Below are 70,124 nucleotides of genomic sequence, written 5' to 3'. Positions count from 1 at the left end.
TTTGTTTTTATTTTATGTGCACTGGTGTTTTGGCATGGATGTTGTGTCCCCTGGAACTGGAATTACAGAGAGTTGTGAGCTGCCATGTGGGTGCCAGGAATTGAACCGGGGTCCTCTGGAAGAGCAGTCAGTGCTCTTAACCACTGAGTCATCTCACTGATTCTTACACTTACACATAAGTGTAAATGACCAGAAGCAGGATTTACAAGTAGAGGAAAGAGGCAATCCGAAGGCAGAGTGGAGACTCTCAGAGAAAAGAAGGTTCTGGAAAAGGAGAAGGTTCAGAAATATGAGAAGGACTTGCAGAGATAAGAACGTGAGTTGCTCAGCTGTTAAGAGCATTGCCTGCTCTTCCAAAGGTCTTGAGTTCAATTCCCAGCAACCACATGGTGGCTCACAACCATCTATAATGAGGTCTGCTGCCCTCTTCTGGCCTGCAGGCATATACACAGACAGAACATTGTATACATAATAAATAAATAAATATTTTTTTTAAAAAAAAGAACGTGGGTTGCAACTTCCAGGGGCTTTGCTAAAAACACAAAGCTGGGCTTGGAGGTCTGGTAAGATATTGCTGTTGACAAGGAGGAAGGATGTGTGCCACCAGCTCCTAAGAGACAGGCAAGAATTTGAAGCTAGCAAGGCAGAAAATGGCAATCATCCGTCCCTGCAAGAAGGGTGCAGGAAGAAGGAAGCACCCGAGCCTGACTGAGCCCTGAGCCTCTTCTCTCTCTCTCTCTCTCTCTCTCTCTCTCTCTCTCTCTCTCGTTGTATGTACTTGTGTGAGAATGTGTGTGCACATCCAAGCATGCATGTGTGGAAGCCAGAGGTCACAGCTGGTTGCCCTCCTTTGCCATTCTCTACCTTGGTTTTTGAGATGGGATCTCTTGTCTTGACTAGGGTTTCTATTCTGTGATAAACACCACGACCCAAAGAAACTTGGAGAGGAATGGGTTTGTTTCGCTGACCCTTCCAGATCCCAGTCCATGAGGGAAGGAAGTCAGGGCAGGAACTCAAGGCAGGAACCTGCAGGCAGGAACTGATGCTGAGGCGGCAGAGGAGTGCCACTGGCTTGCCCCTCAGGACTTGCTCAGCCTGCTTTCTTATCCATCCATCTAGGACCAGCTGCCCAGGAGTGAGTGGTACCACATGCCCCAGTGAGCTGGGCCCATACACATCAATCATTAATTAAGAAAATGTACTACAGGCTTGCTTAGAAGCATGTCTTATTTTTTTGCAGGCGTTTTCTCAACTGAGAGCCCTTCTTCCCATGTGATTCTGTCTTGCATTGTGTTGACATAAACTAATCAGAACAGTCTCTCACTGAAACTGGAGCTCACGCACTGGCTAGACTGACTGGTCCTTGAGCCCTAAGATCCTCCTAGCCACTCCCACCCAGTGTTCTGATTACCACCTCACCCAAACCCCAATAGTGAGTGTTAGGGATCTGAACTTGGGTCCCCATCAGCTCCCAGATCTCTACTACAGACCTCATACCTAAGGAAGCCCCATGGGAATTGAGGTAAAACAAAATAAAAAATCTGTTCCCAAAAAAAGGCTACTTGCATAGTGGTCTACTGGAAAACTGCCCCCAGTGGGCTCTGGGTGGGGGCATCTGCCCGTGACTGTGGTTTAATGTCCTCTCATAGTTTTCACTTGACTGTGGGCAGTGGCATTGGGCTAGACAATTGAGGGGGTAGTGGGATCTGAGCCACAGAACAGAACATCAGAGTTGCTGGCATGGCTGGGCTCTGACGTCTTTGGAGGGCATGTGCTTTAGTGAACAGGTGACACGCATAGACAGTGGCTTCAGGTCTCTGCTTCTTCCATAGCTACGTCTTCAGTTTCTCCGTTGCTGTATGAAACCCCTGACAAACGCAACTTAGAGGGGGAAGAATTTGTGTTGGCTCCACAATTGCAGGTTACAGTTGATCCTGGAGGAAGTCAAGTCAACACGAACTTTAAGCCTGTGCAATGCTGCTGCCCCCATCAGGGTGGGCCTTCCCACCTTTACAAATAATTAAAACAATCCTTCACAGGCATGCCCTCAGGACAGCCTCATCTAGACAATTCTTAAGTCTTTCTTCCCAAGTAATTCTAGCCGGGCAGTGGTGGCACACGCCTTTAATCCCAGCACTCGGGAGGCAGAGGCAGGCGGATCTCTGTGAGTTCGAGACCAGACTGGTCTACAAGAGCTAGTTCCAGGACAGGCTCCAAAGCCACAGAGAAACCCTGTCTCGAAAAAAAAAAAAAAAAACCAAGTGATTCTAGATTGTGTCATGTTGACCATGAAAGCTAACCATCCCCCAACTTCACATCCGGGCCCCAGAGCTCCTGGTATTAAGTAACTAGAAGAGAATGAATGATGATGGATTAGCGACTCATAAGAACTGCTGGTTGTTGATAGAGGTTTCTGTCCTGCCTGGTTCCCCAGTTGTCCAGTCCCAAAGAAACACACAGAGGCCTACATTAATTATAAACTGGTTGGCCTATTAGTTCAGGCTTTCTTGTTAACTCTTACATCTTATATTAAATTCTTGTCTGCATTAGCCATGTGGCTTGGTACCTTATATCACCAAGGCATTCTCATCTTGTTTCCTCTGTATCTGGGTGATGACTGCAGACTGAGCCTTTCCTCTTCCCAGAATTCTCCTGTTCTGGTCACCACGCCTATACTTCCTGCCTGGCTACTGGCCAGTCAGTGTTTTATTAAACCAGTATAAGTGACAAATCTTTACAGAGCACAAGACTATTGTCCCACAGCAACTGGCGACTTTTTTCCCCAGACAGTGTGTCATATAGCCCAGGCTTGCCTCAAGCTCACTACACTGCTGTGACATTCAGATTGCACATTGCCTCTCCAAAGCTCAGAGCTATTGGAACTACAGAGAGCCCAGGTGATAACCTTGCAAGATCCTTAACATCTAACCCTCTGAGATCCCCAGAAAGGTTTGCCCCAGTGGTGAAGAGGCCTGCCACAGGTACAGCTGCAAGGGAATCCTCCACAAAAGCCATGGCCAATAAGTGAAAAAGGGAAAAATGAGGTCTTTCTGATTTTTCTTCTTCCTGGAGTGTGGATCTGTGTGGTTTATCTGTTCTGGCTCTCCTAGGGTTGCTTCTTTCTATTAATTCTGTCTCAAAAATAATAAAGCAGGCCAGATGGTGGTGGGACATGCCTCTAATCCCAGCACTAGGGAGGCAGAGGCAGGCAGATCTCTGAGTTCTAGTCCATCCCGGTCTACAGAGTTTGTTCCATGAAAACCAGGGCTACACACAGAAACCCTATTTCAAAAAATCTAAAATAAAATAAAAATATATAAACAAAAAGTTTAATAAACTTTAGTTTTTCATAGGCCTTTTCATGTTTGAGGAAAAACTGAGTTGGGTTCATCGAGATGACTTGGCGGGTAAAGGCTTGCCACACAAGCATTGCAATCCCACTTCTATCTCCAGAACCACAGAAAGATAGGAGAGACATGACTCCACAGGACTGTCCTCTGACCGCCACAATCACACTGCGAAACGAAACTCTCGTTAGCAATATATTTTAAAAGATGGTTTATTTTATGTGTATGGGTGGGTTTCTTGCCTGCATATCTGCATACCCACCACATGCATGCTTGGTGCTTGTGGAGGTCAGCAGAGGATGTTGGAACCTTTGAACCTAGAGTTAGGGACTGTTATGAGCCACAGAGCAACAAGTGAGATAAACTTCGGAACCATCTCTCCAACCCCTATTTTTTTTTAAACTAAAATAAAAACTTAGTAGAAGATTCAGAGGGTTCCCCCGACACCCCCACAACTCTTATCCCATTAGCAGCATCTCCTAGGAGAGGACATATGTATTGCAGTCCATCAGCCAACACTGACACACCATTATCATCTGAGCCCATGGTTCACACGGGAGTTATGCATTCTCTGATTACTTTTGGAAACTCCTTGTCTATGGGCTTGACACATCCTGTTATTTGACCAGCATATGACATGCATTGGGTTCATTGATGTATGGTAGAGACAGCTGTCACAATCTCACACAGGGCAGGTTTATTGCCCTAACAAGTCTCATATGCTTCCACCTCATCCCTGCTCTTCCTCCACCCCAGCAACCAACAATCACCGTTTTGCCTTTTCCTATCGTTTTGCCCACAGCCTTTTCAGATTGGAAGTTGATTTCAGTAATTTGCATTTGGGTTTCTCACCTGTCTTTTGAGGGCTGAGCGGCATATATCCTGTTCATCCGTGAACAGTATTCCATGACTTATCTTTTCAGGGCTGAGCAGCGTGTATTATGTTCATCCCTGAATAGTATTCCATAACTTGTATGTACCACAGTGTAGCCCTCTGTATCTTGCAGGACATCCATGTTGGTTGTTCCCCAGGTTGGGAAATTACAAATAAGTGAAGATGCCAAGGTGAAGAAAGCCGCTATGCATATCCATGTGCAGGCGACCAGGGCAAGATCAGCTTCCAATTCATTGGGCCAGTTGTTGCAGATCATGGTGACTTGGTTTTGCTTCTGTGATGGTGGGAGTGGAACCTGGGCCTCACACACTCTAGACAAACCCTGAGCTGTATCCCAGCCCTATCTTGGTGATCTTTTTAGAATGACTCTTGCCATCTCCAGGCTCACTGAAGTGTTCTTGGGAGGCAAAGGCTGTGTCTTGCCTTTCTATATCTCTGAGATATATGTAATAGGTCCTTAATGAACATCTGCTGACATGGATGATGCAAATATATCCCAGGTTTTCCAAGGCACTTCAGATTTCCTGTCATTCTGTTCTTTACAACAAAGGTGATTTAATGCAAACACTGCCAAGTGAAGATTGAAAATGCTGCGTAAAGCCTTCTGTGCTAAAACATGTCACTGACTGGCTGATTTGAAAGTCCTTTGCCAGATGGAAGTTTGGATATTCAGCTGCTGGAGGAAGGGAGGGGGGTGTTAGGAGGACTGGATACCCCAAAGGCCTCTATGACCTTAATTGCTTCCACATGAGGCCCTAGTACTCTGCTATAAACTTAAGCACAGGGGTTGAACCATCACACTTCCAAATTCCCTCAAGGGGGAATATGTTGTGGGATTTCATGCGATAGGGAGATTCTAGGATCTTAGGCCAAGGAACTTCCTCTACGACTCTCCCTGATTAGACAGAGGCAGAGAAGGCAGTTGGGTGAGAAGGATAGGACTGTGTCAGGTGAGGGCTCACTCGTTGAATGGGTCCCCTCCTCAGGCCTGAACAGGAAGGAAGAATGCAGAAGCCTCCTACCCCTACCTTATGGGGATGGTGTTTTGTGTCTTCCGTGTTCTTAGCCCATCCATTTTAACATATTAATCCTAACAACATCCTCTGAACACTTTCTGAGGGCCAGGCTGGACTCTGTGTCCCTAATGGATTCACACACACACACACACACACGCGCGCGCGCGCGCGTGTGTGTGTGTGTGTGTGTGTGTGTGTGTGTGTGTGTGTGAGCCTGCATGGATGTGGCAGCCAGAGGCCAATCTAGATCTACAGTATCATTACTTAGGGACCATTCACCTTATTTTCTGAGACAGGGTCTCTCACTAGGACTTGAGGCTTACTGACTAGGGTAGACTGCCTGACCAATGAACTACAAGGTCTTTCCTTTCTCTGCTTCCCCAGTGTTAGGATTAAAAGGGTGTGCCACCACACCTGGCTTTTAACATGAGGGCAGGAATGAAACGCAGGTCCTCAGACTTTGCATGGCATGCACTTTAGTGACCACCTGTATTTACTGAGTGCACGCCCCTCCCCCCATACACACCAGGTGAACTACTGCAGTGAACAAGGTGGAGGCACTGGCCACGTGGAGCCGACCTTCCAGGGCAGGGGACAGGCAGCCAACTTGAACCAGTTTCATGGTTTGCTAGGAAATGAAGACATCTGTATTAGGCAGGTGTCAGCAGTGGTGAGGCAGAGTGAGGCCGACTTCAGTCTTAAATGAGTGAGCAGGGCGGGTCACTAGCTCAGAGTTGAGATCTCCACAGGAATGTGATGGAAGCCGGGGGGGGGGGGGGGGGGGGGGGGGGGTGGGGGGGGGTGGGGGGGGGAGTGCATTAGCTCAGTGAGTTTGCGGGAAAGAACCTTACAAATTGGGATTTGCCAGCATGAAGGCCCGAAGGGAGGGCTATGTCCATTACAGAGGAATGAACCTGTGATGGGAGCTGAGGACACCAGAACAGTCCAGAGGGCCTGCTGGACCACAGAAGGACCTGAACTTTTCTCAGATAGAATCGGGAAGCCAGTGCAGGGATTGGAGCAGCTGAGGGGCCTGGTACCTACAACCTCCATGAGCAGTAAGTAGATCAAGACTAATGGCCGGGAAGAAAAACGGGCCTGTTAGAGTCACCACAGCATCCAGTGGCCCTGGCCCTGGTGCTCCTTGACACTCACTTTAATCTTGGCCTGGAAGCTATAACCTAGGTCCTGTGCCCGGGGCAGCCCTCAGTGACCAGGGGACATGGGGGGTTCCCAGGCTACTTCTCTTCCAGGTAGGCTGGGGATACCAGCTACCCAGGACTGGAAAGTACCTTCCACCCACTTCTGGGCTGCCTGCACAGGATGCCATCCTAGCTGTATTCACCATTCCTGCCAGTTGTATGGGGGAGGAAGGTAGCTTCCCACTGCACACCCCAGAAGCTGAACTCCCAAACACTGAACCCAGCATTCCAGTTAAAGAGGAAGCAGGAAGACCCAGAAGCAAGGCTCCTGCCCAACCCTATTCAGCCTGCTAGTCCAGGAGTCAGCTGGGTGGGTGGGAGTGGGGTCAGGGAATAGCATAGGGCTCCTCCCAGCATGCTGGAAATAGTGCGTGTTGGCCGCGGAGTCGACTGGGAGCCACCAACCATTGCTAAGTCCAGTAAAGACTGGGAACAGCCTGGATCTAGAGGACTGAGCCCTAGACTGCTGCAACTATTGGCTAACTATTAATAGAGGGACCTAGGGAGCCTCACTAGTCTCCGAGTGTGGTCTCTATCCAAGAAAGCCGAAGGAACTTAGAAGGGAAACGACCCAATTTCTAGTGCTGTCGGAAGGTCAGACTTGTGGCCCTTCGGTGACTTGTTGATGCAATACAATGCCTGACAAAAACAACTTAAAGCAGGAAGGGCTCATTTGGCTCCCAGTTTGGGGGTCCAGTCCATTATCATGGTGGGGAAGTGACAGTAGCAGGCACTTGAGGTAAATGGTCAAGGTGCCCCCACAGTCAGGACTCAGAGAGAGGCGGATGCTGAGGCTCACTTTGCCTTCTCCTCTTTACTAAGCCCAGGTGTGCAGCCACGGAACAGTGATGCCCACATTTAGGATGAGTCTTCTCACCTCAGGATAACCTAGTCTAGAATTTTCCTCACAGACGTGCCCAGAGGTTTGTCACCTGAACTCCGCCTACAGTCGCCTAGCTGATTCTGAATCCCGTTAAATTAGCAATCAATATTAACCTTTTAGGTGTCCAGCTGCAGAAGGGCAGGACATGCTGGTGAAAGCATCGAGCACAAATCAAACATTCCTGGGTAGCACAGCCTACAAGTGAGTTTTCTGACCAAGGTGGTACTGCAAAGTCTTCCCAGAAGAAAAGGGTCTTCCCACCTAGAGGAGGCCAGAAGTCCAGGTGGAAGGGCAGGGGAGGTGAAAGGACAAGGCTGATGGCTACAGGGAGCTATAGCAGGGTTTTGAGCAGCAAAGTCTCAGTGCCTTATTTGTTCAAAGGTCACACTGACTGGGAGAGCGTCATCCAGTGGAAACGCTGGGCTGAAGGCAGGTTGAGGCTTGAATCTGCTGAACTCTGCAGATTCCAGCCTCCCTCCACATCCAGATCCTCTTGGAGAAAGGCAGCTAAGAGTGGGAAGCCAGTGAGGGTGGGAGCTTGGGCCAGGTTGAGCCAGCTGGCTGCCGGCTCCCCTCCCCCAAGCCCACAGCTCCTGGGAGCCCCCAGACTTGTTTGTTTTCCTTATAAAAGGGGGAGTCCTGCCCTTTGTGAGATTTCTGCTTGGGATGGGGAGGAGATGTCTCCGTGGGCTGTGCCTGGATTTCCAGCTATTGACACAGACTCTGACAATGAAAGCAAAGGCCAAGAGAGGCAGCGACAAGGTGGCTGATTAAAATGTTCTTCCAAGGGGTTGCTCAGCCCTGCCTGGGAAGGCGGGTTGGAAAACCCGGGCTGGAGCTCTTTCCTCCAGAGCTGGGGGTCCAGTCAGATACAGGTGGTTCCTTACAAATTCTTGGGGAGCTTTGGCACCTCACCCGAACCCCTGAAACTCCTGCTTTTGTTTTGCGCCTCCATAGTAACCAAAGTCACACATATAACCACAACTCTGAGATTCAGTTTTCTGTTTCTAAAATGAGGATGCCACTTGCTGGGGTTTGGGGGCTGATCCCCCAGAAATGACTGCAGGTAGAGTAGGGCTGCCAGGCCAATATGGAGAAGCAATCCTGTCAAATCCGAGAGTCGGGTAAATGGCTTTGTCTGTTTCTTTGCTTAGTATGAATTTGTCCCAGGCAATATTTGAGAGATTGTGCTGCTAAGTAACATCCAGTTGTTGCTTAAAGGAACTCTGATTAAACTGGAGGCCCTGCTGTTTGACCTGGCCAGGGCAAAGTGTAGAAGGATCTGTGGGACTCCTTGGAAAGCTGGATGAGGAGTGGGGTGGGGGGTGGAGATGGGGAGGGAAATTTGGTGAAGTCATACAGAGGGCCCCCCAGAGAGCACTGTAGGCTTTCAAAGTTGTTCTAAGCTGGGAGAGGTCACAGGTGAAAGGTAACTTGACCGGTCTCTGTGTACCTTTCTCTAGAGTCTCCAGGTGCTGACTTTCCTGGGCAGGGCATATGAAGGCTGTCCCTGGGGTCTCTGGGCTGCTGGAGCTGGGAAGCAACACCTCTGCAACCTTGACCCTGATGCCCTACTGTCCCTTGAGCGAGCTGTGCAAGCAGGACTGGGCCCAATCCTGACACCTACCCTGTTGCTATTGATTTTGGTAGTTTGTGAACACCGGCCAAGTTGCTCAGCCAAACAGTCAACCAGGACCGAGGCTCTCAGTTCCTTCGGGGGAGCCCTTTCTAAATGTGTATGATGACATTTCATCTACAGGTTCCCAGTCCCCAAGTGTCGCTGATGCCATGGTCAGGCCTCTCCAGGCTACAGGGCTATGCTTCCCCCAACACTAGCATGAGGTCTCTAAAGCTCAGTCACATGGACCTGTTGGGTAGAGCTCTTCCTGCCAAGGTCTAGCCTGGCTCCCTTGAGTTGGGAGTCCCATTGTTTCCAGCTACCCAGGCTGCAGTGGACAGTCTGCTAACCAAAGCCCTGCAAGTCAGTTGTGGGCAGCCTGATTCTGCCTCTCAGTCCTGAGCAAAACCTCCTTAAGGAAAGAGGCTGCAGGTGGCAAAGACAGGATCTCGCCATTTCACTCCATCACACATGTATGCTGTGTTCTACTACCTCAAAAAGTCACCCAGGCTGCGTGTGTGTGTGTGTGTGTGTGTGTGTGTGTGTGTGTGTTGTTTTGCTTTCTTTGAGTCACAGTCTCGTTATAGACTAGACTGGTCTTGAACTCACAGAGATCTGTTTTGTCTGCCTCTTGAGTGCTGGGATTGAAGACATATACCGCCATGCCTGACTCCATGTTGCCTTTGGGCCCATGTTTAGCACTGACTTCTAGTGTTTGAGTCCCTGAATATCTATCTTCCTGCCTTCCTGGTTTCCCAAGAATGTGTGACATATTTAAACTCCAAGTGTGGAGACTCTAATTGCAGGTAGAAAAGCAGGCAAGCTTGGGCTTAGATAGAAGCATGGGAGTCTGAGCTCACTGAGACAAAGAGGCTGATGAGTCCTTACTCATTCGGAATCACTGACAGGCACAGACGGCTTCCACCAACCTGTGACACTCTGCTCTATCCTCACAGCGGCTCTGCAGGAAGGTGCTGTCATTTTCCCATGTTACAGATGAGGAACCCACAGTGTGTGTTGCACAAAACCCCACAGCAAAAAAGGAAAGTGCTCTTGCAGAGGACCCTAGCATCCATGTTGAGTGGCTTACAACTGCCCATAGTTCTAGTTCCAAGGGATATGGTATCCTTTTCTGGCCTCTGAGGGCACTTGTACTGACTTTCACATACCCTTCACATACACACAGTTAAATAAAACAAAAACAAAATCATTATAATCCAAGAAGGTAAAGAGAGTCAGGAGGAATCCAACCTGTCTACCAGTCTATGAACAGTTTGAGGGTTACATTTTACCAGGATCAGTGTTCTTTCTTAGTGTGTGCACTTGGGAACCTAGAGATCAACCTGGGGTGTCATTCATTAGGAACCATTCGCTTTGTCTTTTTGAGACAGGGTCTCTCACCAGCCCGGACCTCATTGAGTAGGCTGGGATGGCTGGCCAGTGATCCTCAGAGATTCACCTGTTTCCAACCTCTCCAGCACCAGGAGTTCAAATACATGCACTACACTTAGCTCTTTACCTGCACTCCACTGACTGAGCCATTTCCCCAATCCCAGAACCACTATTGTTATGAATCAATAGTATCAGGGAGGGTCAGTGAGTTGGTCCCATAGGTAAAGGGGCTTGCCGCCAAGACTAGTGACTAGAATTTGATCCCCAGGATCCACACAGTAGGAGAGAACTGATTTCCCCAAACTCTCTTCTGATCCTCATATGTACACCATGATGTGTGTATATGTGTACATATGCACATTTGTGTGTGCATATACATGTGCACATTCATGAGCAAATGTGCATTCCTGTGCGAACATACATATGTACACGTGTGCACATGCATGCGCATGCACACACACATTAAGTAAATTAAATATACTTAAAAAAACAGTTTTTAAAAAAATTAGGAAAGGTGACATATTCACAGTAGCCCAAGCCAGGTTGAAGGCATCGTGGTAAAGAAGGTGCTGGAAGAAATAGAACTGTATGGTGCCAGGCCAGACACTCTTCTGTTTGAAGCAGACCACACTAGTATAAGGGATTGCTGTATTAGGGCTAGAAGAGAGGACTAGGGCCATACTTGAGGAACTGAGCTTAAAATGCCACAACTCGCTGGCCGAGGGGGCTACCTCTATTTTTTAACTGTAGTGAAAACCATAGTATATAAAACCTGCCACTGTTAAATGTACAAAGGATAGTGCTAACTATTCACAGCCATGCAGCTAATTTACTTTGCCAAGTTGAAACTTTGTAGCCCTCGCCACTCTACTGGGCCCTCCCCAGCAAGGCAACCAGCATTCTACTTTCTGTTTCTCTGAGCCTGACTGCTTTAGCAGCTCATTAAAGTGATTCATAAAACATTTGTCTATGACTACCTTCCCTCAGGGTCAACCTCTCAAGATTCATCCTCATGTAGCATGTGATTGGACTGCTTTCTGTGTAAAGGCTGGGTGATATTTCCATTGTATATGTGAGTCAAATATTCTTTATCTATCCATTTACCTTGTGGCCTACACTTAGGCTACTTACACCTCTTGGCCATGGCGAACAATCCTGCAATATAGATGCAGTTGTGCAACTATCTCTTTCAGATTCTGTTTTCAACTCCTTTGGGTACACACACAAGAAGTGGGCCTGCTCTGTCACATGGCAATTCTATTTTTAACACCTTGAGGAACTGCCACACCGACTTGGAATCAGTTGCACAACTTCACAGTTCCACCGACAGCACACAAGGGTTCCGGTCTCCCCACAGTCTCCATACCTCTTGCCATGTTCTGTTAGATCTTAAAATGTATTTATTTGTTTGTTATTAGTGGAAGTGTGTGCGTTTGTGCACAAAGGGGCACACATTTCTAGGTCAAAGGACAATGATGCTACAGAATCAATTCCCTCCTAGTCCTGTGGATTTCAGGGATTGCATGGGGGTGGAGGGAGGCTCTATTTCCCTACCTTCTCCCTGCCCCATTACCTTTCGAAGGCCCCAGAACTTCCCCAGAACTCTGTTGGAAACCCTGACTGGTTATGGAAAGACTCAGTTTCAATACCAGAAGACCTCACTTCTACCACCATGTCCTCCTCACCATGAAGGACTAGACCCTTCGACTGTGAGCCTTCCTTCCCTAAGTTGCTTTGACCATATATGTTTCATAGTAAAGTAACTAATACGGTATATGAAAATTACCCAGCTTTGTCACTGTTAGGATTAGGAGCCAGATAATACACATAATGTGGTGACTTTTCTTGGCACTCCAGGATGCTGGGAAGCTTCTGCTCACTGAAGGTATCAGTCGTGGGCTAGCAAAATGGCTCACTGAGTTAAGCCATTTACAGCCAAATCTGACTACCTGAGTTTGATTGCTAGGACCCAGAGAGTGGAAGGAGAGAACTGACTCCCAACAGTTGTCCTCTGACCTCCACATGCATACTACACAGAAATAAGAGAATAAAAATTATTAGTAATAATAAAGAAGAATAATCCCAAACCAGTGTGCCCCTACTATTGAGTTGTAAGAACAAAAATATCTCTGGATATTGCCCCCCTAGAGGACAAATTTACCCTCAGTTGAGAAGCAGCAGGTAAGCACAGCTGATAAGCAATCAAAGCATCCGTCGCTGTGTGTGCACGACAAACACACTTTTGTAAATCCACTGAACAAAAGAACGGAAAGAGCAGAGTAGAAATAGGAGGGTAAAACAAAAAAGGCTATCAGGTAAATAATTTCTCCTCTCTCCTCCAGCTCCAGCCCAGTCCCACAGAGAAAGGGCATGTGCACGGGGCCAGAGTTCTGCCCCAGCCTTCTTCCCAGCTTGATGCTTCCCTAAAGCACCTGCCCCCTCCCCCCAGCACTGGCCTCGGTAATTCTTCTCCGCCCTTGCTAAGATGGATGCGTTAATACCAGCAAACTATTTCTTAATCTCCTAAGCCTCAGCTTTGAATCTTTAAAAAGGAAAGAGAAACGGCACAAATCTCTTAATTAGGACGCCCAATCACTTCGATAAATATTTACCCGGTTCCAGCATGAAGCATGGAAACCCGGCGCCATTAGTCAATAGAGGTCAGCAAAGTGCACCTTGGGAACAGCAGGATGCAATTCAGCCTAGCTTGGGAGGAGGTGTCGGGGAGAATGTTTCCAGTCTCAGGCTTCTGCTAGAGACAGGTGAACAAACACATTCCAAGCCTCCTCCGCACACCTGCCCCCCACAAAGGCCCAGGTGGACATGATAGCCTATTTGTAAATCATCACCTGGAAGTCTGGTTACCTTACTTTTCTAGACAGAGGGAGTGGGGCCACCAAGCAGATCCAACAGCCCAGGGCTCTCCCGAGAGTCCTAGCTGAGCTGCCTTGCTCTTGGTCAACCAAGGCCACAGCACTTCACAGGCAGCTGCTCCTACAGTCAACTCCAACTCAACACCCGGCATTATTTCCTGTTCAGCTCTAACACGGAGGTTTGCGCGTAGCCTAGACTTGTGTGCAGCCTAGCCCGGGATAGCCTTGTGTCTACCAGAAGGCTAGGGTTTCTCTCACATTCTTGTCCTTGCATACTGTAGTCTTTCAGTATGCTTGCCATGAGTCAGCACCCAGACACTATTCTTCCCATTCTACAATTGTAGAAATGGAGACTGTGGGAGTGGATCCCTCCCTCCTGACCTTAGCAGCCTCGGGGACATCCTCCGTTGGATGAGAAGGCTCTTAAGATGGGTGTGGGATGAGGACAAGGCCTTTTTAGAAAAGTCAGCGCTTAGTGTCCTTCCTCAGGTCTGGATGACAGCCTGCTAGGAGGTAAAAGAAAAGCTGTAAGAAGGGGAGACTACTTTGGAAGGCTGTGGGAGAGAAAAAGCTCCTGCTGATCTCCTCTGCCCACCAGAGCTTTTGTCTACAGTCCTGTGCTGAGTTTGAATCCTACCTTGCCAATAAGTCCTCAGAGAAGCCCTCGACACCATTCTCCACTGTGGTGGTACTCATCTTTCTCTCCACCTCTATCCATCCCTATCCCATCAAAGATTAGTTTTGGATTATCCTTCCTCCCATTCTTTCCTTCCTGCTCTCACCCAGCCTTTCCCTGATGGGCTCAGGAGCTGTAGGGATAGCCAAGGTTATCAAGGACTATGGAAAAGAATGGAAATTCCAGAGTGGAGAGATAGGTCTGCTAGCTCTGGGGTTTCCCAGGGGCTCCGAGGGAGTCTGGTGCTCCTGGTTGGCTCTGGTCAGATCCATGCTTGACTTTTCTGTCCTCTGGCCGGACCACACACGTACAGAATGTTCCAGAAGCTGAATCCCCAGCTGTTGGTACGTCCTCATCAGGGCCTCCACAGCTAACTGTTATTGATGGCTTAATGTGCCAGGCCTATACCAAGTACCACTTGAATGATCTCCATCGATCTCGGAAGCAATACTCCAAGGTGGACAGGACTGTTATCTTCACTCCACAGATGAGGAAATGGAGGCTTAGAGAGAGTCCACAAGTACCTCAAAGTCACAAAACTTGACCCAGCTAGAGAGTTGGAAGGGAGCTGAAGAGACCGTGGGAAGTCCCTTCACCAACTGGAGCCTCAGCCCTCTCTCCTGAAGTGAGCTGGGTTCATCTTGCTGGCCTGACTCCACAGGGCAAGTGTAGTTAAGTTGTGGACTCTGGAGCTGAGTAGCTTGGATTCAAGTCCGTCAACCACCACAGTGACCTTGAGTAAGTCATTGTACAAGGGAGTAGTATCAATTACCCATCTGCTCCGTGGGAGTGCCGTCAGCGGCTCTGCCCTCATTCTTGGGGCGAGGATTAAATTTGTTAATATTTGCCCAACCAGTGCTTAGAATGGAATCTGGTGCAGAGCAAGCACTGGGTTAAGTTTGTTAAACAAACACAAATTCCCCTTCTTCTAGCTTCATGGTGAGGTGCTGCCTTGTGGAGGAAGATCTGGGATTACTGATGGATGGGCAGGAAAGGGGGAGCAGACTCACTCTAGCCCTGAACATAAGCAATAAGGGAACCACAGAATTAACCAAAGGGAGGTGGGTGGTGATGAGGGAGAACACTGTCCTCTTTGGCCAGCTCAATCAAGAGGCTACCCAAAAATCAATGCCAGTAGTTGTCAGGGTTTGAGGATGACAGGAGGGGCGGTTTTCAATCCCACCCCAGGCCTTGAGACCAGTTCCTCAAAGGGCAGGCCACAGTCTGGTGGCTGGCCAGAGACAGTTCCCTTAATTCTGGAGAAAAACATACAACACTCATCTAAGGTGTTTCAGATTTATTTTTAAGGAACCAGAGAAACATCTCTGTCCCCACTCCAAGTTCCCACAATCACTCTACAACCCAAATGAGGAGCTGGGGGGCGGGGGCTCCGCTGCTTCAGATCCATCCCGGGCTTTCCATCTCACCGTGTGACTTTTTTTTTTTTAATGTGCCAGGAATTCCTCTCCCACGTGGGGTGGACTCCTAGGTACTCAATTAAACAGCCAATGAAAAGTCAGCTCTCCGGTAGCAAATGACCCTGACACTTCTTGTAACATAAACAGTTGAAACGTTTCCAATTAGAACTGGAGACAGAGCTGTTTGAAGTCTTTTTCTTCAGTCCCCTCCTTTAAAAAAAAAATAATTGTCAAGCGCTTCGGACAGGGTGTCTGTGCATCTTTCTCTAGCATAAAACAAGCATATTTTCTTTCCTTACAAAATTTGTGGGGTGGCATAGGGGTGGGACTTCTGAGCAGTAGTGAGCTTTGAACTTAAGGGTCTGATACCAGAGACAGGATTGGGAGCCGAGGTGAAGGGGCGAACCAGGAGCCAGAGACTCCACCTCCAGACCTCCAGAGAGGGCTAGAATGAATGAATGAGTGTATGTTATTCAGCAAGTGCTCATATGGATTCGTCTTGCACAAGGATGTTTCTGAGTTTGGCCGTGGATCTAGGGCTGTCCTGGATTCCAGTTCTGATCTCTCTGCCTAGCTCAGAGCCCATTACTAAGCTTTGGGTGTTTGTTTTCTGTCTCTCTTTTCTATCCTATAAGCCAGGCCTTGGGAGTGAAGTGAGGACGTAGTGGATAACCATGGCCTGCTTTGTACCTATTAAACACTCAAGGGCTGTCCTTCCTCACTGTGGGGCGCACCGCTGCAGTTCGGCTCTGCTGTGGGGGCGGCTCTCTGCGAAACCGCATCCATCACACTTATCCTCGGTGCGCCAGGCCGGGTGCTGGCGCCTGGGTTCACGGGAGAACTCAATGTGGAGGCTGCCTTGCACCAGCTCACGCTGATTCGTGGGGTTCTCAGGAGCACCTCTGCCCTGGCAGGGAACAAGCAGACCGGAGACAGAGCTGCAGTGCTTTTCTGTACACAGTCCGCGTAGACTCGACCTGGAAGCCCAGGACCTCGGTGGCCGTCAGCGGAAGGACGCCGTTGGAGCCAGTTCGGAGGGAGACCGAGGAGAGGGAGGCTGAACTAGGCGCCTTGGCCCGGGCATCTTGAAGGCATTGTGTTTAATAAATCTGGGCGACAAGCACACCCGCTATCTCCCCCCTTCTCTTTTCGGCTCCCAAATCAAGACCTGCTGTAGGACCCCCAGTTTAAGGGGTCTTAAAATCCCTGCACTTTGATTAGCAGCTTCAAAGAGATCCCTTTAAAGTTCTCCTTTCTCCCCAACGCCACATCTCCTCCCCCTTGACACCCTTCCCCCACCATTCCTAGGACCAGGACAACAAAAACACTAAATGCAAGTTTAAAGGGGGGAGGTGGAGAGGGAGAGTCTCAGACTTCCTCCTTAACGCGGTCCATAGAAATTACCTATTTCAGACGTGCGCACGAGTCGGAACATCGTGGAGTTTGGTTTTTGATTTTCTTTTTTTTCTTTCTCTTTTTTCCTCCTTTTTTTGTTCTTCTTTTTTTTAAACAGGGTTTGTGTGTGTGTTTTTACCTTTTATTATTTAAATTGATACGTTTCATTACTAGGGAGAAAAATAAAATATTCCTTTGATACACAAAATCAAATTGATATTTAGCCTCTGCTTACTTTTTTATGCATGGCTCCTTTATACCACATGGTAGTGACAGATTGTTTGAGCTGGAAGGAAAAGCCATTCAAAGCTAATTAAGCAGCCATTCCAAGCACTATTTGCAAGCGGGAGGCTCAGAAGCCTCGGCATTTGTCAGCGCTCCCCCACCCCGCGTGGTTTTGACTGACAGCTCTGGCCAAGGACTGACAGCTCCCCGCATTTTCACCAATCAGGAGTTGAGAAGCTCTTTGCTTGTTTATGATTGGTCTCTAGGCTTGCTCTGGGGCGTGGCCGGCGCTTCCCACGTGGGGGCTGGAGCGAGAAAGGGGTGGGCCGGGTAGAAAGCGGGTGCGCCCACCCGTGACGTAAGGGGGAGGGCAAAGAAGGGGGAGGGGAGAGGGAAGCTCAAAAGAGGAGCCATTTTGAGACTAATGGATGCTGCGGCCAGATGCTCGCATCTGTCGAGCTGGGCTTCTCCTTGCCCCCTCCCCTTTTCGGTGCGCGCCGTACACGATTTATGTTTTTATTTAGGAGAATAAATAAATGAAGAGGAGAGCGCGGTCGCGGCCGGCGGCCGGAGCGGGTTCTGGGAGGCTCCATCTCGGGGCGGTCGCTCACGTGGAGGTCCCCGCGCGCTCCCTGCTCCTCATTAAGATGCAAGCGCGAACCTCGGGCTCCTAATGAGGGGAAAATATAGATTCCGGGGGCGCGCGGCCGGCTCGCGCGCGCCCGCAGCGGGCCCGGAGTGCGTGCTTGCGTGTGTGCTTGGAGGGAAAGCAGAGAGTGACCCGGGGACGCCTGGGCGGTCCACTTAGCTGTGACTCTCCGAAGCCTGGGGACCCAGGGTGGGCAGTATACCCCGACGTGACCCCTGCCTGAGAGCAAATGGGCCCCAGAGTCGAATGCCCCCCTTGGGCGTTAAGGCTGGTGACCGTGGACGCTCCAGGCTCACAGTCGCTCTTCCACGCGTGGCTGCTGATGCATGTGGTACGGGCCGGCCAGCAGGCCAAGAAACCAGGTTGGAGCTCTGGGTCGTAGCCAGGAGAGCCCCAGCTCTGTGCATGTCCTTCGTCACTTCGGCCCGGAGCGCAGCTTAGGAGCCCACCTCGACAAGGCTGCGGCCAGGACGTAGCTGTCCCTAAAGGGCAAGAACCCCAAACGGGGCCAGCCGCACTACTAAGCCTGTTGTCCGCAGACAGCCGGGCCCTTCCATCTGCACTGCCCGCCAAGCCAGAGTTCTCAGACTTCCCCCTCGGCGGCAGCCGCTGCGCATCAGAGGCGCTGTTTATTTGGCTTTCTGAAAAGAAGGGCGAATGAACAAAGGAGGAAAGCGGGGCGCCCAAGGGTGGGAGAGGGGACAGAAACGGATAAAAGAAAAACTCAGTTTGGGGAACAGTCTTAGAGGTCGGAGGTAACTTTGGGAGCCAGCATTTTATCGGTCCTAAATCTTCTGAAGTGAAAACATTAAACTGACAAAGTGATTCTGTTTGTTTTATAGTATCTAATTGGGCTGCTTTGCAGCCCTAATGAGATTAGAGGGGGGCAATCGTTCGCCGCCTTTACAGAATCAACTGATCCATTACTACCAGCCACAGGTTTTGAGGATTGTACAGCTTGTCCTTTTTTTCTTTTGTTGTTATTCGTTTTTTCTTCCTCCCCTCCCGCCAAATAATTATTTGCTAGTAGATCGTGGGAAAAAAGAAAAAAAAACCTAGCAGCCCAGCACTATAATATATATCTATTTATTATATGTCTTTCGGTTAATTCCTGATGTGAGGAGCGCTGTTTTTCACTCCCAAGCGAAAGTCACCAGCGGGTAGGGCCTGATTGCTACTTTTCATGCATAGTTTTAGACACAAGAGGGCATTGTGACGTCTCGCCCAGCGGCGCCCAGTCGCAGTCCGAATACAGCGGCCCCACGTGGGATCCTCGCGCTCCCATTGGCCAACGCTAGGCGAAGCCGCCACATTATTTTGTTACTTTTCAGTCCCTATTTGGAACTGCTCTCGCGGCAGTTCAGACCTCGTGCTCGGCCCCCTTCGCCTGTCTGTGTGTGGTATCCGCAGGTCCGAGGCACTTTTTGTGTGCGTGTGTGTGTGTGCGTGTATGTGTGTGTGTTGAGTGCGTGTGTTTTGGGGGTTTGTCGGGGCGCGGAGAGGCTGGGAGGAAGCAAAGAAGCCGCAGAGCTCCCGGGCTCGGGCTACGTCTCCCCCTCCGTGATCTTCAGCCTGCGCGCTCCGAGGCGGCAGGGACGGCGACCGCTCCTCGCCAGGGACGCTGACGCTCTACTTGGGAGCAGAGGGGACCCATTCGCCCAGGCTTCTCATGCCCGCTGGAGTTAGGATGCCGGGACGCATGATTTACACCGACTGAGCCCGGAGTTCCTCCTCGGCCCTGGGAAGGAAGGGCTGGCGGCAGCGACGGGAGCAGAAGGAACAGCAGGCTCTCTTCTCCGAGGGGGGGCGTCGAAGCACCCTCACTGGGTTCCAGCCCTCACCCTCGGTCCTCAAGCCGCCTCCTCTGTAGCCTGCCTTTTTTCTCGTCTCACTGCGAGTTCCGGGCCCGGCCACCTTTGAGACCCGACCCACGCGCCCCGGATGCTCTGGGCTGCCCAGACGCGCCCCCCTCCAGCCTCATCGTGCTGAGTGACCCGCGAGGGGACAGGAGGATCCCCCCACCCTCGGCCTTGGGATCCCGCACTGGAGCCACCAGGGAGCCGACGATGTCCGCACAGCCCCGGCTTCTGACACTGTCCACGCAGCCGGGGGAAGGTGGCCGGCAGAAGCCGGCCGAGCCCTAGGCGCACAAAGCGCGAGCCCGCCGACGACTTTGCCGCTCGCTCCGCCGCTCTTTGTCTGCACTTGGGGCGCACGCCCGACTCTGGGATTTCGCTGCGAGAGCGGGCTGGGGGGGCCGGGGGCGAGCTCTCGGTTCCCCGGCCGCCCCCCGCTCGGGCTCGCCTCCCCCCTCCCCCGCACATCCCCGGCTCGGGCTCTCAGCGCTTCCAAGCTCTCGGAATCGCGACCCCTCCCTGCCATGTATCCGCAAGGCAGACATCCGGTGAGTAATTGCAACTAGGCTTATTTAAGCATCTATCATGGCAGGGTAAACGAGGCAGTTTATCTCGCACCTCCATTTTGCTTGTTGCTACCTTTATGGTGCGCGCGCGTGTGTGCGCTCACACAAAGGGGCTGTGGTGTTGGGGGGGCGCAATAGAGGGCCAAGGGTAATTGCGCTCGAGTGGCCGGGGGCGAGGGCGGCCTGCCTTGGATGAGGGACTTTGACTCCTTATTCGTACCCCTCTCCCAAGTCTTCCAAGTCGCCCTCGCGGCACTTGGTCATGGGAACCCTGCTGGCTTTGGGGATGTTGGGGGCGCCCCCTTCCCGGCCCCGTCGGGAGAGCGGAGAAAAACTTGCTGGGAAGGTTTTGGGGTATGGGGTGGTAGCCTTGACGGTGACGCCCTGCGGGAAGGAACCAGGGACCCAGCGGAGGCAAGGGTTTTCGTGGAGCCCGTCTGATGTGCCCACTCCTCTCCCCTGTGTTGTCCTCATGGGCTCCAGGCTCCCCATCAACCCGGGCAGCCGGGATTTAAATTCACTGTGGCCGAGTCCTGTGACAGGATCAAAGACGAATTCCAGTTCCTCCAAGCTCAGTATCACAGGTAAGGTGGGCGGGGGGGGGGGTGGCCCCCGGCTGGCGTGGAGGGCGGCCGCGCGCGCCCCTGTTACCCCCCGCGGGGACGGAGGGGACGCCGGCCCCCGGACTGTGGGGCGGCGGGGCCTCCGCCTTTTGTTTCCCCTCTCGGTGCGCGCCGCCTTAACCCTTTGCTCTCCTCGGTCGCCCAGCTCCTGAAAGCCCGCCCGGTTGGGGGGGTGGGGGTCAGGGTCTTGATCCCTCGTAAGGGTCCGCCCCCGCGTGGCCGCGATGAGTGCCCTCGCAGATCAAGGGAAGTTTGGAGTTGGTACAGCCAGTCTCCGGGTGGCAGGCAGCCACCCCACTGCCCAGAGGATGATGGATAATGGGGGTGCGCAGGGTGCTGGGGAAGTGGAGAGAAATGGCTCTCCGAGACCCTGGAGTCCGTGTCTCTGAGGAGGCCCTGTAGGCGCCAGGCCTGAGCGCCTCCTCCTGCCCTTACAGCCTCAAAGTGGAATACGACAAGCTGGCGAACGAGAAGACGGAGATGCAGCGCCATTATGTGATGGTGAGAGGCAGCCCGCAGCAGGGCGGAGGGAGGGCAGGGCAGGGCACCCAAGCTGTGGGTCCAGCTGGGACTGAGGCAGGCCCCAGGCGGGCCCGGCTTCAAGACAGCCCCCTGGAGGGCTCACTTCTTTAGCTTCCTCTTCCCAGCCACTTGGAGGAGGGCTGGTGAAGAGTAGGGGCCGAAAGAGAAACAAACCCGCGTTCCAGGCCACCTTTGTAAAGCTTCTCATTTGTGTTTTGGAGGTTCCCGGGGGGGGGGGGGGTGGCGGCTGCTCGCCTTAAACTGATTAATAACTTAGAGTTGAATGAGCTTGTATAAAAACCCTCCTGAAGTTCTCCTGGGAATGTTCGGAAACTTTTCTGTTTGGCAGCTGGGATCTAGCTAGAATGGGACAGAAGAGCCTGCCTTCCCCAGAGATTTTTTCAGATTGGAGGAACCTTTTAAAGCCTCCCCCCCACCCACTTCCCTCCTCGAGGATTTCCTCAGTTGGAGTCTGGACCTCCAACTAGACTGTGTTCTAACTTAGTGTCTTCCTTCAAGTTAACATCTTCCTTTTGGGAGTGGGCATGGGAGCCACTTGAGGACAGGCCAGTAGCAGTCTTTCCACACAAGAGACCTTCCACCTAGTGCTAAGTAACTCTCAGAGGACAAGAGGAGGCGGGTACACAGCATTCCCTGTAGAGCCAGCACCTTGTATAAACAGCCTGTGTGGCACATGGGTGCCTTGTGGGAGGGGAGGCCCGGGTCTTCTTACTATGGTGTGTAATGTTCTATTGGGTGGAGAGGAGCACTTGCCCACTTCCCGGAGTGAGCTTCTAAACCTCCTTAGGCTGTCTTTGTGGGTGGACTTCAGCTTCTGTGGACCCAATGAATGGCTTGGCCAAGGCCTGGGGGAGGGGAAGGTAAAAAAGAGTAGTCACCCTGTGTTGCCTGCATTGTTTTTCAATTTGTAGTACTATGAGATGTCATATGGCCTGAATATTGAATATTTTTTTTCAATTTGTAGTACTATGAGATGTCATATGGCCTGAATATTGAGATGCACAAGCAGGTACGTGCTTTTCTCTTTTTAAAAATGTGTGTGTACGTATAAAGCACAATCTGTGGATTTGGGGGAAGGTGGCCATTTGAAAATGTCTCGTCTCCCACTTGGCCCCTAAGAGTGAGTGTTCAGGGATGCCTGCTGCTGGGGCTTTGCTCTTCCTTGGTTATGTTGAGTTGTTAGCATTTGTTCTTGTGAATTTAGGCCTGGTCTGGGATCTGGGTAGAAAGTTGCTGGTCGGGGAACTGGGTAAAAAGTTGTACTGTAGGTACCCCAGGATCTGTGCTCCCCACTCCTGAAGTTGACTGACTGCATTTATCTGTTTTAATGTAAAATTCTCAAAAAGGAAAGGCAGGTGGGGCTCTCCCCCCACCCCTGCTTTTCTTTCTTTCTCTTGCAAAAAGAAAAAGAAAAACCCAACAGTGATGTACTGCCTTGATAAGATTACGCTTCAAGGGCCTTAAAAGCCAGGCTGAGCTGTCGAAATGTAAGGGAATGAAGCCACTAACGGCCTAAAAAAACTTAAAGCCAGAGTGAGTTGCAATCCTCGTGCTTTGCGTTTAGGAGGGAGTTTCTCAACTCCTCATTCGAAGGTGGCTACGCCCCCATTTCACAGGAGGAAGCTGAAGCCCTGGGGTGAAGTAGCTTGCCCAGGGGCCAGCCTCGCCAGGCCTTTTGAGGTGGCTGGCAGTTGAGCTCAGCTTTGTAATCCTGAAGTCAAACCAGTTTAACTAGTGTGGTATCCTTTGATGGATATGTAAACTACCTCACATTGTCTCCCTTCTAATAACACTATACCTCAAATCCAGCAAATAGAAACACCCTTTATCTCAGTGCATATCAGTAGCCGGGCCTGAGCTAGGCCAGGCTGTGGGAGAGGCCTGTTTGTCTATTTGTGTTCTGAGGAGAGGCTGCCTATAATTTGGCTTGGCGGACGATTAGCATCGACTTGGCACGTATAAATGGTGCAGGCCGGTTGTTCTTTTTAACAATTGGTGTTCTTGAAATCTCAGAAGGCTGTTGACTCATACCAGCCTTTGGTGACCGTGACTTGAATGGATTTTCTGCTCTAAATTAACAGTCATTTACAAGGTTTAAATTTTACTCTTTAAAGGGGGCAGGACCCACGGCAGGTGAGAAGGGCAGGTGACCCTGAGGGGAAGCTTGCAGATTCCTGCCCGCTCCAGTGGCTTCCTATAGAGCCCTTTGAATCTTGTTTCCTTTCCCTTGCTGTCGGGCGGGTGAAGGGGAGCCAGAAAGGGGCCAGCATTTAGTGAGCAATGTGGGAAGCCAGCTGTGGTTTCCTGAGGAGTTGGTTCCCTAGGCATGCACACATGGAGGCTACCGCATCCTCACTTCTTGGCCCACAGAAATAATAAACAGACATTGCTTTATACGTAAAGAAGGTTCTCCTGGGGAGGAGAGACCAGAGTGGGTTCTGCCTTAGTCTAGGTAGAGCTGGCCCAGACCTGACTGGAAGACTGCAGGAAATAAAACTGGTGTCTCAGGTGTTTTAAGGACTTTGGGGTATTTTGCAAGGTACCGCTTCCTCCCTTTCTCCAGTCCTTCCCTTCCTCTGTGAATAGTATCTTGGGCGTGTTTTAAAGAGGGTAATTGCACCCAGGTTCAAAATTTATAGCAGTAGTTGTTGTTGTAAGAGCTTCTAATTAAGGTGTAATATGTCCTTGCATGTTGAGGTCTGCATGGGTGGTGTTGCCCATGTCTGAGTGGATGGTTGTTGGGTACAAAGAAGTCACTTTGGCTGGCAGAGCCAAAGTGTTCTGAGCCCTGGGGAGGCAAGGAACCCAGAGGGTTAAGTATCTCAGTGGTGAGGCTTGTGTACAGAGCAGCTGTGTTTGTCTGGGATTTCTGGCCATTCCCTAAACAGGATTCTAAGACGGGAGAATACCTGAGATCTGGCCACATTGTCTTCATAAATCCTCTCAATGGTGGGATAGAGGGATTTTTTGCCCTCTTTTTATAGGTGGGGAAACCACGGCATCAAGGAAGCCAGCATGGCAAGAGCTAGGGCTCATTTTAGAACCTCTGGGTTCTGCAGTTAGGTCCTTTGCTCCTGGTGCCTTACCTTTGCCTTCCAGCCCCTTCCCGGCATGAATGCCAACAAGTCTCTGGGTTGGGTGAACTCACCCTGTGGCTGTGTAGGAACAAAGAGGTTAAGAGGTGGAGAAACCCTGACTGAGAAGGGAGAAACGCAATACAACCCTACAACCCTGACCTAATGGCGTACTGGCCACTCCCTAGGCTTGCAGGGTTCTGTTGAAGAAACTCCGCCACTAATTGTAGTGTGGGTCTTAGGTGCATTTGGCGAGGGTGGTTAGGCCTGAGCAAACAAGTTTATCAGCTGACCTGTTTAGCGGTTGACTGGTGTTTTATCTGCACACACAATCAAGTGACTGGAGTGCTTGAATTATTCATGCAGTGTCCTGCCCTCTAGACTTGACTGTGTGATTACATCTGCCTGGAACAAACAGGCTGGATTCTTCATCTTTGAGTGGGGGCGGGGACTGTATGTACTTTTATATAATAGATGGTCTACAGGGCTCTAGCACCTTGGGAAAGTGTGTCTGGCTGGCCATTCTTGGCCTGTGTACGCGCACATGCACACACACACACACTCTTCACCACCACCACATATTTTTTTCAAAAGCTCTTCTTCCCTGGCTCCATGGGAAATGCCAATTAGCTGAGAACCTTGCGTTCTGCCAGATGGTCCCAAGTATTGACAGAGGGCAGCTGATGAGGTCCGTCCAGCCCGTTTTTATTTTACTGAGAGGTTAAACTCACTGTGGCTGGCTCTGTCCCTGGCTCTTTCTCTGTCCGTCCCCTGTCCTCCCCCCTCCCCCCATCATTCTCTTTTTCCCTTTTCCAAGCTGTCAGATCCCAGAGAAGTAATAAATGGGTCCTCCTACTCTTTTGCCTCCCTCCCTCCCTGATTATGGTAAAGCAAAGATTACAGAATCACAGACCTGGCCCGGGACTCGAAGAGGTCACCACCTCCCCCAGGCTCCTGCTTCCAGGCAGGGTGTCAAGGATGATTCAGCGAGGGCCAGGGAGGCGATGATGGCTGACCGTCACATCAGTTCCCGTCTTGTTCCTGCAGCGCCTTTCCCGTGTCAGCAGCAAATGACAAAGCCAGCTTAGAAATAGACTCCAGAGCGACTGTCATGCAGTGACTTTGAGACATGGTGCCGGGGGAAGCTGGCAGGCTGGCCTTTCACCCTCTGTTGGTGAGCACTGATGTTTGGCAAGCTGACTTGAGGCAGTTTGATTTGGGGGCAGCATCATGCCAATACTAGACAGGCACTGTTTTCAGTAACCTAAGCAAGTTCCAGAGCCCCAGAGCTAGAAGAGCCCTTTGGCTTCTGATCCAAATCTTCCAGGAGGAAACGGGCCGAGGGACTAGAGCTGGTATGCCCAGACTCCTGCAGCCATAGATGATAACAGTGCTGCTACTGCAGGCTTTCCTCCATACCCTTGGCCTCTTCTGTAGCAAGCCTCTTTTGGTAACTCATAGCACGCTGTGTCTTTAATTACCTCCGCGTGTTCCATGCTATTATACAGCCAGGTTCAGGCTGCAAACTTGGCTCCACCAAAGTCCAAAGTATCCATCCCATTTGGGGTTGTATAACCATGTCAGCTGAATTCTGTGTCCACAGTCCCATCTCCATTCGCCAGCTATTTGCACAACTAATGATTCGACGTGTTTGGTAATAACACAGAGGGCAGGTTCACAGATGAGGTGACGGCCATAAAACCTGTGACTGTTGTACCCCAGCCACAAGGTGGCCATCTACACAGGGCTGAAACGGCCTGAAGACCTCCAGGCAAAGCAGCTTAAGGGGCTGCGTGGCCAGAGAGCCATCGGGCAACAGGGTTTTCTGGAAAAGACCTTGGTGGCAATAAGATGGGGGTACAGGCGCTGATCCTGGGGCAGTGTGTGGCCTCCGGGTTGAGCTGTGAAATTTTCTTCTTCACTGGGAGCTCCATCATTCACACCCTGGATTCTTTGTGATCTCAGTTGCCTTGTGGCTCCTCCCTGCAAACACGGGGATTGTGTGATCTCCCCCGAAGGGTGCCATCCCTGCTCTACCTTGGAAATTCCTGAGCCCGAAACTCATTTTACTCTGCCCCATCCAGCGAGAGGGTAACCCAGCTCTCAAGGCTGCTTTTCCTCTCAGGCTGTAGAAGACAGAACGGTAGAGAGCAAAGCTCTCTACTTCTCGGGGCCTTTTCCTTCTTGTACATCTGACTGTTGAGACGGCTCTAAAACTAGATGAAGATAGATAAGCCTACTGGGAACCCATCTCTCAATTCTGCTATTCCAGAAGCTCTCCTGAAGCAGGAGTGGGTGGTGGGCCAAGATTTGCTTCCCCCCCCCCATCCTCATCCTCCTTGTCCTCTTTGGAATCCTCCCTTCACCCAGGAAGGGTCGCCTTTACTGAGACCCTCGATTCTGTATTGTGGAAGGAGAGTTAGCCAAAGAATAAATTCTCTTTCCACATAGGAAATTTTTTTTTCTGTATCATTGGACAAAATGCTGGGACACCAGGAGGTGGGAAACAACTCTCAGCAGGGTTCACCCCTGTGATCCTGCATAACACAGTGTGAACCTTCTTATCTCATTTTGGAGCTGTGGAGGACGCCCCTTTGCCAAGCACACACAGTGTGTAATAGGTGCTCAGTAAACACGTGGGGTTTCCTTCTTTGGGTTGTGGGCGGGTGGGTGGACCTGCACTGCACTGAGCCCTGGGAAGGAAGTGGGGGGTTGTAATTGTGGGCTGCCTGCGGGCCGCTCTCTGTGGTTGAGCACACAGTCTCCTCATCAGCAAAATGAGAGAGCTGGATCCATTCCCAAAACGGTTATTAGGGGTCTGGGATGTGCTTGGGTGTGGGCCTGGCTTGGTTACACAGACGAATAAGACACCATTCCCTCCGCTGGGGCATCAGGCCTCTAAATAAGTAATTGCGATGCGGTGAGGTAAGCGCTAATGTGGCCGCTGCGACACACTTGCTTCCCTCTGCCTGGGAAAGCGAGACGGGTCAGAGAGGATGTCCCTGTAGAAGGACTGTTACTTGAGTGGGGCCTTAAAGGGAGGGTGGGAGGGGAGTTGTTAAAGGCAGAAGCCAGCAGCTGGAGCTCCTCCCAGGTGACAACAGCTCCTGGCATGGCAGTGAAGTACATTCAGGAAGCCACAGTCAGGAAGAATGGATGGGGGAGGGCAGCTGCCCCCTCTCCCCCCGCGTGCGCACTTGAGAAGTGAGGCGAGGTGGTGACATTTTGCAGCACAGCGTTATCCAAAGGCCTCTCCACCTTCACATTCACCACGACTCAGTGGCTCCCTCCGTCCCCATATGGCTCTCCAGGGCTGGCTCCAGTCCATCTGGCATGGGGTGGGGGTGGGGGACGCTCCGGGCGTCTGCGGCCTCCCCTGTCTGCTTCCCCACCATCGTGCTCTGGTTTGAACTCTATTCCCCAAAGTGGCATTGTCTCCTTTCTCATACTGGTAATTCTGTAATGACTGGGTATGACCTACCCCTCCCCCATATTTAATTCTCATCAGCCCGGCTCTCCACTTTGCTATTAATGATAGCAGCCAGCAAAATAGCTTTCAACATGCCATTGACAGTCTGGCTTAAGAGCGCTCTTGAAGTAGTGCTAGACAGCTGAAAGCACCCATAATTGTGTACCAGAGTGAGAACTGCATGCTCAAGGGCCTTGTTTTTATATGCTTAAAGGGACAATATCTTGTTTTCAACAAATGCTCTCTGAGACACATCCAAGATGCTTTCTTCCTTTCTCTTGTACCTCTCCTCCTCTTGGCTCCTTCTCTTCCTCTGGCCTTTCAGAATAAAGACTCCCCTCCAGTTGGGGCTAAGAGAACTTAGGGAGAGGGATGACCTGCCTTGAGAGCAGTGAGGGATATATATCCATTGGGCTTGCTTAAGGCATCATTCACTCCAGGCCCAAAACCGTGGGCCAGCCTTTCCCTGCTGATGCCAGGGCCTCAAGTTTCTTAAGGAGGGAGCGAGGAGTCTCAGTCATGGTTGGCATAGCGCTTTTAAGTCCTTTTTGTTTGCTGGGCATGTTACATAACAGCCAGAGGCTAGGGGGTTTGGGCTACGGAGCTGTACCTGAATGTAGAAGCTGCCATGACAGGACACAGAGAACAAGTCAGTCTCTCGGAGCCAGACTAGGTGCCTCGCCCCCATTCCTTCTGAAGAGCCCTTGGGTCTAAGGGGCCTGTCTGGAAACCAGGAGGGTGGGTAGGATGGGGCTGGTTTTCTTAATTGAAAGGCTGTATCAAGCTTGCAGGGAGCCAGAGATCTCTGCTAACTCTAGAGATTTTACTGGACAGTAGAGACCTCCTCCCCCCTTTCTCTTCACCTCAGCCACCCTGTGAGTGTGAAGTGAGAACCAAGTGCTTAGCTATGGGGAAGGTAGGGGTGAGGTCAGAGGAGCTGGGAAGCCTTGTCAGTACCTGGAGTTTAGATGTAGGGGGTTCTCATATCTCTATATAGCCAAGTTCTCTCGGCAAAAGGTAGGAGCCTGGGTCCCTTTCCTTTACCCATTCTTTTATTTATTTATTGTTCATTTCATTTATTCATTCATTTAATTTAACTTTATTTTATGTGCATTGGTGTGAGGGTGTCAGATCCACTGTGACTGGAGTTAAAGACAGTTGTGAGCTACCACGTGGGTGCTGGGAATTGAATCCTGGTCCTCTGGGAGAGCAGCCAGTGCTCTTAACTGCTGAGCCATCTCTGTAGCTCCTCCTTCACCAATCTTGAGTGACAGTCCAAAGTTCTGGGACAGCTACTACGTCTCTGCGTATGGACACAAAAACTGGTGACCTCGCAAATGCCATAGATGAGGGTGACGGACGAGGCGTTTGCATCTGAAATATTGGGCTGTTTGCTTCCCGATTGAGAGGAGTGTAGAGATGACCTGTATGTGCCTCGGGAAGGGGGCTGCCTCGCAGTTTGGGTGTAGAGGGGTGGGAGGGGGTGTCGAACATTAGGACTGTGAGGGCCAGGGTTGTTTTGTGTTGACTGAACCTTTGCTTGCCCGGTAGTGAGAGGACAGTGCATTTCTCGGAGACTCTGGCCAGGGGATACCCTGCTGTGGCAGGCAGTCCAAGGTTCTCTTCCTGATCATGGGCTGAGACATCCAGAGTATTCTCAGGTTTCTAAGGCCTATGGGCTCTAAAGGTTGTGATCGGAAAAGGCATGGTTAGTGCCCTGCACCCTGATTGGAAAGTCGTGTTCTATGTGCTATCAAGTCGTCGAAAGTGGGAAGTGGAAGGAGCAGAAGAAGGGGTGATAAAACTGAGGTGTGGTGACAGGAATGAGGAAGGACCAAGTGGCTGCTCTGTCTGGGTTGCGAAGGAGCTGAGGCTGAAGGAAAACTTGAGGCTTGCCTGACCTCGGCATTTGGTGGCAGGGTTCCTAGGGCTTGGCCTTTGTTTATCTTGGCTTTTACATCCTCTTTCAGGTTTGAGTTGGTTGCTTGTAATTCTGAGAATGACTCTGACGCTGCTAAACATGTTTAGTTATACCGGGAAGGCTCCATCTTCCTTCAGATGGAGACACAAACTCAGCCGGAGTTCTTTTTGGTCCGTCTCAAGGGACTATGCAGCACAACTCGGGTCAGGAGGAGCACCTCCTTCTGGTTGACTGGGAAGGCTTTGGACTCTACCCAGTTCAGCAGCCACATGAAGGTGAAGGAGGCCAAGACAAGACCACCTCCACTCCCCAGGACTTTAAGGTCTTTCTTGACTTAGGGTCTGGCATTGAGGGAGCTAGTCAGACAAGCCGCATACAGTTGCTTCAGGAGCTAGGGAAGAGTATAGTTTAGCATAGACCCGTGTGCAGAGTGGAGTCCTAGCCTTGGAAGGTGAGCATCATGCCCTCACCTTTCACGCTGGCCTCCAAATGGGAGGAGCTGTTTGGTGGGATGAAGCTACATGGGCCTGGAACGTGGGGCCTGGTGCCCAGCATGGATAATTGTATGGCAACAAGGTAGGACGATATTGTGGGGTCAAGCCAATCCCTTGGCTCATCTAAAGTGTCACTACTGTTTCTCCCAGCAAAGTCCCTTCTCTCGGTTTCTCTCCAGAAGATCGCAGCCCTGTTTAGCTTTCCTTTGGAGTAGCAGTCTTGGGGGCAGCCTGGTGGGATCAAGTTCATAGCAGCTCCCGCCTCGGCCCGCCGTAGATCTCACACGCTATCCCAGAGAAAGTGAGGAGCTTCCTTGAGTCAGGGTCAGCAGCAGCTGTCCTCTGCTGCCACAATCCTGTAATGGATTTGACATTAGCTTTTATGCCATGTCCTGCGGGGTGGGGGTTTCCTGCGGCCTTTAGCTTTTCCCCACCCCACCGGATTCTTAGCTTGCTTCTCAAGAGGCCCCTTCTTTGCAGACCCCTTGAATACTTAAGTTGAAAGCCCAGGCCTACAGGGTTGGGGCAGTATTTCTGAGAAGCCTATTTACATGGGCGGCAGTGAAGACAACAATAGATTTGGAGCTTCTTGTCTGGGACCTCTAGAGGCAGAAAACCAGGAGCGTGGGGAGTGGGGGTGTGTGGAATTCTCTGGATGGCTATAGTCGGGCTTTAGGGTGGGTCTCTGTCCCTTGATCTGTACCCTGCCAATGTGACTCTGGACAGCTGCTTGACTTCTGTGAGCTTTAGTGAGTGCTGGTGTATGTAGTCCTACCTGCTAGCGGAGCAGGCTTGAATGGAATTGTCATAGCCCTGGAAGTGCCGTGCGCCTGCTCTGCCCAGCATGGTTGCCCATAGCTGCATGGACTGCTGAGCCATTGAAATGGCTCCCCCCCCCCCCAGGTGACTGAAGAACTGAGTTTGAGATTCTGTTTAAATCTGGTTGCACTAGCCTGTGTGTGGCACGTGGCTTTCTGGACATTGGGGGTTTGGGGAGTGTGAGGGATTATGGGAGGGATGTCCAGGAACTTAGCACATAGACGGGGCTCAGCGGAGGAATCCCACAGTGGGACAGAGAGCCTCAACATTTCCATGGCTTCAGAGAGGGAGAAGGAATGTGAGAAGGAGAGGAGAGGGCCAGGCTCCCTAGACTTCTGTGGGCCATTTCATGTTGCTGCTTAGTCACTCCGCATCCCAATCCTGCAGTGTTAGGTCCCATCCCAAGCCCATGTAGCAGGTACACTGCTGTTTGAAGGGGTTGGATGTGTGTGGTCTCAGGGTGGACCCATCGGCAGGGTCCGGTCAGGGCCTCTATTTGACCCGGGCCATAGCATGATCCCCCTCACCCCAGAACGACTTTCAGTGCTCAGAAGTCTTTCCAGTAAACATGCACGCACTAGGGGCATATCCACTGGTTGGTTGTCAGTCGGCACCGCTGTGGCCCTGACACGGTTTCCAGACACTGCTGATTGTCCTGTCCTCTAAGGGCAAGAATCAGCACTGGCTGAGAGGACCCCTGGTATAAGGGAGACCTGTGGGGAGCATCCCCTTGCTCTCTGGGGTCCATCTGTGAGATGTCTGAGAAGTCAGTTTGAGTGAGTTGATGGCGAGACAAGGGCCCCGACTTGATTTCATGGCCTGTGAAATGCCTCGACTTACTTGAGAAAAGGAGACCCGTTGACCCTCTGCATTTCAATTTAAGGAGGGGATATGCTTTGCGCTTATGAGCTCGCACAGAATAGGGCTCTGTTTCTGCCGACTCGGTCGGCTGCGTACCACCTCGTTTTCCCTTCATGCTCCTCTCTTTCCCAAAGAGCCCCCGTCCTCAAAATGTCAAAGCAGTTCGTTTCATTTGTAGCCCTGACCTGGTGAGGAGACCCCCAAAATTTAATGAGCTGCCTCAGCAAGGGTAATGTGACTTTTACAGCCTGTTGAGGGGCAAGGGGAAGATTTGCATAATGCTCCAAGGGGGGGGGGATTAGGTGGCTGGGGGTTGCCATAGCAACCCTACAGGGATGAATTGAGAATTTTTCCTCCTCACAGGAGTTGGCCAATGGAGTTTGGGAAGGTGGGGGAGGGAACAGGGGGTTATCCGAGGGGAGGGCGGAGGAAAGGGGAGGGGGTTCCTGGGGTGAGTGGGCAGCTTGGGGGAAGGTGTAATCTGAAAAGCTCCCTCTGTTCTGTCCATACAAGCAAGCTCTTTGAGAGCCGTCTCCCTTCGTAGGGGGCGGGAGGCAAGCAGTTTAATGTGTTTGGGAACCAAGAAATTAAAGTGAACAAATATTTAAAGATTATTGGATCTTGTTAACAGGAAGCTTGGTGGATGGAAAGTGAGAGTCAGAAATGAAAGTCTTAGCATCTCAGAGCTCAGGGAGGGACGTGGGCTGTCAGCCGGGCTCAGTTCTGTCTTACAGCGCGGAGGAGTGCCTCCCTGGCTCTCTGGGTGCTCCTGTGCTTGGCATCCGGGCATATCTGAGAGCTCTCAGTGTGTTATACCCCTGCCCAAGAGTGCTCCAGACTGGGTCGTCATGCTTTCCCACTGAGCCCCTCCCCCACTCGCTTGCCTGGCATGTAGACTTCTTACAAGAACAAGGAAGGCTAATTTCTTTCAGGGAAGTGCCTAGAAGGGTCATGTCACCACTCAGAAACCCCAGGCTCTGGGAAGCCCTTGTGACTTCCTTCCTCCCTGCCCTCCTCACTGTTCCTTCCTCTCCTGGGAAGGGCACAGGGGCTGGTGATTGAGGTTTCCATCCCAGGCTGGCCTTGCCATTCTTGCCCTCTGTAAGACAAAGGTCCTTGGGGTCATGTGGAGACACAGGCCCCTCCTCATCCTGGTCTTCCTAGCATAAAGACCCCAGCAGACTTCTTCAGAGGGTGTAAATATTTAATGGTGTTGTAGTTATATATAATTTGATCAATATGTCAGTGCTAAGAGAGCCTTTAAAAAGGCTCACCTATCACCAAGCAATCTGTGATGTAAACCAGCCGCCACCCCTTCCCTCTGCCCCCATAAGCAGCAAGCATCATCTCCCAGGCTGCTAAGTGGATCATTTATCCCTTTCTCACTCCTCAGCAGGGTCTGTGGCACGGAGGGACTGGGGCCTGGGAACACCACCCTGGCTTTTGTTAGCTGTCTTGCCCCTCCCCCTCCCCTGATTTTCCTTCCTTTGTTGATAAATACCACCTGGCTCAGCCCAAGGAGAAACTGACTGGCCAAGGGTACCATCTTGTCAGTAATTGAGGGGCTATTAATTTAGAATTGCCTAGGAAATACAAGAGATATGTCAAGTGAAGATTGCCCAGACACTTTGTTCTTGAATCTTCTAATACTTGGCTGCTGGGTAGTTATGAAGCCTGGCCAGAGTCAGCTCTCTCTGCACACAGCTCACAGCTCCAAACTCCTCTCTTTTTAATTCAGGATGAAGCAGGTTCGCTTTAGTTACCCAGAGAACTGGGTAAAACTTGATTCAAATTGGAGAATCCCAGAGTCGATCTGATACTCCACCTCAAATGCAGGAGTCTAGCGGATTAACTGGAGACAGGATCGGACTTTCCAGAGATCACGTATGTCGGCAGGTTAGACACAGCCGGGATGAAAATCACTGGTTCTGTGTGGCTTTGAAGTGTAGCTCACCCTTCAGGCAGGGTGTCTGTTCCATGTCTCTCTCACACGTATCTGTAAGTAGGTCTCTAGACTCACATTGTGATGACTGTCCATGACTCTGTCCTGATCTCCAAGGAACACACCCTTATGTTAGAGACGTAGCCAAGAGCCTGCTAGTGCCGGACAGCCCTTTCCCTACCCAGCAGACATGGCGCTGCTTCCCTGTAAATGAGAACTTTGGAGGTGCGTTTCTTTGTGCACTCCAGGAGGCACTTAGAGATATGTGTTACTGCTTGTGTTAGTCGATGTCCGTCGCTGTGACAGAACACCTTGACCAAAGCAACTTAAGGGAGTTTGGGAGATGTCTCAGTTGGTAAAATACCTGCTGTGCAAATGTGAGGACCGGAGTTTGGATCCTGACACCTCTGCTAACGTGCGCGTCTATGCATCTGACTGGAGGAGAGGACTAGAGGCAAGCTGACCCCCGAAGCTCACTGACCAGCCAGCTTAGCCAAACTGATGAGTTCACGGTTCAATGGGAGAGACCCTGTCTCCAAAAATAAGGTGAATGATCAAGGAAGATACCTCCAAGTTGACCTCTGGCCTACATGTGCACATGCCTATGCACACACACAAATCAAGTGGGAGGGAGGAAGGAAGAAAAGAAAGAGGATGTGTAGAGAGAGCTGCCTCACAGAGGGTACAGTTGATCGTGTTGGGAGGCATGGCCTCAGGAGGCATCTGGTCACTTTCCTTCTGCAACCGGAAAGCCTGTACTGGAGCCCCGCTTACTTTCTCCTCCTCGGCTCATGGGATAGCTTAGGTCTATATGTAGACTAAACATTTCCACCACCTCAGCCATACCTAGACTCTCACTGGCGTGCACAGAGTCTGCCTGTTAGGTTGATAATACTGGCCACCGTGTTTCTCTTGCTGCAGGCTCTAGGACAGTTGTATACAGGTTTAGGTGTTGGAGAGAATCAAAAGCTCACAAGAACACAGGACGCCAGAACCCAGCCCTAGACCACAGCAAGCCTGCCCACTCTCTGGTCCTTTCATCCAGCTGCCAGGGTGTGGCTTGGCACACCCCCATTGCTCCTCCATTTAGGCGCTTATGTGGCGCTCTGCTTTGCAGAGCTGTCTGAGTTAGTGGGAAGTGGGAGGTCACACAGTGAGTCAGGCCGCTCAGAAGTGTGTGGCGGTCTAAAGTCTGAGTCTGGTCCCTGGGACCTAAATGAGCCACCTGGTCTACCGTTCCCTTTTCCAGGTAACATGATAGCCCAGAGAGGAGAAGTGGTCTGCCTAAACTCGGTGGAGACATCTAAGGGTAGAAGCTGGGCCATTTCTTCCAGCTCTAGCTTTCAGCGCTCCTTAAACTGGCAGGTTTCTCCCCTGCTTTGTTTTTGGTCTGGCTGAGGTTCAGGTGAATTGCGCTCTGAGTCCACAGCTAGCTGTGACCGGGTGGTTTAAAGCTAGCTAGCAGTGGAGTGGCTGTTGGAGACACCGTACTGTGTCTAGCATGGTCAGTTACAGGAGGCAAATGGGCCAACAACTGACTGGATGCTGAACGGCCAGCCGCAGCAGCGATTGCTGGGGGTGAGGACTGAGAGTTGACTCCATCCCCTCCTTAACTCGGTGTCAGAGGTCAAGGGTCAGGGATGGCCTGAAGTTGGAGCGGATGCAGGTGGTAGATTGCTCTTATAGACATGTACTTTCAGGGTGTTCGGGTATCCTCAGCTTTCGGCCAGACATCCAGCGGTCCTGCTTTAATGGCAAGAGGAACGTGCAAACAAGAGCTACGAAGGCACAGGGAACAGACTGCTCTTTGGGAAATTACACTTGCCCCCCACTATCTTGTTTTGTGTCAATTTATTCGCCTAACAATCTCAACAGAGACTCAGGGCAGATGTTCCTCCCCAGTGCCCAGTTGGTAGCGCAGACTCAGAAAGGGACCCCAGCCCGGCCCTGGCTGCTTCTGCCTGTATCTCAGAGATCAGGAATGGGCCTGTCTACCAGCAGCATCACCACCTTTGAACTGTACGTGAGAAGCACTTTGAAAGGCCAGAGCAGCGTCCCCAGGACACCTCTCACTGGAATGTTCAAAGCAGGCCACCCTCCCACCCCTCCTGCCACATCTCAGGTTGAAGACCTGACTCACAGGCAGAGATGCCTTGTGTCCTCAGGTAGTGGGGAGGATGGGTTGGGCTTGCCGGGGCCCCAGCTGCCACACTGGTAACAGACTGGGCCTAAGCACCGGGAGTTTTCTAGTACACACTCTGGCTCCAGCTCGTGGTTTGTGACCTGTCCTAACTGTCGAAATCACACATCTAGATTTTTGTCCCCCTTTTCTTTGGAGCGGGTGCTTAGAGGTTATTTGAGTTGGATCCAATGCTTGTTTGGACAGCTGTGGTAATCAGAAATGCTGTCAATCATTAGCCCCGACGGTCGATTTTCTTTCAAAACCATTTCTCTGAGTCGTCTCAGCCTACTGAAATTTGGCTTCCTGGCCGAAAGTCATTTAGCGGAGTCGCTTAATTGCCGAGTGTCAGTTTCCCCATCTGGAAAATAGAGGTTGTTGGTAGGTGCCTTCCAGCAGGGCTGTGAGAGCTGGCATGCAGAGTGCTGGTGGCGGTCAGCTAGGTGGATGCTTCCCTGTTACTCTTGAGACTGGCTCTGTCTGGGCCGCTCGTTCCCCTTCCTTTAGAACAGTGGCTCCCAACCTCCCTAATGCTGCGGCCCTTTAATGCAGTTCCTCATGTTGTGATCCCCAGCCATAAAATGTTTTCATTGTTACTTCATAAGTGTAATTTTGCTTTTGTTAATGAATCATAATATTTGCTATGCAGGATATCTGGTATATGACCCCTGTGAAGGGGTTGTTCATCTCCCCAAAGGGTTGCGACTTACATGTTGAGAACCACTGCCCTAACATGACCCTCCCAAGCACAGAGCAGCCTGGGTACAAGATGGAGAAGGCTCAGTCTGTGCTTCTCTGTCGAGAGGAGATGAAGAAAGGTATAGTGGCCAGCAGCTCGTGCCCCGAGGAAGGGCAGGAAACAGAAGCAAATGCAAGCTCAAGACAGGGAAGCCTGGTGGTTGTAGAAGTTTTTCAGATGTATTCCAGATGTATGTGCCCCCCACAGGGCCCCTGAGCAATCCAGTTGTGGTCACTTGGTGGCCAGAGTTGCAGACCTTGACTTGAACATGGCTGTGCAAAATCCCAGGGAATCCCTTTTCTTAACGACAGAGGATACCGGGCTTTGGCCCTGGCAAGGTGCGAGAAGTCCCCTGTAGGAACCTGGCAGTCACGAGCTCGCTGCAGGTGTGGGGAAGGGCAAGGCCAGCTCTTTACTTTTCTCTACCAAGACCCTGACCTTTGACCTGCTTTAGAGGAGGTAAGCTCTGAGCTCTAGTGAGCTGTAGTAGGTCAAATGGCTGCCAGGGGACAGAGTTGGCCTCTGCCTTCCTGCCTGTGTGTTTGGGGAATTGATGGGGCAATGAGAGACCCAGTGTGCTGGCTTGTGGTTGGCCTGGCTTGGCATATACTTTTACCCTGTTGATCAAGTGTTTGAGCCACTGCCCGCCTCCATCCCCCGTTCCAGCTGTCTGTCAACACTTTGTCCATCACAGCGTGTTTCTCACATCAGGAATCATCACCATAGACACTCTACAACATGAAGTTTTCGCGTGCGCGCGGACACACACACACAGTGGGGCTGAGGAGCTGGCTCAGTCACTAATGCCCTGTACTGGGGTTTGTGGAGTCAGGAGAATCTAAGGAGCTCATTGGCTGGCAGTCTCGCTGTAGTGGTGAGCTCCAGATTCAGTCTCAAAACATGAAAGGTGAAAGAGAAAGACGCCAGGTGTCAGGCTCTGGCCTCCCCACGCATAGGCAGCAGACACGCACCACACAGACACGGGAGAAAAAGAATAAATGCTAGCTAGGTTATTCGTTGGCCAGATACTATTGAGCACATACTGTTTTCCCCTGTCTTTGGTTGTCTGAGGCACCAGGGCTGATGTGTTGGTGTTTTGCTCTTTATAGGACCTTCTGTTCCTAGTTAGCACATGTGACGTGAGCGAATTCCTTCTCGGTCAGTTCCGAGTGTGATGCAGGCTTGCTCGTTGATTCTAGAGCTCTGGCTCCTCTCTCCTGTCTCTCATCCTTGTCTGCAGAAGAAGCGAACAAGTGAGAGGGCCCTGGTTTCGGGGTACAGTTCTTCCTGCGTATGTAGGCCGACTGAGGCTATGCGAAGTGATCCTCCAAGCGTCCTTATGGCACAAGTGGCAGACTGCTTGGAAAAAGGCCAGAGTCAAACTGTGGTTAAGAATCTTGCAATATACAAGACAGCCCAACGGAACAAACAATTTATGACCAGCGAGGTTGAGAAACCTTGACGTGTAGCTTCCTTGTTGCTGTCTGCCACTGTTGGGTAAATAAGGGTCCCAACAATATATTTCCAGCTCTCAGCTGGAATGCTACTTGCCCCTACTCCCAGAAAGCTTAGAAATTGGGGACCATACTGACACAGTTGGTCTGGGGTTTGAGGGACAGCCCTTCACAGTAAAGAACGATTCTGCTACAAATGCTCAGAGCAGTGCCTGCTGGGAAACGCCCTGTTCCGGAGGAGACCCAGGTGTTCCATCATGGCTCTATCTCCACCAGGAACTTGCAGTTTGGTGGGCAGGTTCTCTGGTTGGATTGCCTGACTTCTGTAGTCTTAGGACGCACGACTGCCCAAGCCCGTTAGGCTCTTGTCAGGGCCTGTTCTCTCCACAAACCCGAGACATATTCTTTAGTGCCCAGAGATGATGGAAGGGGTGCTGGCCCCAGGAGTTGCCCAAGGCCAGCTTCTGTTGGTGAGGCTTCAGAGGGCATTGTTTCACTGAGGCACGCTAGATTTCGCATGCAGAATCATTTGACATGCAGATGATCACAGGTTTTTAAAAGGCTGTTGTCATGGTTTTGTCTGAAAGATCGCTGCGTGTTGATGAAAGCTGCTCTGAGACCTGAGTCCTGGCTGCTCAGGATTCAGACAAGATAAGAAAGCCAATTCCAAGAGTCATCTGTCAGCGTCCCAGGCCTTCCTGTCGGGTTCAGTTAACCATTTAGCAGAACTCTTGATCTGAGCTCTGAGTCGCACATGGTCCTGCTGGAATCTCTTGGTATTTTAAGCATGGGCTTTGCTGGGAGGCGGGGTAGGCAGAGAATTGATCTGCCGGTTCTGTGAGCAGCCTTTATGGAGCTGTAGGGAACCACAGGGCTCCATTCTTAGAGTCGACCCTAAGAGCTGAAGACTTAGCAGTGTGTTTTCTGGTTGTCCCGCAAGGGTTAGAAGCAATGTTGAAAGTGGAAAATGAGGGTGAGGCTGGCTCTGGGGGAGCCCTTCACTCCATCATGTCCAGGGGCTCTCTTGCCTTTGACCTTTCCAGTTTGGAGAGGCCTTGCGCAGAGTGATTCTCTCAACACTAGATTTCAGTTTTATCATGGGTTTTCTGGAATGTGAAGCGGTTTTTGTTTATATATATCGTGGAAATACAGTGGGGATTCTCTATAGAAGATGCCAGTTGTGACCTGCCAAACATGGGCCACCTCCCCAATGAAATGGGAGGTTTCTAAAATGCAACCGGGGAGCCCACGGTAAGGAGCCACAGTGGGTGTGAATGTGTGCATGTGCGTGCATGAGAGAGAGAGAGAGAGAGAGAGAGAGAGAGAGAGAGAAGAGAGAGAGAGGAGAGAGAGATACCACTTTGACTTTTCTCAGTGTTTCAGTGTCTTGATTTCTTTGTGGTCTCTTTTTCCTTTGCAGACAGAGATTGCAAAGAGACTGAACACAATTTTAGCCCAGATCATGCCTTTCTTGTCACAAGAGGTAAGGCCTTCTCCTGTTTCCTCTTCTTCTGCCCAAGGCAGCACAGTGTGGCCAGGCCTCCCTCCAGCCCGAGCTCAGCCCAGTCTATCATACTGATCCGCTGATAGGATTGGCAAACCTTCTCCAGCCAGTCAGGGGGCAGGGCTCACGTCACAGGGACCCGGTGCTCCTTTGTCAGGGGGAGAGTGCTCCTCTGCCACACCTGAATTCTGGGAGGAGGGTCTTGGTTTTCATCTGCCACAGTGATGGGCACTGTGACCGCATACCCACACATCCTCACTGGCCTCTGCTTTCCCTATACCTGGTTCCAATAAGGCTGATTGCTTGGTGGCAAAGGTCAGCCCCTGTGTGGGTTGCTGACTCCCCAGGTGCAATGTACCCTCTCCAAAGGAATGGCATGCAAGTCTTGTCACTTTACTCTTGAGAACCCCCCAAAGGAGGCAAAGGGCTGGACTTGAGCTTTTTGAGGGAAGAATCTCGAAAGCGGCTCCAGAAGTACGGAGCAGCAGACCGATGGGTTGACCTCATTGGCCTCTGATTCTGTCCTGTCTGATCCTGTTCCAACACAGGCAGGGCCAGGATGCACCCTCCACTCCCCTTGGTAGCTGGGACCACATCAGCTCCCTGGTGGGGCTCTGAAGCTGAACCAGGTTCTGAAAAGATAGATAGAAGAATTAGATATGGCAGTATCTTGGGTTCCCAGCAAGGGAGATGACATTGTGTGTGACCGATGCTACCTCAGGGCTCTAGGGAATGTATGAAATATAATTTTTAATCATAGGCTTTAGGTTTGGCTAGATTGAGTGGAAAATACAAAGGTTTCCCATAGCCTCCCCACACCAGGGTGGAGTATTTGTTAGAATTTCGAGTCTACGCCAACACATCATTGCATTCAGAAGTCTGTGACCCTGTTAAGAGTTCCTTCAGCCATATTCACGCTCTCTTTCTAGCTACTCTTTGCTCCCCCTCTTGCTAGCCATAGATCAGATCCACGTTTCTTCTCGGCCATTTGAATGTAAATCCCACATGTTCTAACTCACCACTAGCCGCTATTGGCGTGTTCTGAAATTTGATGTCCTACATGGCTATAGTGATGATTCCATGCCTAGAAAGCAATCACTCCAATATGCAGCATCCAGCTTATGTTCATATTGCACAGAATAAAGGTTTTCCCGTGCGTGAGGTAGAGGAGACCGTGGACCAGTAGCCATCTGTGGCGCTCATATATGTTTTCCTTAGAAAGCCGTTCATTCTCATTGAAAAGACTGATAGAAGAAAGTGACTTCACCTGCCACCCTCAGCCCTGTGTCCTGGGCCCACTGGGCCCTTGGGGGAAGGGTCCTGAGAGGTTCCCGGTGCCCAGTGATGGAGGATACTGAGGATGGCCACACCTGACCATACTTTATTTCCCCCCCAGCATCAGCAGCAAGTGGCGCAGGCCGTGGAACGCGCCAAGCAGGTCACCATGACGGAGCTGAACGCCATCATCGGGGTACGTGGACTCCCCAATCTGCCTCTCACCGTGTGTATAGCCCTTTTATTCCTCTCATTTGCCATGACCAGAGATGAACTCTGACCTTAGGTGCTCTCCGAGAATGGCAGCCCCATGGCCCACCGTTTCCCTAAGTAGCTGAGGGCTTAGATCTATCGGGCTCTTTCCACATTGTTCCTAGTCCACAAACTAAAGAAATACCAGACACATCTCGAGTCTACCTGTAAGGTCATTCATCCCCTGGCATCTTCCAGACGTCCAGGAGGTACTGATCAGTATCTGGCTGCCCCCGTCCCAGTCCCTCCTTAAGGCTGGGCTGCCCTTCTTTGGCCTCCAGGGGTCAGAACCATCTCTGCTGTTTACTGATGTGCACTGTGCTGTGACAGTATTGGGGTTGGGGGTCCTGCTACTCCGTGCCCTGGGCTGCATGGCTGAGTGCTCTTCACACGGCCTTGTGAGTTTCAGCTGTACACCTGGATGGAACCTGGACGAGTCCTTTGGCTGAGGCGCCCTTAGTGGGTTCCTTCTGCTGGAGTCTGGGGAGGGCTTAAGCCTGCACTGATTCTTGGTGGTGTTGGGGGCAGGGAGGGCAAGAGGCTTGGTGCTGGGAAGCAGCACTCTAGGGAGAGAAGCCATGATATCTTCAAGCTTGCAGAATCTTCTGTGATCATCTAGTCCAGGGTTCTCGTTTAGGAAATATTTTTAAAAGCTTATTCTCTGACAGTTTTCATCATACATATAGTGTGGTTTGAGCCTGTTCACCCCCTCTACCCTCCTGAAAAAGTACTGTTTTACATTCATTATTGAACCTGTGTGTGCTCCTATGTGTCAGCATGTGTGTTGGCTGCCGAAGGATGACACGCAGGAGCCAGTTCTGTCCTTCCACTGTGTGGGACCCCATAGTCAAGCTCAAGCTGTCGGGTGTGGCAGGAGCATTTTCAGCCACTGATCTACCTCATCCCCCCCCCCAATGATCTACTTGTATCTTCCCACTTCCTCTGAACCCCTTCTTCCCACAAGTCCCCTTTTACTGAGTTTAATTAGGATTTTTTGAGAAGGGGGTGGGGTGGGGTGTGATTTATCGGAACATAGAACCCATGGTCTGGCGTTTTTGGAATTCGGAAGCAGATAATTCTTGGTTGCCCTGTGCATTTTGGGATATTCAGCAACAGCCTTGCTCTGTACCCTCGGAGTGAGATAGCACCCCCCCCCACACACACACACAAACATATTCTTTTTTTTTTTTTTTTTGGTTTTTTCGAGACAGAGTTTCTCTGTGGTTTTGGAGCCTGTCCTGGAACTAGCTCTTGTAGACCAGGCTGGTCTCGAACTCACAGAGATCCGCCTGCCTCTGCCTCCTGAGTGCTGGGATTAAAGGCGTGCGCCACCACCGCCCCGCTGCACACACATATTCTTATGCACCCCAAATGTCTCCGGATGTTGCTTATATCTATGTGGGCAAAAGGGTCTCTGGTTGAAAACCACTGGCGTGGCAGTGCTGTTATTTTACAGAGATTTAGCCATCAAGCCAACCTGAGAGCGGGCTCTCCCTGCCTGCCTAGAGCATCCTTGTGCACGGCCTGGGTCCTACAGTGCTGGCTCAGGAAGTTAGAGGTGGGATATAAGCCCCAGGATGTCTCCAGAAGTCTTTCTCATCCAGCTCCTTGTCTGCATTCCCTTCCAGGCCCCTCCTTAAGGCCTCCACCAGTCTAGAGGGCTTGCAATCGAGTTCCTTCTCTCCCTTCCACTTTTGGAATTAAAATCCACACACGAAAATACTCTTCTTAAAGAAAAGAGTGAAATTGGGAAGCAGCACCATTGGATTGGCTCCAGTTCCTTTAAGTAGCATTTAGGAAGCTACAAGTTAGGTCAAGGCAGCCCTAGGCAGATATTGGAATTCAATTAAAGCCCACAAGTGGGGCCTGTGACCCCCATTTTCAAGGTAATTGCTTCTTGGGCTCTGAGTGAATGCGGCCAGCGCCCTGTCATTAGGCAAGCAGCCGTCTAATCGCGGCGCGCCTGACAGAGCCTCGCGAGGCAGGGATTGCCAACAGCTGGGGCAAGCGGGTACCCGGGGAGCTGTGCCTGACTGCCCTCCAGCGAGGGGCTTGTTTCTCTTCTCCTGGAAGAGGGAGGGGAGCCACCCTGATAAGATAAGGGCGCAGGCAGAGGCGTGCTGCAGTCTGGGATTTCCTCAGGTGGAATGGAGTAGGAGGGCGTTGCTAGTGGCACACCTGGCTCCGGGTGGCTGGTTATGGCCTCCTGACACGGAGCTGGAGTCTGAAGTCCTCATTTAGCTGGACTGCTAGCAGTATCGGGAACCTGGGTGCAGCCAGGAGCATATCACAGGGTTGCAGTCTCCCAGGGGTCTTCCTCTAAGATGACAGGCAACACCCAAGATTAAGAAGGTGTGTGCAGAGAGCTGGAAGGGAGGACAGGTGAAGCGACTTGGGCTGCTGGCCAGACTTTCCTCAGCTCCCAGTTGTCCTCAGGGAACTGATGTTCCCTTGGGGAAGATGGGCTGAGAGGTGGAATCTCTTCTAGAACTTACTTCATACAGGGTTCTGTAGTGGACCCGAGGCCTTTGCCTAGGACGTGGTGGGCACTTGGCTACTCGGTATGAACTGCCAAGGGAATTATTTAGTGGATGTATGTGAAATGTTGGCTTGGTATTTTTCTTAAGAGGGAAGAGGAGGAGGGAGGTTAGAACTGTAGCTTGTCCCAGACCATGCAAGGTCTGTGAAGCCGCCCTGCCAGGGCTTCCTGTCTTCGCTCCCGGAAGCTGGGTAATATGGTGGAGGGGGAGTCAGCTGGTGGAAGGTTAGAAGGGACAGAATGGTGGCAAGACTCTGCCTTAGCATCAACTTCTGGAAACGCAGGGGCTGACTGAGCTGAAGCAGGGGAATGCCGATTTGGGAGTCCTGGCTTGGATTTCTGCGCGTAGTGGAGTTAGTTGGTCCTCGTGGCTGTCCCAGTCTCTGAAGTGGGGATAGCAAAGGTCACCATGACCTGTGAAAGCTGCTGCTGAGCCCAGAAGTCCTAATGCTGCCGGGGAACCTTGGGTACCCACTGGGCTGGGTGGAAGACCTGCTTTTCCCCATGCTGGGGGTTAGAGAGGCATCCTCGAGGTTATCCAGACCCTGTCTGCTTCATCTGCGGCAGCTCTTGGTCTGTTTGGCTCTGGAATTGAAGTGGTTAAACAACTTCCCTAAGTTTAACTCAAATTATGAACCTCAGAACCGAAGCATCTAATCAGCTAGCAGAGGCATGAAGCTGAGGTGTGTAATCCGGTTACACATGCTCTTCAAGCAGCACTTCCCAGCAGCCTCTGCTGTCAGCCACGCCTGCCCATCCCAGACCATGGGTACCGGGCACGCAGGGATACCACCGTGGGGACATGAGCTCTGGTGTGTGGTTTCTTCGTCACGGATGAAGATGGGTGTGCTTGGTCTGTGTTTCTCAGCCCTCAGGGGGTTAAGGGCAGAGGGGGAATCACTGACTTCCTTTCTTTTCGTGATGGAGAAGAGCCAGTATTAGGAACAGTCCAAAGTGGAGGCAGGTGTCCTCAGACCTCTTCACTGATGACATTTCTCTACAGTTGAAAAAGCTTCCGTTGAAAGCAGCGTGACCCTCCCACTCAGACTAAACCATACTTGAGTACTTTGTGCTCTGAAGCCAGAGGACAGGATGCAAAGGCTAGACACATAGCCTGAGGGTGCCTGCCCAGGGAAGTGACAGGCCATGGTCCTATCTGCCTGAGAGTAACATCATTGCCAACTGTTCCTGGCCCCATCAAGGAGAAAATGTGGCTCTGTGTTATCACCGCGACCACTGGTGTTCATTTTCACCTGTTCTTGCCTTGTTGAAGAATTTCCAGCTCAGCTCTTCGCCACTCTGTCTGCCGTCTTCTGGGCTTGCCCCGATGGTACCCCCTTCAGACCACCCCGAGGAGAGCATGGTGGTGTTTCTGGCTGTACCGAGCCAGCTGCTCTTGCCGCTGTCGCGAAGGATACTCCTTGCTGAGACACTGGGGAACACCCTGGCCATCTCCGAGTCGTTGACAACTTTTATCACAAGTTTCTGCTGTGGATTTACCTGTGGATGTTTGTCTGCCCCACTGATGCTGGCTGTAACAGCTGCCTCTAACTGGGCCTCCAAGGCCGCGTCTGGAACCTTTGGTTAAGGCTATCGGCTGACTTATTTTCCTACCTCCCTGCTGCTAACCTCCTCCAGAGTTTCACTTACTCACCCAGAATGTGGGCAGAGGGTTGTGCCAGGACTGTTGGAGGGCCTGGGTGGATCATGTGACAGACGGCCATCTTCCTGAAACCCATCAGCTGCTTAAAGACGACGTGTGGATTGCACCCATTTGCTAAGGTTGCTTTGCACCCCAACTTGGCTTTTCCATGGAATAATGTGAGTTCTACACAACCCAAGGGTGAGCTTCACTGTGATGTCCATTTTGTAGGAAAATGGGGCCCAGAGAGGTCAGATGACTTGTCCAGGGACTCATCGCTGGGAGCTGGAGCTGGAAATCCACTTCCTGCTGTTCTGCCTGGCTCCCGGGTCTGAGTTCTCCAGACTGGGAAAGGAAGTTTCCTCTGACCACAAGAGTGAGAAGACAATAATCAGAGCGGAGTGGGAGAAGAGACCTGACTGGGAAGGCTGAGAATCCAGGTGTTTGGACGCATCTTTTGAAGACCCAAAAGTCTTGGATTAATCTACATATACAGACAACAACGCTCTCCCTCCACTTTGTCTCTTTAAGGCGTCTTGTTTTTCTAGTTCTGCACCATGCACTATGGATTAAGTACCTAAGGCCTTGTTTTGTGGGGTTTCGTTAAGTAATTATCACCCCAGAACTAAAGGACTCCCCAGCAAGGGGTTTAAAGCCAGCAGGCCCCAGAGGAGACTCTGTAATGATATCTAGATAAAGCTGTGTAGTCCAGCCAGACTGTGGAATACTAAATAGTCGTTCAAAAGGAAAGTTAACTTTTTTTCAGAATTCTTTTTAAATTGGGTCATATAACCATGTGGTCGCTCATTTGTGGAGAGTCACGTGGACAATTGTAAATCTGAAAAATCTGGATTCCAGACAGACTGACAGTGGCTTCTGAGGGTGGGATGAACGGGGAACTTAAATAGAACAAAACTTGGAAATCTTCAAAACAAATTTTCTTACAATGAATACGTGTTATTTTTGTGAATGTTAAAAATTCACTTTCTTTAAAAGGGAAGGTGGGGGAGCTGTGTTTAGCCCCCCTCTGAGAGGAGTTCAGTCTTAGCCAGGAGGACTGGAAGTCTACCTGGCACACCTGCGACTCTGCTCCCAAAGCTCCCTTAGCTTAGGTCTGCTGTGACACTGGCAGACCTAGAGTCACATCTCCCTTAAGGCCATTGGCCACCAAAAGCTTTTACAGGTACCTAGCAGTGGGGGGTCATCTCAGGTCCTCTGTGGTCCGGGGCAATGGCTGTGGGCGCCAATCTTAAAATAGCTAAGGAATGTAGCGTCTGGGGCCAGAAGTTTAAGGCTTGACTTGGAGGTAGAGCTAGATCAGCAGTTTGAAGGGAACGTAGAAGCTTTTAATCCTTTCCCAAACACCTGTAGGGATTCCCTGGGTCCTGTTGACTTGAGAGCGGCTGTTTCACTATGACAGGTACAAGCTCCCTCAGTACGTGGTGATGTCTTGGCTTGTTACCTCATTGCTGTGTATCTTCCTCGCCTCCTCCGTCTTGCTTTGAAGTTCTTCGGAATACTCTGTAGATGATGTTAGATGATGTTAATCGTATTTAGAGGTCATGGGACTTCGGCTGTCCACTCCAGTGGCCCTGTATCAGTTTGTGGTCTGTAAAATGGGCACAGCCCTTCCTCTCCTGAGTGACTGTCAGAATTATAGGATCTCTTTGGAGAGGGCCCAGGGATGTATATGCACATAAGGTGGCCTTGGTTGCTTTCTCTTAGGCTAGTCAAGAAGAAAGATGTGTGCATGGGTGGAGGACAAGCACACCCAAGGTCCTAGCCAGTCCCAAGAAATATTTCCGTCTCCAAGAAATATTTGACACCATATAACCTGTCCCTCAGTCTTATGAATAAGGGAGCATTCTGTCTTGGCTGCTGGGGGAGTGTGGAAGCCTCTGAGCTAGGTAGGAGCTTGGATTTGGGGGAAAATGAGATGGGGATCCTTGATGCTGGCAGTGAGGTGTCAGGCAGCGGAGTCCTGAGTTAGGTGTGGGGAGGAGCGGGAGAATGCCTGTTTTGTGTGTGTGTGTGTGTGTGTGTGTGTGTGTGTGTGTGTGTGTGTCTGGGTGTACTGAGGTTCTTAGGACCGTTGGAGAGCCCTGTGAGAATCCCGAGGAAGTGCCAGGGACAGCCACTAAGCCCATTGAGCAGTGGCTGCATGTCCAAGCCCCCATTACCTTACTGTAGTCCCCTGCAGTAGGTCCTACCCCCCCCCACACACACACACGTGTGCAGATGAGGAAATTTAAGGCTCAGGGAGTCGAATCTCTGCCTCAGCCATGCAGATAATAAGTACCAGGACACGGCTCCTGATCCGTCTGGTTTCAAAGGCTCTGCTGTTCCTGGTTCTGTGGTTCTTTCTGTGTTCTCTGATGACCGAGGACATCAGCTTTTATTCCACCAGTCCTGGTACTCCTCTGCTCTGGCCTAGCCTGTCCACAACCCACTCTACAAGCCTTGGGGCTTCATCAGAATCATGGAGGCTTTGCCCAGGTTCCAGCTTTGGGTGGGAGGTGCTGGCTGCTGATGTTAAAGGCATGTATGCATGAGCTATGAGCTTAAAAATGGATTCCTCTCCATTGAAAGGAAGCCCTGGTGACCGTGTGGGTTTTAAATGCATGCATTATTTATCTTGGGCTTGAAAACGGGCATGGGAAACTGTCCTGAGACTGGAGCTGGGGGGCTGACGCTGGAAGACATAAATCTTCTACGTTGCAGTCCATTAACAGATTTTGTTCAGCCAGATGAGCATGTGGGCACTGAGGGGGCAAGTGGTGGCGGGGGGGGGGGGGGCTTCTTGTCGCTTCCTGGTGGAGGGGCAAGAGGGAGGGGCAGAGCATCACCTCTGCCGTGTCCTACCTGCCATCACTTATCACCAACTTCATTGCAGCAGCAGCAACTCCAGGCACAACACCTCTCCCATGCCACACATGGTCCCCCGGTCCAGCTGCCACCCCACCCGTCAGGCCTCCAACCTCCTGGGATCCCCCCAGTGACAGGAAGCAGCTCTGGGCTGCTGGCACTTGGTGCCCTGGGCAGCCAAGCCCACTTGGCAGTGAAGGATGAGAAGAACCACCATGAACTGGATCACAGAGGTGTGGCTCTGGGTGGGTTGGTGTGGGCAGGGTGGGCTGGGCCTGGATGACACCCTGGAGGGAGCAAGTGCTATCACCTAGAGCCTAGAGTTAGCCAAGACTTGGAGCCATCTGTTGAGTCTTTAGGCCCGGTGACCTGCCCTAGGAGCAGTCTGTTTGTCTGCAACAGCTGCCATCTTCCCAGTAGCACCCTGCCTGTCTTGAGAGCCAGCCCAGCATATCCTTCAGGACGCTTTCAAGATTGGAGGAGGGCCTTTGCTCTCTTGCTCTATCTCGTCAGGTTCCTAGCAGGGCAGAAGCCTTGGAAGAGGTATGCAGTTAGTCCTCAAGCCCTGCTAGGGGTGTTGCTCAGTTGGTAGGACTCTTGCCTAGCCTGCCTGAGCCCGGCGTTCATTCCTTGGCACCATATAAACTAAGGGTGCGAGTGCATAGCTGTAAGGCCAGGAGATGGGGATGGAGGCAGAACACAAAAAGTTATGGTAATTCTCAGCTGTGTAGTGAGTCAAGGTCAGCCCTGGGTCCTCGAGACCTTGTCGTAGACTAGTTGCTGCTCCATTTTTAAGTGCAGGTCTCAGCAGATCTCCAGCAGAGGTGACTAGAAGGTTGAGAAGTCAGAACGCTCACCCGGTCCGTTCTGAAGACGCAGGAAACAGAACTCTTAGGGCTCTGAAGGACATCAGAGTTCAGAAAGACCTATCTGGTCCCAGGCAGCCCCATACTAAAGTTGCCAGCTTATATGTTTGGCTTTTAGGTGTTTACTGGGCCACATGGTCAACATCTTCCCAGCTCACAGGGACTTTGGGGGAGGAGTCACCATCCTAGCTCTAGTCCATGCTGTATCCTAGGAACCAGGAGCCAACTGTTGTGTCCCTTCTTGGCAGAGGAGGAGAGGACCATGGGAGCTGCTGCTTAGCTGGACTGGTGTAACCAGAGGCCTAAGCATTTGGGGGCTTTTGGCAAAGGAACGGAGAATGGTGTTAAGAAAACAAACAGTAAAAGTCACTTCTAAACTCCATTGAATTTTTTTAAAACGATAACCTTCCCAGCTCCTGCTCGTGGTTCCAGAAAGCACAATGACAAGCAAGCTAAGGTTCCTCTGACACTGTCAGGGAGAAGATGACGATGGTCTCCCCGGCCATGCTGGGGCCTGGTGAGAAGGGAACCACTGGAATGAGAATTGAGATGCCCAATTTCCAAGTTGAGAACTGGCACCCAGGGATCTGGCATCAGGCTAACCAGTGGGAAGTGGCTTTAGCAAATCACAAGTTAACTGAGTGGAGAGTGACCTTTTACCTTTTTTTTTTTCCTTTTTCTTTTCCTTGGGGGTCCTGACCTTCTCGTCCCAAAGAGAGAGAGTCCAGTGCGGTAAGTGTGGGTTCTCTGGATCTTGGTATGGGGGCAGGTACGGGAGGAGGGTGGGCATGCCTGGGGGCCTGTTTGTTCCTAGAACTACAGGCCTGGCAAGTGGCCTGTGCTACCCACAGCTAACCCCAGAGTTTCCCATCCTGCTCTGTGGGTGGAAGCTGGGGATTTATCATTTGTTTATGTGTACCCAAAGCTGGACGACCTAGCTTCAGGGTTGACGTGCGGGCGACAGTGTCTCCGTTACAGATCCAATGCTAGGGGTAGGAGTTGCTGTCCTCCTCTGTTGAAAGTGACCTTATGTTAGGGAAGCCTATTATTTCTCCAGGGGGTAGGCGCTTGCCTGAGTGAGCTCTAACTCCCCCTCACAGAAGTGGTCTGCTGAAACCACCCTCAACCTTGCATCTTCCCAGGGGCTTTTTAAAACCTGGTATGTCCCCACGTCTCCTGGGCCGTGGTTCATCAACCCTATAGGTTGGGTGCTTGCTCCCAGCATTATCCTGAATCCTCCTTCCTTCAAATGCCTGAGGTTTCTCCCTGCTCTGTGTTTTTACTCAGTTTAAGAAAGTGCTAGCAAGCAGGCATTAAGGCCAGGCCGCCTGCATGTCTGCCAGCTCAGAGATTTGCTGTAAATCTTTCTGATCACACTGAGGCTCTGAGGTTCTGTTTCAAGTGAATAAGCCCTCTGAATAAGCGCAGTGGAGTCTGGATAAAAAAAAAAAATCCTCCAGCGATTAGCAAAGCTATTTTATTCCTCATCGCCATGCTCATATCCGGGACCATCTAATCTTCTAGGATGGCTTTGGCTATTACCTCATGTTAAGTAGGACTTGGAATGTCAGACCGTTAACTAGCCATCCAGGCAGCAGCCTCCCCAGGAAGCTCCCTGGACCTGACCTGCCTTCCTTCCCCATCCTCCCCTCCCCCCAGACTGCTTTCAAACCTTCCATAGTATGAGCCTCTTGCCCTTTCCTTTTGCCTTGCCTGTGCTTAGAAACCCAGGTCTCCCCTTGGGCTCAGAAATGACTAGGCACAGAAGAAAGGAAAGATTAAAACTGAAAATCCATTTTGATTGCTTTGGTGTTGATCCTTAAACGGCAGCTTTTTTTGGAGAGGCAGTTTGCTTACATAGAAGGCTGGTACAGGTGTGTGTCCGTCCATGTTGTGTCTGCTCCCCCTACTCCCAGTCCAGTCTCAGCCTTATGAGATGTTGTAGTGTCTTGTCTTGAACCTCAGTTTCTTTATGCATACCATGCGAGTTACCCTCCCTACTCAGCAGCCTCTCAATCTCAGCTTTGATAGGAAGAGCTCTTCTAACAGAAGTCCTTACTTGGTCAGAGCTGGTCTTTCTCCGGGAAGTGGGCAACACCCCTCTCTTCATACCTATTCACTTTTGGCCTGTGCCCCTTAGAAAGCTCTCTGCTACAAACCCGTAGAGACTCCCAGGCATTCAGCCCTTTGCCCTATAATGCTCCCTGGCATCTGATCTGGGCAGACTCAGCACAGGGACTGGAGAATGAACTGAACTGAATTCCATGCCGTCCTATGGCTGGGTAGCTCAGAGTGGGTTCTAGTGTGGGGGCGGGCTGTAGGGGCTGTGTCCTCGCGGCTGTGGTGTTGGATGGTGGAGATTGAAATAATCAGCCTTAGGAAAACAGGTTGTCAACAGTCAAGGCCTCCGGCAGGAAGGACAAAGCTGTGTCAGAGAGGGGAGGGGGCTGGGTGGACAGGCTGGAAGCTGTCCCAGAGGGGTTAGTCTGGAGTCCAATTAGAGGTAGCTTCATTCATATTTCCTTGCCTAGCTGAAGCAATAAAAAATACTTAGTTTTTTGGCTGCCTGCCAACCAGAGGCGGGCTGGATCGATGCCGCTAAATGCCTGACATGACTCTCCGGTAGCGGCGAGGGTTTTCAGCCTGACTGCATGAGAAGAAAGAGTTCCCTGTTCTCGCACTAGGTCGCAAGGAGAAACACGAGCAGCCACCCTGTCCCCTCCCTCCTCTCCATCACCCGCCTGCGCAGGGGCAGCCAGCCTGAGGGGCTGGAAGCATTTCTGCTTAGCACGGGGTGGCCGCCACCATCGGAGGAAATGAAATGAAATGACGGTGATTTTTTTTTTTTTTTCTGCCTGTGCTTGCAGCAACTAATTGAATTGCGGCTGTGCTCGCATCGCCGCCGCTCGCCCGGCTGCGGGGAAGGTTGAGCTGCAGTTCCATTATAACCTCCATTTTTTTTCTTCAAGGCTTGATAACTCTGCCATTTTAATTTGCTTCAGGCAGAAACTTGGCAAGGAAGGGCTCCCCAGAAAACCGGCTTAGGAAAGGAAATTAAGTTCTGCGGCTGGCTCCCTCCCTCCCACCCCATTCCCCCCCAAACCCATCCACCTGCTGGCCATCCTGTTCCCTCCCAGTGCACCCTGTCCCTGGGCCAGCACTGGCCTCTAGTAAGATGGGGGAGAGAGAAGTGAGGGATCACCCGTCTTTCCTTCGGTGCCCTTCTTTGTGAGCGGTTCTCGCTCTGTGTTCCCACGTGACTCCACGCATCTTCAGCCTGCCTCCGGCTGAGGACTTGTGGCCACTCTCTTCCCTGACCCTCCCAGGGAGGGCAGAAATGCCTTATTTATTCCTTCACTCCTGACGTCAGTGTCACCCTCAGCGTGGGTAGGTTTATCAGTCACTTTTCTTATCACTGTGATAAATAACTGGATCATGGTTTGAGAAGGTGTAGTCCGTTAGGGCTCCTGGAGCAGCTTATGGCTGGGGCAGCAGGAATGTGAGGCAACTGGTTACGTCATACAGTGAGGATAAAGCTTGCCCATAATCCTCTATGGCCTTGTGTTCCAGAAGGTTCCAAGACCTCTCCAGTGCCATCAGCTGGGACCAAGTGTTCTAACACATTAGCCTGTTTCACATTCAAACCATGGTGGGGGCGGGGGAGGGTAGAGGTATACACTGAGATCTTAGAACGTATCCTGGAGGGGCATCAGGGCTTCACGGTTTGTACACATCCCTTGCCAGAGGCTCTCCCCCCGCCCCATGTGCACAGCCTGGGGATACCCTGTTTCTAGCCCTCTGTGCTGCACATGGTCCTCAGGTTCTCTTTCTCAGACCTGTAGTCCCTAGGGATTATCCTCTCTCTGTGTAGCAGAGGAAGGACTGAGAACTCTAAATTGCTCTGCCAAGCATGAAACCCCTGGATGTTCTGAGGGTGCCTTCTGCTGGAGACCATAGCTTGATGGCCCCTGCAGGACACGTGTCCCCTCCCTGAGTGTCTGGATGGGGTCCTATCTTCAAGAGAATGTGATCCCGCCAGCTTTGTGTCTTCGTGAGTCTGGTTTCTCTTGAGTTTGCTGGAGGCTTGGCGGTGGAGGGGCAGGGGCTCGGAGTTGCTCTTTTATATTTAGAACTCTGTTGGCAGCCCAGCGCCTTTTCCTCTATCCCTGCCGAACTTACAATGGAAGTTCCTTGTGTGCCCCTGTTTTTGGTCAGGTCTTAAAAGATTCCTCTTTCCTTTGAGTAAACTGAGTGACAGGACTTGGCCTAAGAGAGGAAACAGCTCGCTCACTGCAGTATTCACTATTGGATAAGCAACATCTTGTTTCCAAAAATGGAGGCTAGTTTGGGGAAGCTTCCCGGGACCCACGGCACCCTGGGAATATCCTGGGTGAACTGGATTTACAGGCACAGGGTGTCTGCCCACTTCCTCCTCCTAGCCCGTTGTCATCTGCTCTTGTTGACTTGGAGACTGTGTGCAATATCACATTCAGCATGGAGTTTTGACCCCAAGATCCTCCTCTTCTAGAACAATTCGGTGTCACCGTCAGAAAGCCTGCGGGCCAGTGAGAAGCACCGGGGATCTGCCGACTACAGCATGGAAGCCAAGAAGCGGAAAGCGGAGGAGAAAGATAGCCTGAGCCGATACGTATGTAGGGGTTAGCGAGCGGCATCATGGGAGAGGGCTGTGTGCTGGGCTGTGGCCCCAACCCTGGCAGCTGGGTACTGAGTCAGAGACTGGTAGTGGGACAGGGCCCAGAGGAAGTGGTCAGGTGAAACTTCGGGGAGAGAAATAGACAAGGGAATTGTCTCAGCCTTTGTGGGGTCTGGGGAGAGCTGAAGGCTCTTTCTAGACAGTTCTCTGCCGTACCCACGCTCAAAGAGAGTTCCCTGGTGTACCCAAGTGTGAGCCCCACAGCCCCCACAGACCGCTTCAGGCATTGAGCCACTAAGACACAGCTTATAACAACTTGATAGCTTGACCCAGACCTTTGAGATCCCAGTGGGAGCATACACGTCCCATTGCCAAACTGAACAAGGGTGAGATCTGAGACTAGAGGGGCTTGTACTAGAGAGCTCGTTGGCCCTCCTGTCTGTCCTGTGTGAACGTGCTCCACAAAGCTCAGCTGCGCTGTGAAATGAAGCTAGTCACCCGCCCCAGAGTAATGGGAATGCAACCGTGAGACTTGGCCTTAGGGATGACTGCAGCCAGAACAGCTGGGAAGGGGGTTCTGACTTTAGGAAGCTCGGGACTGAGATAATGAGGCTGCTTACCCCAGAGCTTCAGGGGCTGAGCTAGAAAGAACCCAGGAGAATGGCCAGTTCCTGCTTGGGGTGCTGGTCATAGAAGGCAGAGGGCACAGAGGCAGAGACAGCATGAGCTTTGGGGTTTGTCTGGGGAAGATGTTGGGGTGTAAGGTGGCCTGAGCAGATCAGGAGTCGATGTTAGCTCTTATTGGCCGGCTGGCTTCTCTTTTGCTTGTAGGACAGTGACGGTGACAAGAGTGACGACCTGGTGGTGGACGTCTCCAATGAGGTAAGGGTAGCCCCAGTTGTAGGGGTCCCTTGGATGGGATGGTTTGGGACAGTGGAGCCTCTGTTCTTGGTGTATCAGGGAAGTAGGAAGACAAGGTGGGCCTTTGGTGCGTGGTGACTGTGTGTGTGGGAGCTGACAGGACCATAGTTTTCTAGGTGCCAGTTAGTGTTCTGGACTTGTATGAGGCCTGGGGCAGGTCACTCCTCCCTCTCGCCAGGTTCGTGTTCACCCCACCTGTGAGGTGAAGGGCGCAAACTCGAGGTTAAGAGCCAACTGCCTTCCACCCAAGTCCTCTGCCTTCCACCCAAGTCCTCTGCCTTCCTGTGTCCAGGGGCAGGGACACCAGCCTGCAGCTTCAGAACTCTGTAACACTTGCCTTCCCAGGACCCAGCGACGCCTCGGGTGAGCCCAGCACACTCCCCTCCTGAAAATGGGCTGGACAAAGCTCGCCTGAAGAAAGATGCCCCTACCAGCCCGGCCTCGGTGGCTTCTTCCAGTAGCACGCCCTCCTCCAAGACCAAAGACCTTGGTCATGTATGTGGGATCTGCCTTGGCACCTGACAGATGTGGGGAGGGAAGGAGAGAAATGGGAGGTGTGCAGAGGCTGGAACTCAAGCTGTGCCACTTGGAGGGTGGGAGTTGGGGTGTGGAAAGAGCATGGCTGTTGGGATTGGCTGCATTGACGTCATTAACCCACAGCAGCCGAGCCTCTCACTGCTGAATGTATCAGAGCCTTGGTTCCTTGTTTTAAATTAGAACCTTCACCACAGTCCCTACCAAGTAGGGACTTCTGTTCAAGCCATGCTTGGCTTCATGTGGGATCAGGACTGGGCATTTTGCCCAGCTCTTGGGAGAAAGGAATCCTCATGGCGTCTCTTGGTCTCTTTCTCCCCTTCTCAGAATGACAAATCTTCTACACCTGGGCTCAAATCCAACACACCAACACCAAGGAATGATGCCCCAACTCCAGGCACCAGCACAACCCCAGGGCTCCGGTCAATGCCGGGCAAACCTCCGGGCATGGACCCGATAGGTATAATGGGTAGGCACCACGGGCCCTGGTCGATCTGGTTGGGAAAGGGTGGTTGGTCCTTAGCCAGGCTGGGGTCAAGCAAATGGTGAAGAGCAGAGGAGTGTGTTCAAGCTGGGGCTTCACAGTTCTGCCTGGTGATCTTCAACATCAGGCTTAAGGAAATAGAAGCCTGGACTTTTGACATTGGGATATCAGGGTTTATGAGGCTTTTTGACATTGGTCCATCAGAGTCCACTTAACGGTTAATGGTTTTGTGAGGCCCTCTTCCCTAGGCCTCATGTGCTACCCTTTGAAAAGAAATGAACCCATCCTTGGGCTCTGAAGTCAAGAGTCCATTTGGGTGGGTTCATCATAGGCTGCTGCAGAATACAGGAGGGCTGTGGCCGCAGCTCTGTCTAGCAGAAGGGGGCGCCCACCCTCTCTCATGCCCACTCCCCACTGATGCCGTCCTCATTCACCTCCTCACAGCCTCCGCTCTGCGCACACCCATCTCCCTCACCAGCTCCTATGCAGCACCCTTTGCTATGATGAGCCACCACGAGATGAATGGCTCCCTCACCAGCCCAAGCGCTTATGCCGGCCTACACAACATCCCACCCCAGATGAGTGCCGCCGCCGCCGCTGCAGCCGCCGCCTATGGCCGATCGCCAATGGTGAGCTTTGGAGCTGTACGTAGACCTTTTGGCTCCTTTTTGGGGGTGGGAGCATTGGGCAGGGAGTGGGAAGCTGGCAGGGTTGGTGTGGTACATGTCCATGCATGCTGAAGGAACTTTTGTGTGTTTTCTTGGGGTTTCTATTGCAGCAGTGACATAAAGCCACTTGGGGAGGAAAAGATTTATTTCACCATGGGCTGGACCCACCCCCATTGATTGCTAAATAAGAAAAGGCCTTACAGCCAGATCTAATGGAGGCATTTTATCAATAGAGGGTCTCTCCTTTTCGATGACTGTAACTTGTGTCAGGTTGACATAAAACTAGCCAGCACAGTTTGTGCACCTGACAGCTGCTCAGGGGAGAGCACCTGATGAGAAGGCGTTTATGTACTGGGTGGCAGACCTGGGCTTTGCCCTGTCTGCCTGCTGACCTCAGATGACTAAAGATAGCTCTTGGACTGCCCTTTCTAGTCTGAGGCCAGGGCTTATACCCTGAAAGGGGATAAGAATCCCAATAAGAGCTTAGTGACATCTGGCCAGGTAACAGGGTTTTGGTGAGGTGGGGCTGGTGGTGACAATAACTGGGGATAAACAGGATTAAGGCTGGCAGAAAGGACTTGCTTTTTCAGGACAGTTTTTCTCTGTGCTTCCTGTACCTGGGGTGGCCTTACTTCACAGGCTTACAGCACACTCAGGAAGGAGAGAAATGGGACCGGGCCCACTCTGTCTGGCAGAGCAGAGAGATGCTGGTCAAGAGACGGGGTTTATTGCTGTCCTGTGTGTTACTGTCCTGGCAGGACACTTCTCCTTCCTAGCATTTGCCTTCTCTGACATGGGCTCTCTTCAGCAATGCTGTCACCTGATTGTGGAGAAGCCACAGGGTGTAGCATGCGCAGATGATTGTGGCCATGGGGAACATGAGGAATATGTGGTGCCGAAATGACTCAGGCGCTCTTTCTTTACAGGTTGGTTTTGACCCTCACCCCCCTATGCGGGCCACGGGCTTGCCCTCAAGTCTCGCCTCCATTCCTGGAGGGAAACCGTAAGTACTTGGTTATTCTGTTTGCATGCTTCATGGGGTAGACGATGATAATACCCCCCTCCATCCTCTGAGCACAGGGTCCTGCTGGATGCAACACCCTAGACAAGGTCGTGACCCAAGGAAATCAGTCACAGAAACCCCCCGCCAGGGCAGCTGAGGGATGCTTAGGCCTGGGTGTTTGGCTCTGGGAGGACCAGAGTGCCTGTAAGCAGAATTCATGGATCTATATGGGCCCTGGGGATTTCTTCAAGTTCTGCATGCTGCAAAGACCCCAGCTCCTTCCCTGCCTCGAATTCCCCTGCTCTTTGCACCTTGGGTTATTGGGAAATTGAAGGTTGAGTCATGCATACCACATAGAAACTGGCACTGTACTTTAATAGCTCTCATGCCACCATGGTCATTGAGAAGGTACCCACAGTAACATGGGCAGAACAAACTGGATCCCTAGTGTCACTGACACACATACATATGTGAAAGGGTATTCCATAGCATCCATGGAACTCCTAAACTGATTTGGAGCAAGGCTGTATAACTGGTTGGAATATTAAGTAGGTCCTAACCTGATGAAGCCATCCTAGTACCAAGGGGCTCCTGGATTTAAGGGAGAGGGGCTTGGAATCAGGGCAGAAAATCATGGTGTGTCTGTACATTGACTTGGAAGGGGGTGGACGGTAGGAGTGACCCACCTCCTTCTTGCAGGGCGTACTCCTTCCATGTGAGCGCTGATGGGCAGATGCAGCCTGTGCCCTTCCCTCATGATGCACTAGCAGGCCCTGGAATTCCCAGGCATGCCCGGCAGATCAACACGCTCAGTCACGGGGAGGTGGTGTGTGCTGTGACCATCAGCAACCCCACCCGGCACGTCTACACAGGTGGCAAGGGATGTGTGAAGATATGGGACATCAGCCAGCCAGGGAGCAAGAGTCCCATCTCCCAGCTGGACTGCTTGGTGAGAGTCCGGGGCCATGGGCATCTTCTGTAGCATGGAGGGGAGCAGGGTAGACCTAGCCGTGGGGGAGGACACTAGGCCTGTAGCCAGGCTCAGCTCTGGGTTAGCCAAACAGCTTTGGGTAAGCTGACTAACCCCTCTGAGCCCTAGTTGGGACATCTGCAAGTAGAGATGACAATGAGACTCCTAAACTCAAAATTTTAGAGAAACACGTGAGAAAATTGAGTGGAGATGCTAAGTTACCTACTGTGACCTTTTCGGTCCACGGGAAAACAGTGGGTAAAACTTAACCCTGTTCTTCTCCTTCCAGAACAGGGATAACTACATCCGCTCGTGCAAGCTTCTCCCTGATGGGCGCACGCTCATTGTAGGTGGTGAGGCCAGCACGCTCACCATCTGGGACCTGGCCTCGCCCACTCCCCGCATCAAGGCTGAGCTGACTTCCTCAGCTCCAGCCTGTTATGCCCTGGCCATCAGTCCTGATGCCAAAGTGTGTTTCTCCTGCTGCAGTGATGGGAACATTGCAGTGTGGGACCTGCACAATCAGACCCTGGTCAGGTGAGGAGGCTGGCAAGGGAGCAGTTAGGGGGATTTATACCCACGCAGCCCATGATCTCAGCTCTGTGGAGGTGTAAGGAGCAGTTAGGTACAAAGGCAAAGGGCAGCTTTGGGGGAAGGTGGGGGAGAGGCAGAGCTTGGAGCAGTTCTGGTTAAGTAGAGGGTGGGAGAAAGAACAGCATTGCTTAGCGGTGAGACCCGGGTGGGGCAGAACTGCTGATCTTCCTGTCCTGCCTGCAAGACATCATGTGCTGCCCGCTTGGGTTCTGTGTGACCTGGGGGTGGTGCAGTATCCTCCTGAGTCATACTGCCCTGTGCAGTTGTGGATAGCAGTGCCTGCCCACAGTCATCTCCCAGTGTTACCCATGAGACCCTTGGGCACATTTTGGACTGTAGCTTTTAGACTGTGTAGCCTGAGGCTAGTTAGAGACTATACAGACTAGATTGAGGGGTGTGCCCCAACAACAGCAGGGCCTGCTACCCTAAACATTATACAGAGTCAGAGTCATATAGGATCTTTCTGCCTTCCTCTCCATTGCCTCCTCTAGAGCAAAGTGGGCCCACCAAGGGGCCTACCTGGATACATATAGAATCGGGGTTACCCCTTTTCTCAGGGAACCTGTCCTCGGTAGCACCCCTGAATGGGGTAGGAGGGACCTGGTACTCTAGCCCTGCTTCCTGCTGTCCAAGGGTTCGAGGCATGCGAGCGAGCCCTTTGTACCTCCAGTTCCTCTCTAGCTTGGCTGCAGGGCTGCCCTAGTCCTTGGGATGATTCGTAGTCAGGGCTTTCCTGGGGCTCACCCTTCTTCCTCGCTTGGCCTTCCTAGGCAGTTCCAGGGCCACACGGATGGGGCCAGCTGTATAGACATCTCTCATGATGGCACTAAGCTATGGACTGGAGGCCTGGACAACACTGTGCGCTCCTGGGACCTGCGTGAGGGGCGGCAGCTTCAGCAACATGATTTCACCTCCCAGGTGTGTAGCCCAGGCGCTGTGCTTCCTGCTCTCTCAGGCCCTAGTACCTGTCGGGGGACAGAGGGACCACACAGGGTCGTGATTGCCAAGGGGCCAGCATGAGCCAGCTGGGAAGGTTTCCTGGAATAAGCAGTAATAGTATAGCGTGGGCATGGCCTTGGAGATGGACCCCCTTGACTCATCCTAGTTCCTCAGCTTGCTCTCTGTGTTCCTTGTTTTGCCTCTGGCTCCCTCCCACCTCTGGTATGAGCATCTGACTCAAGGCCTAAAACCTTGACCATGATCCTTGGTATTTCTTGCCGTTAGACTTGCTTCATTATTTTAGCGCTCAGCACCTTAATGTAGAGTGTGGTGGTTGCCAATTTCCTAAGCAGTGAGGGCAGCTTGCAGAGTCAGCGAAGTGCACCTCCTCCTGCTCTGCCCTCACAGCCAGCTGAGGTGCAAATGACCCTCCCCCCCCTCCAAGGGGCTTGGTTTATAAGTGGTGGGGGTGGAGCAGGGAGGGTCCAACCTTGCCAAAGGAGCTGTTCTCCAGCCCTGTGGGCAGAGGGGACACTAAATTGTTTGTCCCATCAGATCTTCTCCCTGGGCTACTGCCCCACGGGGGAGTGGCTGGCCGTGGGCATGGAGAGCAGCAATGTGGAGGTCCTGCACCACACCAAGCCGGACAAGTACCAGCTGCACCTGCATGAGAGCTGCGTGCTGTCCCTCAAATTTGCCTACTGTGGTAAGCCCTGAGGCCCCAGCCTGGCATGGGAGCCAGTGTGGGCAGCCTGGTCTGCTAATGGGTGGGGAAAGAGTGGGATCCACAGTCTCTGAGTGAACTGCCCCTACTGGAGGGGAGAAGTGTCTTATCCCCCATCCTTGTTCCTTGGACACAGATGGCACCCTGGGGCCCTGAACTCACAGGACGGGAGGCCAGAGCCCTTTTGTGTTGACCTGGATCTTCCCTGAAGGTTATGGCCACAGCTTCTGTGCACCTGTAGACACATGGTGCCAACTCTTAGTCCCAGAGAAACTGGCTGGGAAGAGCATGTGGCTTTGGGGAATGATAGGAGCCACAGCCAGGAGCCCACTTGCTGGGGAGTCTTCTCTGATGGCTGGTTATCCATACTGTTGGGTTTTCACTGTTTCTGGTGCTTGCTGTCACCTTCCAGCCAGGGAAGGACAGCTGGCCTGAGTGGCTTCAGTGGGGGATCTTGTGGGGAGAAGCACTCAACTTGGTTAATTGAATCTTATTTTCTTGTTCCGGCTCCTCCTGACTCTCCCCCTTGATGCAGAGAAGGGTATCCTTTAGGTATCTATGAGTCTCGCTTTAACTGCTTTTCAGGAGTGGAGAACAGCAAGCTCTAAGACCTGGTTCAGCATGTCTGAGGGTGTTTCCGTCATGCACAGGCACATCTGGGGTGGGTTCTGCTGTGCCCCAGCATCAAGCCACAGTCTGAGGGTTCCTTTACCTCTGCTTTCAGGCAAGTGGTTTGTGAGCACTGGGAAAGACAACCTTCTCAATGCCTGGAGGACGCCCTATGGAGCCAGCATCTTCCAGGTAAATGCCCCTTCTTATCTTCTCCAGACTCATTAGAGTCAGTAGGTGGCCACAGAGATGGGGGAGGGCCGCAGGAGGCAGGACAGGACCACTCTGGAGCTAGGAGCAGACCTGGCTCATCCCTGCCTAGCCCACAGGGTAAGAGCATCTATGAAGGGACTCAGTCAGTCATATGGCACCCGGAGAGTAAAATAAAGTGAGCGTGGCTCACTCCATGAAGTAGCCATTTCATCCAATGAAACCCATTCAGGCTAGGATGGCCACCCAGAGCCATCAGTATGAAGTGGCATTAGCACGAACATGCATTTTTTACAGGTTTTAAAGATCCAGCGCCCCCTACTCCCTTCTCACACACACACATCCCTCCACAGTATAATTCATAACCACTCGCTCTCAGATTTTCTTCAGTCACTCATTCTTAAATGCACACGATCACAGCAAACCACTTACAGCTCTCTGCTTAAATGCCTGGTCCCATGTGCTATGCACGTCCCTTGGGAGGTTTCTAGTTATGAGGGAGGTTTCTAGTTATGTTCGTACCAGTCTTTCTGACTGGTCCAGCCAAGAGTCCGTCTCTTGATGCTGCTGTGGCCTGGAAATGCTCCTCCTCATCAGTAAACTTAGAGATGCTCATGCTAAGTGTCCTGTTTTCATCCTTCAACCTTCTGCCAACCTTCATACTAAAGCCAGCTAAGGAGCTGTTCTAGGTGGAGAGCAGGTGGGAGGGGACTCACTGAGCCCGAGGGGAGATAGGCCTCTCTCCAGCAGTGCTGCTCCAGCCTGAGCTGGAGAGTGGGAGATGATTTTGCTCCGTGCCCTGGAGTGCCAGGGTGTACCCAGAGTGAATTCCCGTCTGCTTGCTCCCCACACTAAATGTCTTCCTCTTTCTCCATGTCTTTCCTCCTCCAGTCTAAGGAATCCTCATCTGTCTTGAGCTGTGACATTTCAGCGGATGACAAATACATTGTAACAGGCTCTGGTGACAAGAAGGCCACAGTTTACGAGGTCATCTACTGAACAAGGACTCTAACAGGCCTGTCAAACTCTGGGAGACACCCACGCAGCCCTGATGGGGAGACGCTGGCCAGGCCCCCGAGGATGGCAGTGGAATGGGGGAGCAGCAGTGTGGAGCTGCACTCCAGAAGCCGGAGAGGACGCATGCCCCTTTGTGGATTGATGTGTCTGACAGACTCGACGGGCTTTCTCTTCTCCCCCTTACCAGTGCTGGCAGATACTTCAAACAGATTTATCTGGAGGCCTCTGCTTCCATTTCCCGCCCCCACAGACACCCTCATGAATCTGTCTCTTCGTCCCCTTTCTGACCTGTCCCCTCCCTGCTCTGGGGTGGGGGACACTGGAGTAGACCACATTGTTGTTCTGGGGAGGGGTGCCTCGTTTTCTGGTTGTGCAGTGCACGAGGTTTATGAACAGTGTAAATAAGAGACTGTGGTTGCTGACCGGCCAGCGAGGGAGGAGGCCCCTTCCCACCGATGCTCGCCGTGTATTTTGCCTGCTGTATTTGTAATCCACTCATGGTGGTGGCTTTTCTTTCTTCTTTTTTACTTTATTTTATTTTTTAACAAATGTTCCTGTGGGGAAGGTAGGCAGAAAGAGAAAGTGGAGTAGGGGGAATTCCCGGGGATGGCCAGATCAGCCTGGCCTACTGGGAATACCTCCACACGGGTTTTACCACCAGTCAGGGCACGTAAGGATAGAGCGATAGGCAGATGGACAAGCAAACTCAGTACTGGGATGGGCCAGCCTGGGCTATCATCCACAGGAACAGCGAGGATTTCCTGTGGATTCTTCTTCCCTTGCCTTCTCCCCATCTCTCTTTCTGTCCCCCCGGGCCCCGTCTTTCTCTTTGGGGCACACTCAATCATTGTGAAGAGGAATGGAAGTTGAAGGGGCTCCCTCTCGGACTCCTCCAGGGCAGCTTAGAAAGGATTCCATATGGGGGGGTTGGGGGACACAGCGACTCAGCTCAGGGAGCTACCAGAGAAAAACAGCAACTGGTGTGGGTGCTTTTTTTTTTTAATTTGAATAAAAAGAATTAGAAGTGATATCCTTTCATAAGATGCCTTCTCCCCTTTCCTGCTTTTTGCCCTTTCTACTCCCTGAAGGGGTGAAGCAGGAACCCCCAGGTCTGTGAGTGAGAAGATGGGTTCTCTTCCCACTCCTGGGCGGGGCTGAGGGCCACAGCCTGGCGCACTGTGCTAACCTGCAGCTGTCATAGGCTTGGGCAGATGGACTGTCATCCGCAGGTATTGCCCCTTGGGTACCGATGTTTGTGGTATTAGGTTTGTTTTGTTTGTTTTGGTCTTTTGTTGTTTTATTAAAGAAAAGCTAAAGACCGTGTGAGCTCTGCTGGTGGGCTCTCCATGGATGTAGCATATGGAAGAGTTTTTATATTGCATTTTTATGGATTATTTTATAATGTGGGACTCGGTGTAGGAAGGAAGCGCGCCTGTGAAACCTGCCCACCTCCAGTGTTCCAGCTGAATGGCTGTCCCCCAACAGGATGGGTGTTGGGACATGGAAAGGCCATGGCACCCTGCACCTTTCTGAGAGAGGTGTGTCATGTCTATCTGGAGTCTGCCCATCTGTCTCTGGGTTTCAGATGGTCACTGGCCACCACTTGGTAAGGTTCTAGCGGGAGGGTGGAAGAGAGTTATTCCTGAAGAAAAAAGAAAATTGAAAAGTCATTGTAATGAGCTGTTTTTATATTTTTAAAAGTTACTATTTAAAAAGGTTGGTTTGATTGTTGTGTCTTAATTGCCTTTTCCCTCCAGTGTGTCAGTCACGCCTGGGAAAGCGGGGACCGTGGTTGGTCCACTTGCATTCTGGAACCTGGGTAGCATCTCATCACGCAGCCCCTATACCCGTGTCACCTCAAAGCCATGCATCCCTCCTCCACCTCCCAAAAAGACTGAACAGGGCTGTTGTGCTTTCCATGACCCGTACCATCGCTGTCTTGGTCTAAGCACCAAGCGGAAGTAGGCTGGGAACCCCTGGATGAGATGGATCTCAAAGGGCAGGCAGGCCATGGAGTATCACCGACCTCGTGTATGGCTGTCCGCGAGAAGCCACTGGGCAAAATCATTGAGAAATTTCAAATGAAATATAAGAGTGTGGTGACTTTCAGGATCCCAAAAAATCTGAATTTTTTTTTCAAGCCTCATTAATGTAGATGTGACCGGAGAAGTTCAGTCTTTAGATCACAAATGTGCTTTTAAATGTTGAGCAAGGCAGACAGTGCAAGGCCCGGTGAGTGATCTCGGGAAGGCTGGGAAAGCAGAGGAGATTGGAAGTGAATTCCCTGGCCTTCATCTGCCCATTACTGAAACAAGCCTCTGGTAGAACCCAGGACTGTCATGGTTCTCTGCTCGTTACTGTGTCAGTCACACCAACGGTTGCCTGCTGTCCCTTCATGCAAAGGGAATAACTAAACAATTAAGTGAGGGTCTCAGAATGAAGCAGTCTGTGTAGACAGAACAGCTGTCCAGTTGGGTCATTTTGCTCAGGAGAAGCTCAGTCTGAGGTTGTAGCCTCTTACAGCTCCATCCTCACCATATCCCCTCTGGACCACCCCTTTCTCCACCCACTAGCTAGAAGCCAGTGACAGCTTCTTGTTTGGAGTTGGGGCTTGTGGACCTTGGAGGTGGTGAGGTCATAAAAGCCCCACTAAGTGACAATCCTCGCTAGGACAGAAGGCCACTGTTAACTCCCATTTCTGAAAGAGTTTGCAGTAGGCTCCTTGGCCCAGAAGATACTGGATCTGGTCAAGGTTCCAGGGAGAGAACCCAGATTCAGTCCCTGAATCCTACAGGCACCATAGTGTCTTTGCCACCCACCAGCCTCAGGCAAGCTCACCAAGCCTGTCCCATGTCAGTGCTCACCAGCTTCCTTGGGTCTTCCCTCCCCCACCCTCTGCCCGGTACATTGACTTTAGAAACCAGTGTTTTCATGACGAAGTGATTCCAGCACAGCCAAGGGTTACCAACTATTCCTCCTAGTGTGCCTGATCGGTCCTGCATCACCTTCAACCTCTGCCCCCAGGAGAGGATGAAGAGTGGTGAGGGGCATTAGCATTTTCTTCCGCTTTTCAAGAAGTCACTCCCTATTAATTTGCATATATATATATATATATATATACGCTCTTGGCACCCAGCCTTTATGGTATTCCATGCATCTTGGTGCCTGTAGCTAGGTGTAGCTGCCCAGGCAGACCTCAGCATCTGGCAGCTCGGATTAGCTTGTCAAGTTCAGAGACTGAGTAGTGGTAGAAAATGATGCTTGGAGTTCTTCCATTGTTCAAAGCAAGGTCTTCTCGGTGGGAGGAGAGACTGAGCCATTATCCCTATGGGGGGGGGCAGTGTGCAAGTGTCCAGGTCACCTGTGATGGCACCTGACTAGACCAGTCTCAGAAACAACACCCCATCTGCCATTTTTGCCCCCTGGATACCTCCATCTCCAGATGATTAACTACTATAAGGGCTCAGAGTTTGGGGTTCAGGGACCTGAGTGTTAGGACTAAATGGGTGTTTCATAAGGCTGATGGGTGTTACAAAATAGCCACTAACTGTCCCAAAATGATGGGAATATCGTTTTTGCTTTTTAAGAACGGAATTGGAAAGTAACATTTTAAATATAAACTAAATCAGACAAGCATTAAACTTTTAGTAATTATTTGACACTTTTTTTTTTTTTTGCTACTTCTAATAAATATTCCACACTCAAAAAAAACAGGAAAAGGCCCAGGTGTGAAGGCACATGCCTTTAATCCCAACACTTAGAAGGCAGAGGCAAGTGGATCTATGTTAAGTTCAGGGCCAGCCTGGGCTACATAGCGAGCTCTTCTATCCTCATGAAGTAGTTAAGAACTGTTACACCAACTGGCACAGTGTCTCACTCCTGGAGTTCCAGGACTTAGGAGCCTGAGGCAAGGTGACTGCTGGGAATTTGAGGCTAGCCTGGGCTGTATAGTGAGTTTCAGGTCAGCCTGGACTACAGGTAAGACCTTGTCTCACCTCTCACCCTACTGCACCCCAGCCATCAACTCCAAAAATTACAATAAAATGACCTTTGGTGTCTAGAGGGAGATCTACATCGAGTTTGTTGTTTGTTTTTTATTTTATTTTACATAACACATTTAAGCCCAAACCATCTCAACCTATTACCTGTCACTCTCAGGACAGGAAGGGAGGAGGAAGCTGCCCACTGTACAGGGCTCAACAACTTGTTTGGAGGATTCTAATCCAGGGAATGAGGCTTCCTGGGCCTTCTTCAGTGTTGCTGGTGAAAGATTTCTCATGGAGAGCAGATGGCTCAGAGAAGTCATAGGCCTACTCTAGAACTCACCTGCCCGTCTTGCTCATTCTTCCATCCACCAGCCTTCTGTTACCCAATCACCCATCTGCTCTTTGACCCACCCATCTACCTACTGCCCATCTATCCCATCCATCTGTTCAGTGGGTGCTTATGTGATAGAATCTTGTATGTTGCTAGGCCTAGTTCCGGTTGTTAAGGATCAATATGAATACCTTCACATCCATTGAGACAGTAACAAAGTCAGTTACTGTGCTCTGTGTTGGCATGGCAGAGGCTTTGCCTAGGCAAGAGACTGAGTGCAAAGAGGCCCCAGGAGGAGCAGGAACTAATCATACCTGAAGGATCTAGGTGGCATGCCAGAGGGAGGTGGGGAGGGAGGTTCCAGAGAGAAGGGACAGCATGTTCTGAGGTCTGGGGAAGAAGCATAATCCCAACACCATGCCCAACCCAGCCCCATCTAGTTCTTACTCCACCTTCTTCTTGCTCCAGCTCAGCTTTCTTGAGCTCCAGCTCTTGCTGCCACCTTCCCTGTTGTTTTTCCCTGGCCCAGAAGTCAGGCTAAGAGTATAGGCTGAACAGATGGGTAGGTTCCCACTTAGCCAAGGGATGGAGGTGAATAGGGAGGAGGAGGAGGAGGAGCAGGGCTACAGCTCAGGAGCAGAAGGACCAATGTCCATGCTGGACTCTAGACCACTGGGTTCTCAACGAGCCTGACATTAAAAGACCCTGAGATACGTTCACTGAGCATGCCCAGGTCCATGTCTGGGTGGCATACCCATCTTAAGCTAGCCACTGCATTCACAGTTACCTTCTGCACCCTGTCATCCCCCTGCTTACTTTAACTGGCATTAATGAATCCACCATTTCTGATGCCTGACCCCCTGGCCAGACAGTGAACTCTGAGAGCAAGAACCATGTCTTGTATCTACACCAGAACCTAGCACATCCTAGCACTTAGGAAGTGTTAGTTGAGTGAATGAGTGTGTGATTAAGGCAATGCTCATATTCTACAGTGTTTTGCATGTCTGAACTGTCCCACCAACCCCATCAATAAGGGAACTTTATGAATATGTTCCTTTTGTCCACATCACACAGATGGAGAGTCCCTATGACATTGATGTTGGTTGGATAGTTGGCCCGCTGGATATATGGGTAGACAGACAAACAGCTAGATGGTTGGACAGGCAGATAGATGTACTAATGGATGTGTGAATTAATGGATAGATGATAAATAGATGATAGATCCAGATAGATGATAGATAGATAGATAGATAGATAGATAGATAGATAGATAGATGATAGATGGATAGATGGATGTGAATTGTCTGTAAGGATGAAAAAATGGATAGATATAGATGAATGATGTGTGAGCAGAGGGATGGGTAGGTATGGATGATGCATGAATGGATACATGGATGGTTGGATCATAAATGGATGAATGAATTGTTTAGGAATTTGGATATGTGGATGTATGGTAGATTGACTCATGAGGGCATGCTTAGAGTGCAGAAAGAACTGATCCCTTGGGGACTGGGGAGATGGCTCAGAGGTTAAGAGCACTGGCTGCTCTTCCAGAGGTCCTGAGTTCAATTCCCAACAACCACATGGTGGCTTACAACCATCTGTAATGAGATCTGGTGCCCTCTTCCTGACTGTAAGCATCCAAGCAGACAGAATAGTGTATACATAATAAATAAATCTTTTTTTTTTTTTTAAAAAAGGACTAATCCCTTTGGGGGAGGGGATTAGAAATCTTGGGGTGATGAGTATGGGAAAAAAGTCCAGAGATAAAACGAAGTCTGTCCCCCTGTCCAACTCAGGCTCTTTCAATTTTAGTATTTACTACCTGCTCTCCCTGGCTCAGAGCATGCTCTCCCATACTAAGAGGAGAGGACACATGGAATGTGGACACAGTATCTCCTGAAATTCACAGGTGGAAGTGTTTGGCTACATGTTTCTATGTCTCAAACCTATTACTAGATTTGAAAAAAGCAAGACTCAAACGCCCAATTTCGACAATAAAACGTCAAACTAAAGGACATAGATAAGCTGGCCTAGGATCTGAAAAAACAGCTCAGTAAAGTGCTTGCATGGGGAGCATGAGGACCTGAGTTTGAATCCCCAGTTGTTATATCCACCTGTTCTGGAGAGTTTCATGTCAACTTGACACAAGCTAAAGTCAGGATGGAACATCAGTTAAGAAAATGTCTCTATAAATTATAGGCAGGCCTGTAAAGGCAATTTCTTTTTTATTTATTTATTTATTTATTTATTTATTTATTTATTTTTCGAGACAGGGTTTCTCTGTGGTTTTGGAGCCTGTCCTGGAACTAGCTCTTGTCAACCAGGCTGGTCTCGAACTCACAGAGATCCGCCTGCCTCTACCTCCCGAGTGCTGGGATTAAAGGCGTGCACCACCACCGCCCGGCTAAAGGCAATTTCTTAATTAGTGATTGATGGGGGAGGGCACAGCCCATTGTGGGTGGCATCATTTTTGGGTTGGTGGTCCTAGATTTTATAAAAGAGTAAGCTGAGCAAGCCAGGAGAAGCAAGCAAGTAAGCAGTACTCCTCCATGGCCTCTGACTCAGCTGCTGCTTCCAGGTTCCTGCCCTGTTTTGAGTTCCTGTCCTGACCTCCATTGATGACAAACAGTGATATGGAAATATAAGCCGAATAAAGCCTTTTCTTCCCATCTTGCTTTTAGGTCATGGTGTTTCATCACAGTAATAGAAACCCTAACTAAGACACCAACATATCTAAAGTGTTGGGCATGGTGTGGTTGAGCATCTATCTCTAGCCCTGGGCATTTGATCCTGGGGGACTTGCTAGCCAACGAGTCTAGCTGAAATAGTGAGCTCCAGGTTCAAGGTGGAGAAGCAGGTAAGGGAGATATCCAGATGTCAATCTCTCTTCTCCACATGTGCCACAGAAGGGAGCTCATCCATGTACACACATATACAGCACATACATAAAAAGCAAGTGTTGGACTAAATCAATTTTACTAGCACACCTGAAAGAAAAAGCCAGAAGACAGAATGAGGCATTCCCAAACTCAGACTAGCACCCAAAATACGTAAAGCAAAGTTTCACCCAATGATGAGAAATGGAGGTTTTAACAAACCTCAAAGAAAAGCTGGTAGAGCGCCTGGAGAGGAATGACCAGGGATGGAAAAGGTCTGGACGACATAATTGACAGTGTTATGAGGCAGAGTCACACAAGCAACCTTTGCAAAGCAACCTTTGTTTTCAAGGGCACAGGTGATTCAGGCTTACCAGTGAAATAAGCAGATAAAGTGTCTTACACAAGCCTGCACCCATTCATCACTTTTTGAAAATGTATTTAACATTTTATTTCTATTTCATGTGTACAGGTGTTTGCCTGCATCTATGTCTGTGCACTACTGAGCGCATTGCCCATGGAAGGGAGA

General features: G+C 51.1%; 1 protein-coding gene across 12 annotated transcripts; it reads left to right on the top strand.

Moving 5' to 3' along the window:
* The first annotated feature begins 18,915 nt into the window (after positions 1-18,915).
* Positions 18,916-64,114, top strand: Tle3 (TLE family member 3, transcriptional corepressor). 12 transcript variants are annotated; one of them, XM_041679468.1, is made up of 20 exons: positions 18,916-19,993; positions 20,495-20,595; positions 21,072-21,135; positions 22,142-22,186; positions 39,550-39,612; positions 41,030-41,104; positions 48,238-48,439; positions 49,788-49,804; positions 53,601-53,720; positions 54,558-54,608; positions 54,993-55,142; positions 55,509-55,641; positions 56,110-56,294; positions 57,260-57,336; positions 58,036-58,285; positions 58,596-58,843; positions 59,671-59,818; positions 60,395-60,545; positions 61,288-61,364; positions 62,274-64,114. In XM_041679468.1, the coding sequence occupies exons 1-20, from the start codon at positions 19,970-19,972 to the stop codon at positions 62,379-62,381; spliced, it is 2,289 nt and encodes a 762-aa protein (XP_041535402.1). In that variant the 5' UTR covers positions 18,916-19,969; the 3' UTR covers positions 62,382-64,114. The 12 variants fall into 12 exon arrangements, with proteins under 12 accessions (XP_041535402.1, XP_041535400.1, XP_041535401.1 ...); XM_041679466.1 differs by having other exon boundaries at positions 55,509-55,650; XM_041679467.1 differs by having other exon boundaries at positions 48,235-48,439.
* Positions 64,115-70,124: the final 6,010 nt, after the last annotated feature.

Source organism: Microtus oregoni, unplaced genomic scaffold (assembly GCF_018167655.1).
Source record: "Microtus oregoni isolate MIOR12 unplaced genomic scaffold, Mior012 000032F_ref0000030, whole genome shotgun sequence".
In the NCBI taxonomy this organism is placed as follows: Eukaryota; Metazoa; Chordata; class Mammalia; order Rodentia; family Cricetidae; genus Microtus; species Microtus oregoni.
The sequence above is the reverse complement of the archived record's forward strand: the minus strand, read 5'-3'. Positions and strand labels throughout refer to the sequence as shown.

Coding starts and splice junctions, on each gene's coding strand:
- Tle3 (XM_041679457.1), top strand. CDS start 19,970: ATGTATCCGCAAGGCAGACATCCG. Junction 59,819..60,394: donor AACATGATTTCACCTCCCAG/GTGTGTAGCCCA, acceptor TTGTCCCATCAG/ATCTTCTCCCTGGGCTACTG. Junction 60,546..61,287: donor CCTCAAATTTGCCTACTGTG/GTAAGCCCTGAG, acceptor CTCTGCTTTCAG/GCAAGTGGTTTGTGAGCACT.